The sequence below is a fragment of the Pristis pectinata genome, chromosome 3, assembly GCF_009764475.1.
Source record: "Pristis pectinata isolate sPriPec2 chromosome 3, sPriPec2.1.pri, whole genome shotgun sequence".
In the NCBI taxonomy this organism is placed as follows: Eukaryota; Metazoa; Chordata; class Chondrichthyes; order Rhinopristiformes; family Pristidae; genus Pristis; species Pristis pectinata.
The window spans coordinates 71,034,834-71,106,922 of NC_067407.1; positions in this window are offsets into that span (position 1 = coordinate 71,034,834).

Consider the following 72,089-nt stretch of genomic DNA (forward strand, 5'->3'; position numbering starts at 1 on the left):
GTGAGTCCCAGCACAGGTCCCTGTGAGACCCCACTTATTACAGCTTACCAACCTCAAGCAGGTCCACTTATCCCAACTCTAGCTTCTCTATTCCTTTATCCGTGCCAAGATATTACTCCCAATTCCACTTATCTTGCGCAGTAAATATTTATGTGGCATCTACTCGCCACACTATAGGAAGGACGTGATTCAGCCAGAGAGGGCGCAGAAAAGATCAGCAAAGATGTCGTTGGGGCTGGAGGGCTCGAGCTAAAAGGAGAGGCTGGATAGGTTAGATCCTTGTTCCCCGAAATGAAGGAAGCTGAGGGGTGACATGATAGGAGGTTTATAAAATTGTGAGAGGCATTGATAGGATAGATAGCTGGAGTCTGTTCCCCATGGTAGGAGTGTCTAAAACTTGAGGGTATGGGTTTAAGGATGAGAGGGAGGAGGTTTGAAGGGAATCCAAGGGGTAAATTTTCCCACAAAGTGTAGTTGGTATCTGGAATGAGCTGCCAGAGGGGGTGGTGGAGGCCAGAACAGTGACAACTGTTGCAGGTATTCACCCTCAACAACAGTAATTGATCAGGGACAAAGAGAATCTGTATTAACTGACAATCACCTTCATTGGTTCAGTTAACAACAAACATGGAAGTCATACGAGACTAAATATCTGTGCGCACACCCACCAGGTTTCTCTGACCCTCCCTGAACAGTCAAAGAATAGAGAAGGTAATACATGGAAATAAGAGTTCATGCTGGCCAGGCGTTCCTCTCGATCCCAATATAATCTCCACGTTTCCGACGTGGGGTCATCCACTTCTGCGATGGTTGGTCTCCGGAATTTTTGCTGCTTCTACCCCCAAAACCCTCCATTCTTATCAGATCGAACTGTTGTGTTTTGATTCTGTTGGCTCAGGCTCATCTGACTAGTCTGTGTCAGCTTCTCATTGGATCTGGCCCAAGGCTGCAAGCAGTACTACTTTACTGCTCTTCCCTACGACCTGTGCCTCATGCCACTTTGTCCTCCCTGAGACAGACCAGTTCAAACCACTTTAGCCGGGTCAGCCAAACACTGGGCTCAGGTTACTTTAGGTCACAGGCTGTTCCTTCCATAACCTGCTATTCCTACCTAATCAGATAAACAGCTTCTTATTTGGAAATGATCTCTGGTTTAGCAGATTGTTGGCAGGGACCTCAATGTGTCCACTTTCAATTGCTCTGATCCAGCCATCCCTTAGCAAGAACCAGTTCACAAAGCAGTTCACAAAATGGTGGCTGCAAGAACAGTCTCACAAAATGGCAGCCTCCATCCCTTCGACCACATGGCAAGAATAAAGACATCTGGTTTGTCTGCTTCCACAGTCCTTGATTCATTCCAGTTGGATTTTTGCAGATTTTAATTCCTTTGTTGCCTGGATTACAGAGCATGCCTTATGAAAGCAGGTTGAGGGAACTCAGCCTTTACTGTTAATTTACATTACTTAATTTTAATCACTTTGCTGGTATTTGCAGGTATTTTTAAATGTACTCATGTTTTGAACCGTTTTAAGCAATTCATTACTTCCTTGGTGATGTAAATCTCTTTGAATTGTTTTGAATTACCTATTAGAGACATTGAAAGCCTTGAAGAGCAGTGAGTGATCAAAGCCAATCCACAGGGCTCAGGGCCACAGGATGTGCTGCCTGAGGCGTGGTCATCAACCACAGCCTGCTCTGCCCCACCGGTCAGGTTGGGTCATCAGACCCTCTGAGTCTGGGACAGGGGTCTGTCAGGATCCAGCTCAGGAAGTGAGCCGGGTTCAGCCCAGGTCTGCACATTTAGACATGGGTTTATAACTGGCAAGTAAAAGTAACACACTAAAGTACCACAAAAGTGCCAGACAATGTCCAGCTCCAACAAGACAGCCTATCCGGCTACCTACCCTTGACATCCAATGGCATCACTATCACTGAGTCCTCGGGGACCTCCCAGGAGGTCACCATTGACCAGAAACTCAGCCAGACCAGCCACTTAAATACCATGGCTACAGGAGAAGGTCAAAGGCTGGGTAACCTGTAGCAAGTGATTCACATCCTGACACCTTTTCGCCATCTACAAGGCACAAACTAGGAATGTGACGACTATCAAGAGACTGCACTGAGACAAAGCAGCCCGTTTGATCAGCACCCCACGCACCACCAGCCCACAGTGACTACAGTGTGTACCATCTACAAAGTGCACTGCAGTTACTCACCCAGGCTGCTCTAACAGTACCTCACAATCCCGCGACCTCTATCCCAGCAAGGATGTGGGCAGGAGGCACATGGGAACACCACCACCTGCAGGTTTCCCTCCAAGTTGCAAACCAGCCCTCACCTGGAAATGTATCGCCACTCCTTCATCATCACTGTGTCTCAATCCTGGAACTCCCCAGTAGCACCATGGGAGCACCTTCACCGGAAAGACTGCAGCAGTTCATGAAAGCGGCTCACCAGCACCTACTCAAGGGCAATGAAGGATGGGTGTTAAATCCACTGACATTAATTAATGATAAAGATGGATGTATCAAAATGCTCAACACTTTTGAAATGTAATCACTGCAGTAATGTAGGAAAGTCAGTAAGATAACTTTAATTACTGTTTTGTGCAGATTTCAACTGACAAGTCCTGCCGTGAAGTTACTTGTGATAGAGCTCGGAACAGCTTGGTTGATCTTGCTGATTTGTGTAATTTTTTGAACAATGCATGTTTCTCTTTAAAATAATGTACACCTTGCATAAACACACATGAGACAAACAAAATCATAAAATGATGGATTACTTTTCATTAAAAGACACAGCAGGGTAACAATGTATGCTACACCGGAATTTAAACTCTGCTGCAGCATTTGAACAAGGGAACTGACAACACAATGTGATTGTTGAAGGAAATAAAATAATTATCGGACATCAGAATTTTTCAAATATAACTTACAATGCCCCAGTTAATAATTCAACAGTAGAAATATTAAACTAACTGCATTGACTATGCCTACACTTGCAAGTTCTAATTTTTATTCTGACTAGTGGGATTCACTTCACATTTACAAAGTATGATTCAGTACAGGATGAACAGCAGCCAAGAGTCTGGCAGCCTGGGAGAAACAGTCCAGTTCCTCCCAGTCCCTCTTCTTTGCCACTAGTATTGCAAAACCTAATGCAGCTCCTCGCCAGGTTACGAACGCCCAACTTATGTACAACCTGTGCATATGAACGGGTGTTTGGGAGGCCGGCAGGATGGATTTGCCGGCTGCTGCGGGGCTGCAGACATTTCTGCTGGGTGGGAGCTCGGTTCGCGGTTGCATTCCCGACTGTCCGGGTTATGAACCACTCAGAGGAACAGAACCCTGGCGTAACCTGGGGAGGACATGTGTTCTGTTAACTACTTTATCCTTTTTGACAGAATTGAAAAATGACCCACAAAACTGTCGGCAGTGATCCTGACAGCTGTTTCAGGCTCTTCATCCTCCTGCACTGGTTGGTGTCCAGGACTGGTTTGGAAGTAGGGTGTGGTATGTGGGCAGGGAACTTGACTTTGGCAAGCTGTCCGGCTTCCACTGGCTACCACCACTCCTCCACCCTGAAGGACTTCTGGAGAGAAGAGAGGAGGCTGGGATGGTGGTGGAGGTGGAGAAGAGAGTGCAGTCATTTTCCAAAACCCCATTGGGTGTGAGTTGTAAGAACCATCACAAACCTCTTTCCCTCTTCCTTCCTTTACAGGGAGTTGGGTTTTGTGCTTCATCTGTCACCTCATCAATGTTGATGTTACCTGGGAGTGAGTTACAAAAGTGTTTGCTGAAATTCTGAGTACTACCCTTACATTAGTCACCCATGCATACTTCAAGGCCAAGGCTCGGTCAGATTTTGTTTCTCCCCCCCACCATCCCTCCAGTAGGAGGGGAATAAAATTTTATCACATTTCTTTATGAGACAGAAGGAGGCCATTTGGCCCATTTGGCCTCAGGCAGCTCACAGGGCAATGCCATCCCCTGTAACCCATGACAATAATCCGACGTTAATCGCATTTTATTCACCCCACATTTCTAGAAACTCTAGCTGATTCTACCATGATTAAATGATTTGGATGAGAATGTACAAGGTATGGTCAATAAGTTTGCAGATGACGTTGAAATAGGTGGTGTCATAGAGAGTGAAGATGGCTATCGGGATTTACAGGGGGATCTTGATCAGCTGGCTAAGTGGGCTGAGGAACGGCAAATGCAGTTTAATTGGATAAGTGTAAAGTGTTGCATTTTGGAAAGTCAAATGAAGGTATGGCTTTCACAGTGAACGGCAGGGCCCTGGGGAGTGTTGTAGAACAGAGGGAGTTCAGGTACATGGTTCTCTGAAAGTCGAGCCACAGGTCGACAGGGTGGTGAAGAAGATTTTTGCAAAGCAGGAGGCAATGTTTCAAAGGAAGTGACTTTGTAAAGGTGAGTGACCATATCAGCAGTCTTGGGTCACTTTGGCCTTTTCTCCTGATTCTCCTGAATTCTCCTGAAAAGTGCCGCGGAAGTAGTGCAGGAGCTAGTCAGCAAATCAGCAGCCTCTGTGGAGAGGGAAATGAGCCAAATGCAGCAGAGATAATGACCAGATCAAATTTCTTAGCCAAGGTTTAAATATTGGCCAGGACTCCAGCCGGATCTCCTTGGTGCTCCTTTGAAATTATCCCATAGAATCTATAGGAGAAAGTGGAAGAATTAAAGGAGATGATCTGATCATCTCTGCTGCTTTTGACCAAGTATCTTATCCAGAGCTTTGCACTTCTAGTAGGAGAGCAAGCCCACTGTACAGCATTCGTGAGCTGGCCAGGGTGGTGCTCAGGTCACTGGCCTGCACCTTCATCCAACAACCTGCTGACCATTTGACTCGAGAGTTGAAGGTGCAAGCCACAGAGCCACAGACAGCCAAAGGTTCCACAGGGGAAGGAACTGCTGGCAAGCAAACAACGGGCACAGCATGGTCCCCATGATGGGAGACGAAACCCCCCAGTTTATGACTAGAGAAACAAAGGACTGCAGCTGCTGGAATCTGGATGAAAAACACAATGATGCTGGAGGAACTCAGCAGGCCAGGCAGCATCTGTGGAGAAAAGCAGGCGGTCAACATTTCAGGTCAGGACCCTTCCTCAGGACTGAAGATAGGAAAAGGGGAAGCCTAATATATAGGAGGGAAAAGCAGAGCAGCGATAGGTGAACAAATGAGGGGAGGCAGGGTGGGCACAAGGTGGTGATCGGTAGATGCAGGTAAGAGATAGTGATAGGCAGGTGCAGGTGACCCATTGCTTTGACGGAAACATTGACCATCTGTTTTTCTCCACGGATGCTGCCTGGCCTGCTGAGTTTCTCCAGCATCATCGTGTTTTTTACCCAGTTTACGACTGTTGGAGGGGCTGCTTCATGTGTAGGGTGTATCTAGGGATGCCCTTCCTAGGACACCCTTCCTAGATATCAACAGAAGATGCAGGAAAATGCAGAAAAATAGAAAGTGCAGGTCACCTTCGAAACACACAACCTCTCTCAAATAGAACAGAGGCAGAAAAAACATGGGAACACCACCACTTGGAAGTTGCTCTCCAAGCCACACACCACCCTGATGGAAAAATATCTGTTCTTTCATTGTTGCTGAGTCAAAATCCTGGAACCTCAAGGACTGCAGCGGTTTAAGGAGGCAGCTCACCACCACCTTCTCAAGGGCAACTAGGGATGGGCAATTAAATGCTGGCTCAGCCTGCGAGGTCCACATCCCTTCAATGAATATAAGGAGAAAGGCAGCATCTGTGGAAAGAGAAGCAGAGCGAATGATGAAGGTGCTTTGACCTTAAACACTGTTCATCTCTCCACAGATTCTGCCTGACCTGCTCAGTATTTCCTGCATTTTCTGGTTTTATTTCAGATTTCCAGCATTTGCAGTTTGTTGCATTTCACCCTTCCCAGATGTCGATGAAACAGGCAGATTGACAGGAGACGTTATCCATTTAGAGTCAGAGGGTCATCGGGTGGAACAGTACAGGATCAGGTCCTTCCTGAGTGAAAAGGTGGCCATAATAATTGTAGAAAAAGGTAGAAAGGTGGGAAAGTACTTCACTGAAGCCAATATCCTACGATGATAAATGACAAGCTAAATGAAAAGATATTAGCAAGTGAAAATGCTGGAATCTGGAGCAAAATACAAGCTGTTGGAGGGAAATGGACAGTCAGTGTTTCAGATTGAGACCCTTCATCTGCACTGAATTTAATAACCGATATTAGGAAGTGAATGGAAATAAGACTAAAGAAATGGAGTTTAACGAAAGCCTTAAGGAAAGAGAGGGAGGCATAACTGTTTAGCAAGGGATCTCTGGAGAGTGCTGGGAAGCACGGCTGCTTTGTGTGGAGGAAGGGAGAGGGATGGGATGCACAACAGAAGAGTGATCCTTTGGAGTGGGATACCAAGGGCAGCTAAGAGGGTGAAGGAGACTGTAAAGATAAGGCAGGAAAGACAGTTCCCTTTCATGCATTTCCATCCTCTGTTTCTCAGAACAAAGCTAGAGAATGAAGCAGTTCTGGGAGTCCAGCCTAATCCCAAGATTCACCAGAAATCAGGAATATTGAACATTGTGAGTAAATGAGGACTGGGTGAGCAGGAAGTGTGGTCTTATCAACTGTTTACATCGTGGAGAGGGGACTGCTGCACTGTTTAGAGCATAGAACAGAGAACATTATAGCATTGTCCAGGAGCTTCAGCCTACAATATTGTGCCAACATTTTGTCCTGCTCTAAGATCAAGCTAACCCTTCCTTCCCACATAACCCCCCCCCCCATTTCTCTATCATTCATGTGTCTATCTAAGAGTTTCTTAAATGTCTCTAATGTATCTGCCCCCACAACCTCTGCTGGCAGTGCGTTCCACACACCCACCACTCTCTGTGTTCACCAATAACCATTAGTTATTACTTAACCATTACTTACAATAACGGGCGGCACGGTAGCGTAGCGGTTAGTGCGACACTATTACAGCGCCAGTGATCGGGGTTCGATTTCTGTTGCCGTCGGTAAGGAGCTTGTACGTTCTCCCGTGTCTGCGTGGGTTTCTGCCGGGTGCTCCGGTTTCCTCCTACATGCTAAAGACATACGGGTAGGTTAATTTGGGGTTTAAAATGGGCGGCGCGGACTCATTGGGCCGGAAGGGCCTGTTACCACGCTGTAAGTAAAATTAAAAAAAACTTACCATTTCTTATTAAAAGGGATTTGTGATAATAACCATTATCCATTACCAATAATAACCATGTGATGATAAACAATAACCATTACTTATTACTTAACCATTACTTACAATAACCAATTACTTACCATTACATATTAAAAAGGGATATGTGATAACCAGAAATGGATAAATGTATTTTGAGAGCATGCCTTTCAAAAATCATGTAATGCATTCCAAAACAAAGTAGTTAACGAAGAACTACCACTGATAACAAAACATCACTAAATCAGTCAAGGGGGTGAACCCACACAAAGCATCCAGCCCAGATGCCGTAGCTGGCTGAGTGCTGAAGATCTGTGACTACCTCAGTGACTACAGTCTGGTAGCACTTACATCTGCTGTAATGAAGTGCTTTGAGAGGTTGGTTATGGCGTACATCATTTCCTGCCTCAGAAATGACCTAGATCCCCTTCAATTTGCCTATTGCCACAACAGGTCGACAACAGAAACTATTCCACTGGCTCTCCGCTCTGTTCTGCACCATCTGGATGATAATAATGCCTACATCAGCTGTTCATCGACTATAGCTCGGCGTTCAACACTATCATCCCCTCCAAACTTACCACCAAGCTCCAAGACTTGGGCTTTTGTACCTCACTTTGCAACTGGATACTTGACTTCCTCAATGGCAGACCTCAACCAGTACAGATCGATAACAACATCTCCTCCTCACTGATCATCAACACAGGTGCACCTCAAGACTATGTGCTTAGCTACTTGCTCTACTCTCTGTATGCCCATGACCGTGTGGCTAAACACAGCTCCAATACCATCAATAGATTCGCCGACGACACCACTGTTGTTGGCCAAATCATGGGTGTTGATGAGTCAGGAATGAGATAGAACATCTGGTTGAATAGTGCCTCAATAACAACCTCTTGCTTAACGTCAACAAAACCAAGGATCAAATCATTGGCATAGAAAGGGGAAGTTGGGAGACCACGTGCCAGTTCTCATTGGTGGGTCGGAGGTGGAGAGAGTAAACAGTTTCAAATTCCTGGGTGTTAACATCTGGGATGCAATCATGAAGAAGGTGCGCCAGCATCTCTACTTTCTTAGAAGCTTAAGGAGATTTGGTATGTCACCAAATTCTCTAACAAACTTCTACAGATGCACTGTTGAAAGTATCCTGACTGGTTGCATCATGGCCTGGTACAGCAATTCCAACGCACAGGAACACGAGAGGCTGCAGAGAATAAGATATCTTTATTAGTCACATGTACATCGAAACATACAGTGAAATACATCTTTTTGTGTAGAGTGTTCTGAGGGCAGCTCGCAAGTGTCGCCACGCTTCCGGAGCCAACATAGTATACTCACAACTTCCTAACCCATATGTGTTTGGAATGTGGGAGGAAACTGGAGCACCTGGAGGAAACCCACAGAGACATGAGGAGAACGTACAAACTCCTTACAGACAGCGGCCGGAATTGACCCGGGTTGATGGCGCTGTAATAGCGTTACACTAACCACTACACTACTGTGCTTGGCCACTACACTACTGTTCACAGCTCGGTCCATCAAGGGCACAGCCCTCTCCACCATTGACAACATCTGCAGGAGATCCTACCTGAAGAAGGTGGCATCTATCATCAAGGATCCTCACCATCTGGGTCATGCCCTCTTCTTGCTGCTACCATCAGGCAGGAGGTACAGAAGCCTGAAGTCCCACACCACCAGGTTCTTGAACCGACCTGCACAACACTAATCTCATCTCAGCAATGGAACACCACGAACCACCTCTTGCACTGCTGGGATTGTATCGTTTTTTTGCACTAAGGTCTTGCTTTTGCACAGTCTGTTTCTCTTTCTCTCTCTTCACTCTCTTGCATAATTTATGTATAATTTACACTGCGTGTTGTCTGTACCCATGTGCCTGTGATGCTGCTGCAAGCAAGTTTTTCCATTGTACCTGTACTTCACTGTACTTGTGCACATGCCAATAAACCTGACTTGAATTTTCCAATTAGTTTGTGTAATCAATAGAAATAGAGGATGACCTACTAATTCAGTGTTTCAAAATCCCAAAGCATTTTACACCCAATGAAGTGTGGTTAATGTTGGCAGCCAATAGATGCACAGCAAGGTCACACAAATTAGAACTTGATAAAGATACTTTACATCATTTTAGCTGCTGCTTGAGGAGAAATCATGGAATCTTCTACCTGAGAAGGTGATGGGACTGGACTTAATTCCTGATCAAAACAACAGGACCTCAGACAGCGCAGGGCAACCTCATTACAGGGGCTCCAAGATGAGAGTGCACTGTGAACACATGATTGTCACCTAAGTGAGCATGGTAAACTCTGTTGAGCTGGGAGAGTGCAGGTATGTCCCAACACGCTTTATCCAGGGCGTATTTATGGCTGCATCTGCTAGAAGAAGCTCTAGAGTCATAGTGTGGCAGTGTTGCACAGTACAGAAACAGGTCCTTTGGCCCATCAGGTCTATACTGACCTTTTAGCCCATCTACACTTATCCTTTTATGTTTTGCCTACTTAAGTGTCTGTCTAAATGTCTCTTAAACGTAATGATTGTATCCGATTCCACCACCACCTCTGGCAGCGAGTTCCAGATATCAACCACTCTCTGTGTAAACAAAACTTTCCCTGCAGATCCCCTTTAAATCTCCTACCTCTCAATTTAAACCTATCCACCCTAACTATGCCTCTCATAATTTTGTAAACCTCTTTCAGGTTTCCCTTCAGCCTCCCTCACTCCAGGGGAAACAAGCCCAGCCTATCCAATCTCTCCCCATAACTAAAGTTCTCCAATCCAGGCAACATCCCAGGAATCTCCTCTGCACTCCCTCCAAGTGCAATCACATCCTTCCTATCGTGTGATGACCAGAAATGCACACAGTACTCCAAGTGTGGTCTAACCAGTGTTCTATAAATCTGCAACATTATGTCCCAACTCTTATATTCCATGCCCCAACCTATGAAGGCAAGCATGCAATATGCCCTCCTCACCATCCTATCCACTTGTGCTGTCACTTCCAGAGAGCTATGGGCTTGAACCTTCAGCTCCCTCTATTCAACATTTCTTACCACCTTACCATTTACTGTGTATGTCCCACCCCTTTGACTTCCCAAAATACATCACCTTGCACATGTTGGGATTAAACTCCATCTGCCAATGCTCTGCCCAACCTTCCATCTGATCTCTATCCCGCTGTAGCCTTAGACAACCTTCCTTGCTATCCACAAACACTGCTAACTTTCATGTCACCCACAGACTTGCTAATCATACATCCTACATGTATACACAAGTCATTAACAACTTGGATATTAACACACATCACAAACTGCAAAGTTCCTAACACTGATTGCTGCAGTACACTACTGATCACAGACATCCAATCAGATCAGCATCCATTCACCTCTACCCTCTGCCTCTTATCACCAAGCCAACTTTGGATCCAGTTAGCCAGCTGACCTTTGATCCCACGTGCCTTAGCCTTCTGGATCAGCCTACAACGTGGACCTTGTCAAGTGCTTTATGTCCTTATTGACAACATCTACCGCCCTGCCCTCAACCTTCTTAGTTACCTCCTTAAAAAACTGTAATGAGTCCAGAACAATGAAAATATGGAACTTCTTTCCCTGGAATACTTCCCCCCAAAAAAGTTCACCTGATTCTGCAGCATTTATTTCGGTACAAGTGTTACAGATTACACAAGCACAGATGGAGATCACAGAGCAGCCACAAATGTTGGGACGAGCTGTAGGGCCTGAAAAGCCTATCCCTGATGATATTTGAACAGGTTGATGGGGAAGTTGGTCCAGTAAGTATCTCCTCCATGGCAAGAAAATCCTTCTTCTGATACACAACTGCAGATGAAGCCTCACCCAAGGCCCTGTACCTTGGGCATCCTTTCTCCTGTACTCAAACCCCTTACATTGAAGGCCAACACACCATTTTACCTTCTGAATGCACCTGACCACTTGCTTTCAGCGAGTGATGTATGAGGCTACCTGGGTCAAATTGCACCTTTTCCTTTCCAAATCTATCACTATTCAGATAATAATCTGTTTTTATTTCTGTTTTTAAAACCAAAGTGGAAAATCTCACATTTATCCTCATTAAATTTCATCTGCCGTGCACTTGCCTAAATTACCTAAATCACATCAGAGCCTCGCACAGAAACAGGCCTTTCAACCCACCATGTCCATGCTGCTCATTGTACCTATCTACACCAATCCCATTTACCCACATTAGGTCCATAGCCTTCCAAGACTTGGCAAATCAAGTGCTTGTCAAGGTTCTTCTTAAATGCTGTGAGAGTCTCTGCCTCCACCACCTCTTCAGTCAGTGTGTTCCAGACTCCAGCCTCTGTATGAAAATATTCCCCCTCACATGCCCTCTAAACCTCCTACCTCTCACCTTACATTCATACCCTCTTATGTTAGACATCTGCAAACTTACTTACCATAACTCCTACATTCACATCCAAGTCCTTAATTTATATCACAAACATCAAAGATCCCAGTACTGTATATTGTTTGATATACTGTATATATTATTAATTTGGATTAGAACATAGATGGCATGATTAGTTTGCAGATAACATGAAAACTGGTGGTGTAGTGTACAGTGAAGAAGGTTGTCTTAGGTTACAACAGGATGTAGATCAACTGGGAAAGTGGGCAAGGGAATGGCTGACAGAATTTAACTCAGACAAGTGCAAGATGATGCATTTTTGGAAGTTAAACCAGGCCAGGACACACACAGTGAATAACGGAGTATTGTAGAACAGAGAGAACATGGGTACAAGTACATAGTTCCCCGAGAGTGGTAGTACAGGTAGACAGAGTAGTGAAGAAGGCGTATGGTATGCTTGCTTTCATTGGTCAAGGGACTGAACACAGGAGTTAGAAGATCATGTTACAAATCTTTGGTTAGGCTGCAGATGGAATATTGCAGGTGGTTCTGGTTGCCTAGTTATAAGAAGGATATGATTAAGCCAGAGAGGGTGCAGGTAAGATTGACAAGGAGGTTGCTGGACTGGAGGGTTTGAGCTGAAGGAGAGATTGGATAGCTTGGGACTGTTTTCCCTGGAGGCAAGGAGGCTGCGGGCTGATCTTATTGAGCTTTATAAAGTCATGAGGGGCATACATAGGGTCAATGATATCAGTCTTTTTCCCAGGGTAAGGGAGTCTAACATTTGAGGGCATATATTTAAGGTGAAAGGGGAAAGATTTAAAGGGGATCAAAGGGGCAAGTTTTTTTATACAATGGGTATGTGCAACAAGCTGCCAGAGGAAGTGGTAAGGGTGGGTACAATTACAATGTTTAAAAGATATTTGGACAGGTTCATGGATAGGAAAGGTTTAGAGGGACATGGGCGAAACACAGGTAGCAGGGGATCCAGTTTTAGGTAAGGATACCAAAATTGTACACAGTATTCCATGTTCAGTCTCAAAGTTATCTAAAATTCTAGTAAGTCATCTTTACTTCTGTACTAAAATCCTTTTACAACAAAGGACAACATACCATTTGCCCTCCTAATTATCTGCTACACCTGCATGTTGGCCTCAGTGACTTGTGTACAAGGACACCCAGGTGTTGTGAAACAAGTTTTGTCTCTCGAAGGACAAGGACTCTGAACACAGTCTTAGAGTTAAACGATTTATTTATAAAGACAAACGTGGGGAAAAGGTAACGGGGGCCACACACACACACACACACACACACACACACACACACACAGACACAGACAAAACGAACTGGGTACAAACAATCAAGGAAAAGCAATATGATACTCGCCACTCCTTTGACTCGGTGCAGGCATGGCTCTATGCTGCCAGGAATACTAATTAATTTCTCTTAAACAATACACAGCTTACCAACAAGGCATCCCTCAGAGACAAAAGAGAGAGAACCTAGCACATGTGGCACTCTTTATAGTGCTGGAGGGCTGGGGTGTCCAGCCCAGGTAGTTCAAACAGCCCAATGGCCCGAGGCCAGGTACAAAGGTGCTTAAAGGGACCAATGGTCAGGTGTGCACTGATGGGTGGGGTGGAGCCAAACCCTGATTGACGGTGGTGTGTCTTTCGACCAGGTAATGGGCAGTGCTGTCATCTGACCAGCCACTACCCTCCACAATACAATCCACCCCTCAAAAGTCACACCACACGCCAGTGTCAGTGTACAGTACTAATGAAGGGCAGATGTGCCCTTAATAACTTGGCAAGCACAGTATAATATACAGATAGCGATGAGAATGAGAACAGTGGTCCAGTGGATGACAGTTGCCCACCATCCCCCAGAGACCCAAATGGCCACCAGTGTCCCCATGAGGTGTTGTGCTGGAGGAGCTGGTCCCCTGCTTTTTGAATTTTGGCCACCAAGTCCCGAATGTGAGCAGCCAAGTGAGTGATGTTGCTGGACTCATCAGGGATAAAGGTGCAGCACTCCTTACCAATCACTGTACAGGTACCACCATCCGCAGCGAGTAGGTAATCCAGGGCCATTCGATTCTGCAGGGCGACCATCCTGACGGCTGTCAGCTCAGCTGCTATCCGAGTAAGGGCGTCTTTGGTATGTTGCTGTGCCACTGCCATTTTGTTGGCCAGCGTCTCGAGCACGCTGGCCATATGGATGACCTCATGGGACAATTGGGCCGCACCATATGTGGGAAAGGCTATCATCCAGAACCTCTCCGCCTCCGTGATGGCCCTCTTGTCCCGGTGGCTGCCGTATGCCGGGTGCTCCCTAGGGTCATCTAGCTCGTGGATATAGGGCACCACAAACGCTGGAAAGTAGCAGCTGTACCAGCTCGTGGGGAGCCACGGGTAGGCACAGTGGCCGCAAATCCAGTAGGTCCTGTTCAAAGTCCAGGGAGTCCCCAGCTTAGCGGCACCATCGGCAGTGGTCACTGAGGCACCCGGATACCAGTTTCGTTCACAGTCGCTGTGGCCAACTGAAAGGTTGGAACTATGCTCATTCGGGAGCCTGCACCAGCCTTCCTTAGGCTTGCTCAGTGGCTGTGGAATAACCCTGAGAGTCAGGACTCGGGTGGAGGTCAAATTGTAGGGAGGGAAATACCAGTTCCTGAAACACCCACCCCATTGGGGATCGTTGGATGAGATGTTATGTAATGGTGAGGGAAGTGGTGGGGGACTGCCATTCAGCACCCCCCCAAACAGATATGTCAAACCCCACAGGGGCGAAAAGTCTGTGCAAACAGTTCATTTGAAGCTCATCCAGCGGGATCGGTGTAAGTGGTAGAGCTTCATCGGCGTGGGATGGGGTTCGGACGCAGATCCAGCAGTATGATCTATTAGTGCTGCTGGCGAATTCGTAAACGCCTCTGTGCCCTTGGAGCTTCTGCCAAAAGCTCCATTCGGCGACTGTCTCACTGGCTGAGACCTGCAATTCAAAAGGGACACCTGCTTGGCAGGGAACAGTGCTTGTTCAACAGCCTGTTTTGCTGTTTCAAAAGCAGCCCATTGTTCGGGTCCCCATAAGTAGTGGCTGTCCCAGCCACGACTGTAGCCCACACGACCCCGAACGTAAACTTGCCCCAGTTAGTATGAAGGGACTGTCCCTTTAAGACATTGATTCCTAGGATGCACTCAGGCGGGTCTGCAATCAACACTCTTATGTGTCAAGGAGGTTGGTTTCCGATGGCCATGCGGATCGTGACTTCCCTCGCAGGTAAAAGGGAACCCTCCAACCCCTCTATTTGCATCTGTGTCCCTTTCCACCCGGTGGGGTCGCCCAGGACGATGGTGTGTTGGGCACCCGTGTCAATGAGTGTCATCCACCTCTGTATGTTCCCCCTTCCCCAATGTACAGCGACAGGTATACGTGGCCTCAGGTCTCCCGGGCAGGAGAGGGTGATGGAACAAATGCATCAGGACCCCTGGACTTCATCCAATGGGTGAAGGTTCCTGCTGGCGGAGATGGGCCATTTCCTGTCTCAGCAGGTCCCGGAGCTCAGCCTTGAGGGCAGGACAGACTGTTTCAAGTGGGGGAGGGGCAGAGGCAGTGTCGGTGGGGGCAGCCTGCGTGGCCTGGAAGTTGGGGGCATCCCCTATGTCGGGCTTGATCCCAGGATGGTTGTGGGTTTTTCCCTGGCCAGATGACCCCACGCAACGCTCTTTCCAGAGTGCATAAATGGCAGAGGTCGGGATCCCATCTATGCTGGCGCAGTCCACCCCTGCATGCAGCAGGTTCAAGAATAGCCGTTTACGCGTAAAACGAGGGGTTGTGTCTCGACCCCTTGTCTTGGCTCTATGGACCTGGGTGGGCGCCCCCTGCAGTAAGTACTCTAGCCCTTCCAGGAGGGTGATGGCATGCCGCACGGTCTTCCCATTAGCTGGTCCCATGAGGGGCAGGACCACTGGCCTCAAATCGGGGCGCGTGGTGGTGACCGTTAGTGTGCTGGTCACCCTGGTAGTTTCTAAAGAGTTGCATATGCGGGCTCCCTCAAATGCCGGTCACCAGCACCCACTCCCTACTGATCCTGGTGACCTCACTGACCATACTCCATTGTGGTCGCCCGTATAAATCCCACTCGAGTAGGGTAGGGTACTGGACCCTCACAGCCGTCACTACGCGATCCCACAGGGTAGTGCCGTCCCTGATCCCTTCCTGTGGCGCCCAAAGGGCATTGTTAACACTCTGCTGGTCGGACAGGCTCCCCAAGGTGCTTGCTTCCTGGTGAGAGAGGCTCACGTTGGGCGCCCCCTCATCCCATAGTCGGAGCAGCCATGCAGCCAGGTTCTTGCTCGGCCACTGGCAGTACCGATCTGCCAGATGGGTCAGCTCCTTGGCTGAGAAATCCCAGGTCTCCATAGTCTTGGAGGGACCACAGACACTTCCCCCTGCGGGGGCCTCATCCTGACTCCCCCCCTCTCCGTGGTGGACCTGGGACCGCATGGTGACGGGTCGAGCATGCAGGGGTTCAGGTGGGTAGGGGGGAGGGTGGGTCTGATGGGACCCAGGCTCCTCGGGCACCCCTTCCTCGTCAGTATCCATCCATATGTTCCCATCCCCCAGCCACGCGTCCAGCTTGTCACTGCGCCGGACCAGGGCTCAAATTTTGAACGGGTCCAGCTGCCAGCCAGACCAGCGGGCTGCCTGTGCCTGCTACATTTGGATCAGCCTACTGGCCAAACTCCCAAATCCCTCACTCTCGTTGGTTCACCCGGGAATCCTATCATCTGTGTCTGCACTGGCCTTCTTGCCCCTATTCCAGAACATCCCTCCCCATGTCTGTGTTCAGCCAAGACCTTTGAGACCCTGCTCGCAGCGCCAAATGTTGTAAGACAAGTTCGTAAGGTCTCGAAGGACAAGGACTCTGAACACAGTCTTAGAGTTAAATGATTTATTTATAAAGACAAACGCGGGGATAAGGTAACGGGGCAACACACACATGCGCGCACACGCGCACACACACACACACACACACACACACACACACACACACACACACAATGAACTGGGTACAGATAATCAAAGAAAAGCAATACGATACCTGCCACCCTTTGACCCAGTGGAGGCATGGCTCTACGCTGCCAGGGATACTAACTAATTTCTCTTAGACAGTGCACAGCTTACCAACAAGGCATCCCTCGGAGACAAAAGAGAGAGAACCTAGCACATGTGGCACTCTTTATAGAGCTGGAGGGCTGGGGGGTCCAGCCCAGGTAGTTCCAATGGCCCGAGGCCAGGTACAAAGGTGCTTAAAGGGACCAATGGTCAGGTGTGCCTGGATGGGTGGGGTGAAGCCAAGCCCTGATTGACGGTGGTGTGTCTTTCGACCAGGTAATGGGCTGTGCTGTCATCCGACCAGGTAGAGGCAGTGCTGTTATGTGACGGCCTCTACCCTCCACAATACACCAGGTCCCTTTGAACTTCAACATTTCCCAATCTGTCACCATTTCAAAAAACACCCAGCCCTTCTGTTCTCCCACATTGTGCTCCACCTGCCGTGCTCCCCACCTCACTCAGTTTATCCACATCCCCTCAAAGCCTCGTTGCCCCCTCATCACTGCGCCCACTAGTCATAGCCTGTCATCCTGAGAATCCGTGTTTTACAACTTTGCTTTGTATCTGAAAACCAGCTTTCAGTCCACACGTATGTTACTGCCATTTAATTCCATTTATCCCAAATTTATCCCATTTAATCCCAAATGTTAATCCCATTTGCTCTTCCCTTGTTCACTAACCCCCTACAAGGTCCTCATTGAAAGCACTCTGAAAATCCAGTTACATTACATCCACTGGTTCCTGCTCATCTCCTCCACCACATACATCCTCAGACTCCAATCGGTTCATCAAATATAATTTCTGTCATAAATCCATGCTGACTCTCCTGAATCCTTCTATTATCTTGATATCATGTCCTGGATTGAAGCTTCCAGCATTTTCCCCACTGATGTGGGCTGATAGGCAGTGGGTCCGTTTGCTCTCTCCCTCATTTCTCAGTCTGGTTTCGAGACAATGAACCATTGAGGAGGAGAGTGAAGACCTGGTTCTGAGAACAGCCTCTCCACAAGCTGCGAGCACCTGTTGAGCTCCTGAGGCAGCTCGCTGTGCTCCAGATCTCCAATACAGATGGTTGTTCTGTCATACCAGGGTCTGCCGGGGTGAGTGAGGGTGGTCTGGAACAACAGAAGGGTGGGTGGAGACACAGGAGTGACAGGCTGTAGAGATGCCCTTTGGCGCACAGAGTCTGTGCTGACCATCAACCACCCAGTTACACCAATCCTACATTAACCCCATTATTCTCCCACATTCTCATCAACTCCCCTCAGATTCTGCCGCTCACCTACACACTGGGGGCAATAGACAGCGGCTAATTAACCTACCCATCCGTATGTCTTTGGGATGTGGAAGGAAACCCTCACAGTCACAGGGAGAAGATGCAAACCACACAGACCGCACCCGAGGTCAGGATTGAACACGGGTCTCTGTAGCTGTGAGGCAGCAGCTCTACCATTTGCACCACTGTGCTGCCCATAATCTCTCCTGAAGCTTTTTGATTCCGTTACAATAAAGCTAAACAAATTTCCAGAAGTTTCCTTGGACAGCTCACAAGATGGCACAGTGGTGTAGGACTTGGTGCTGCTGCCTCACAGCTCCGGTGACCTGCCTTCGATCCCATCTCCTGTGCTCTGTGACTACGTGGGTTTCCCCCGGACCATCCGGCTTCCTCCACATCCCAAGGACATGCTTGTTGGTGAACTGGTTCCTGCAAGTTACCTCTTGTGTACGTGCTTGGTAGGAAATCTCAGGACTTGATGGGCATGTGAGGGAGAATAGGTTACAGGAAAATAATTGGAGCACGTGGAATGATGGAATTACCCTGACAGTGGGCCTACACTCACTGGGCTGAATGGCCCTTTTCTATGTCGTGAGAAATATGAATTAGGTTCCTCATTAATGTAGGGAAGGGTCCCAGTCCTGTTCAGGAGAGTACCGGAGATGCTTCGATGAAGCCCGACATGGCTCCACAGAATGAGAACTCCATGGGTGTATTGAGACCCCCAGTTTGTCTCCTGAGGGTGAAGTGAAACAGGACTACAACTCCATTTAGAAGCCCATACTTAGGAGCCTTGCTGTGCAAAGGAACACATTTACATGTCAGGCTGATTAAAAAAAATGTTGTTCTGTCACTGAGACCAAAGTAATGCAGTAATAAAGACAGAGAACTGAAGATTGGTTGAAAGCTGAGACAAATGTAAGAAGACCCACACATCCACAGACTTCCATTTCTATGGGGCTTTATTGCATCCACCAGGAGCATGCTTGAAAGTGCTTGACACACCAGGACTTATGTTGAAGAATGCTGACAGCTGCAAAGTCCTGTTATCTGAAGTGTAAATTGCAGTCCTACAGTGGACAAGCAGAGAAAGATGGAATGATGAATGTGAAGCCCACGTACAAAGTAAGAGAGAGATTGGAATATCTGGACCAGAATAACTATTCCAAACAGCACACGCAATGAGCAATTGATGTCCTGAATGGCAAAGACAGAAACCAATTGGAAAGCAAGACAGCAGGATTCCAGAAAATCTCAAAACTGATAAATTCTACAAAAGCAGAAAATGCTGGAAACACTCAGCAGCTCAGGCAGTGTCTGTGGAAAGAGGAACAGAATTAACATTTTGGGTCAGAGACCTTTTGTCATATCTGGCTGAACTCACTGACATCGCAACAGCAATTGATGAACATCAGCTGAAGTTGTTGAGGTAAGTACAGTGTTGGAAATATAACCACTAACCACTAACCAAATAGAGATGTGAACAAACAAACAAGAGAAAGGAAAAGTCCTTTGCTCCTCCCAGCCAGTTCCATGCAATTATGCTGCCTATGTATCACAGTTTAGAACAACCACACCCATCCCAAAATATCTGACCTCCTGGGAGGGGTGGAAAAATCCAGAAATTTCTTTCCAACCCCTTAAATGATCAAAGTTAGTCCAGCTGTCCATTATGGTCTTGATTAATGTTACAAAGAACCTCCCTTTCGTAGGAATTCTGCAAGGGAACTCTATCCAGAACAAAAAGCCTGTGTATTCACTCCAGGCTAGAAGATATTCATTTATGAATATATCTTAAAATAGCAAGAACTGGAAGAAAATACTTTGGCAACAGAGCCTAATGCTGTTTGTGGACATAATGGTGTGTGTCCCTACACAGCTGCTGCTTGATCCGCTGAGTTCCTCCAGCGCTCTTTGTGTTGCCAGTGCTATTTGTACTGAATGAGCACTGCCCATGTAGGTCAAACAGCCTGAAGCTTAAAGACTCACCCTTGGTCTTTCAGACAGGTACTTCACAACTTCTAGATGCAAAGTTGAGTTCAACACTTTCAGATCATAACTCAGTTTTAATGGCAGCTTCTGCTTTCCTTTTTGGAAATCAAGAAAGTGCAAATGCTGGAAACACTCAGCAGGTCGGGCAGCAGCTGTGTAGTGAGAAGCAGGGTTAACGTTTTGGGTTGCCAGAACTAAAAGAGAGAAAGTGACCTAGTTTTCAGTTGCAGACAGGGTGGTGAATGAATGGGTAGAACAAAGGGTAGATCTCAGATAGGTGGAGGCCAGGGCTGCCTTGGTGATATACTTTAATGAAGGCACCTGGTTAATGGACTAACATGGGCCAAGAAAGAGAGAGATAAGGGACAAGTAAAAGCATGAAATGTGGGCCAGAGCTGCTACAGAGAATCAAAACCAACGGGAGAATGTTGAAATCTCTCCCGTCTTCTCCTATTTCTTACACCTGCCCTTTAGTTCTCTCTTCCCCTTCCTCCTTCCCCTGCCCTGGGTCTTGCTAGTTGCCAGTTCTGATAAAAGTTCCTTGATATGAAATATTAACTCTCTTTGTCTCCACAGTTGCTGTTTGATCTGTTGAGTACTTTCTGTTTTTGTTGGCCTAATCAAGTAGAAACCATGGCCAGCTGAGGCTGAAATAGCTCCAGAGTTGAACTGAATCACCTTTTCCTCTTCCCCAGGGTGACACTAAGGATGCTATTAGTCAGGACTTGCACTGACAAATACTCATTGCCCACCGGGTATACTATATTTTCCATCTGAAATTACCAAAAGTTTTACATTTGAAGTATAGGAGTGGAAGTTATGTGGCAGTTATATAACATGTTGGTGAGGCCACACTTGGAGTATTGGTCAGTTTTGGTCACCCTGTTATAGGAATGATGTTAGGGAGAGACCAAAAAGATTTACCAGGATGTTCCTTGGACTTGGGGGCCTGAGTTACAAGGAGAGGTTGCGTTGACTAGGACTTAGTTCCTGGAACATAGGAGATTGAGGGATGATTTGACAGAGGTATATAAGATCATGAGGGGCTTAGAGAGGGTGAAAGCACATAGACTTTTTCCCAGGGAGGGCATAGGTTTAAGATCAACAGCGAGAGATTTAAAAGGGATATCGGGGGCAGCTTCATCACACAAAGGGTGGTGCATATTTGGAATGAGCTGCTAGAAATAGTGGTTGAAGCGGGCACATTAGCAACATTTAAAAGCCATCTAGATAAGTACATGAGAGGTTTAGAGGGCTATGGGCCAAACACGGGCAGATGGGACTAGCTCACTGGGCAACTCAGTCGGCATGGATGAGTTGGGCTAAAGGGCCTGTTTCCATGCTGTATGACTCTATGAGAACATTCTGCTTGCCTAATACAAACTCCTGTTCCTAGGCAAGTGGTACAAGCACTGAGCCGAGGTCTAACATCCTATTCATTTCACACATTCTACAGTGACAATGCTGACGTTTCCCCAAACACTTCCTGAAATCCTGACTGGATAAATTGGTAACTACTCCTAGTTCTGGATCTCCCTGTCACATGGAAACATCTACTGTATTGACAAGAGAAATACTCAGCATTAGGGCAGAGACACCTTCTGGTGTCAATTTGATGACCTTCCGCCACAGCTGAATATTGGGAAGTCTTTGCCTTCAGCCCCCACCTCAGTCTCTGTCCCTAACCTCTATCTACCTGACAACTGATTGTGGCTGAACAAGAAAATGTTTGCAACATTGGTGTCATACTGGACCCGGTGTTGAACTCCCCACCACACCATCAGGAAGACTGCCCATTTCCACCACCAACATTTCCCAACTTCTCTGCTGCTTCAGCTGATTTGCTGCAGAAATCCACCCATTTCATCCCTCTACATATAATGGTTCCACCAGTAACAGGCCTCCTTTGTTTCACGCTCACGATCATTGATCAATCCTGCACCTGGTAACCTCCCCACCCTCCCAGTAACAGTTCTTATCCTTGTTTACAAACACCTCCACAGTTTCATCCCTCCCTCTCCCTCTAATCTTATCAATGCAATAAATCTCCCAAAATATCCAAAGTCCTTCAGTTCTGCCCTCTTGACCTTCCTGAATCACACCGGTGTTGGCAGCTGTGCCTTCTGCTGCCAAGACTCTGTGTTTTCAATTCTCTCCCTAAAACCTTCTGCCCCTATATCCCTCTTTCCTACCTTAAGCTGTACTTTAAAACCTAGCTCCTCTGCCCTGATTTCTTTGAAATGTCTTGGGATATCGAGCCACATAAAAAGGCACTATACAAATGCAAGCTATTCTTATTGCTGTTGTCACACAAGCTTAGCTCAGTTAAGATTAGCAGCTGCCACGTAATTCATTAGTTCTCAATGGTCTTCTGAGACAGTCCATACTTGATCTCTTCTCAACCCATCCACAAAACTGCCTCAGTTCCCACCATACTACATCCCACAGTCTCTGCAAATTCCACTCACCCACAGAGCTTCTTGTGAATGGTTAACGAAGTAGTGTTTCCACTGCTCCAGGCTTGGCCTTACATTGCCAGGACATCGACTGAAGAAACAATCTTCAACATATATAAATCTATACTTGCAATAACATGGCCATTACACCAGACCCAGCCATATTTATCTAAGTGAGCCACTACTCGGACTTGTCCCTTGTGTCATTCTCTCTCCTCTCCTCTTCCATCGGGTAGAAGATACAGGAGCCTGAGGGCATATACCACCAGACTTAAGGACAGCTTCTACCCCACTGTGATAAGACTATTGAACAGTTCCCTTATACAATGAGATGGACTCTGACCTCATGATCTACCTTGTTGTGACCTTGCACCTTATTGCGCTGCACTTTCTCTGTAGCTGTGACACCTTACTCTGCACTGTTATTGTTTTTACCTGTACTACCTCAATGCACTCTGTACTAACACAATGTAACTGCACTGTGTAATGAATTGACCTGTACGATCAGTATGCAAGACAAGTTTTTCACTGTACCTCAGTACAAGTGACAATAATAAACCAATACCAATACCAGTGTTAGCCTTGTAGTAACTACATCCCTGTAGCACCCACCTCTAGCTCTCTATCGTCCTGATAAAAGGTCATCAACTTAAAACAATGCCTATTTTTTCTCTTCAGCAATGCTGACTGACCTGCTGGGTATTTCCAGTATTTCCTGTTTTTATCTCTAACCCATTACATTTGGATAAGCTTCAAGTACCTGAGCAGGTGAATCCGCAGCCCCGGGCTACACTGTAACACTTAAAGCTATCATGGGCCAGGCCTCCTCCTCTTCAACAACATGTCCCAGGCCTACTCCCCACCATGTGCAAAACATTTAATGATTTGCATCTTTCCTATTTATTAACCATTAAAGATCGAGCCTGCATTTGGAATAACATTTTGAGACACAAGAGACATACTGGAATCTGCAAAACAAAAAAATTCATGTCACATAAGTCAGTGATAATAAATCTGATTCTGATCTGGAGCAACACACAAACTGCTAGAGGAACTCAGTGGGCCAGGCAGCATCTCTGGAGGCAAAAGGATCTTCAATGTCTCAACCTGAACTGTTGATCATCCCTTAGCCTCCACAGATGCTGCCTGACCCACAGAATTCTTCCAGAAGTTTCTTTTTTTTTGCTTTGCTTTCACTTGTTAAATAGTTGATGCAGGAGGGGGAAAGTTTGCAGTATGGGCCACCTTTCGGACAGATTCAGTGACATAGATGCCAGTCACGTAAACTTAGCGCGAGCCCCTGTCTGCACAAGTACGCAGCGTTGGCACTGAGCCTGGTGCTGTGTGTGGATTGTGACTGCGGTGGATTCTGTACAGAGAGCAAAGCAAAAGCTCCAACACCCACTTGCCAAGACCATCACCCTTAGGGACAACAGAAAGGAAACAAACACAAAGTTATCCTTTCAGGGTCTGGTTGGCAAGCTGTACAAGCTGATGTCAAAGTGGTGGGTTGCTGCTTTATTCAGAAGAAACAAGGACTTTGATCTCAGTATCAACCAACAAGATTGAATCATGATTGAGTACAAACTGAATGTGAGCAAGTTAGGGTTCTATAGCATGGGGTGTTTATTGTTGGAATGCGTTGTTGATGCGTTTCAAACTGAGAACCACAGAAGCAAGGCTGGAAGTTGTGTTGTGTGTCTGTCTGAGCAGCCAACCCAGATACAGCAATCCAAAGAGGCTCATTTTCAACTCACCGCCACACTGTTGGTGCTGGGAAAACAGGCGTCACCACTAAGCTCTGCCTGCAGACCTCTCACACTCTCCCCCCTCCCCTTCCGATCCTCCATTTCTCTTCACCTGCCACTGTCTCCCCCCACAGATGCTGCTTGACCCACTGAGTTCTTCCAACAGGTTGTTTGTTGCTCCAGGTTCCAGCATCTGCAGTCTCTTGTGTCTCATGCTCTGCATGCACCAGTAGGGAGACTGACACCATACTGAGTCAGGTTCCTTTCGGTCATCTAAGGAGTCCACCCTAAACTGATGGGTTTACTTCTGTTCAGTGCCGGGACCTGGATGTTGCAAGCAAGGCTGGCATTTATTGCCCATCTCTAACTGCCCTTGAGTAAGTGGGGGTGAGCTGCCTTCCTGAACTGCTGCAGTCCTTCTGTTGTGCAGGGAATTCCAGGATTTAGACCCAGTGGCGAAGAAGCAACAGTGATACATTTCCGAGGAGGGATGGCAGCAGCTTGCATCCAACACACTGGCGCAATCACTAAACAATCCCAACATTCTGTAAGCTCTTATCCCAGTTTAGTAACCATTGCCTAGGACAGAACTTGGATGCCTCGTGATAACACCTTGAGGAGCAGCCATCAGTCAGGTAATATCAGGGTCCCGACGAAAGGTCTTTGACCTGAAACATTAACTCTGTTTCTCTCCCCACAGCTGCTCCTGAGCATTTCCAGCATTTTCTAATTTTACTTCCGATTCCAGCATTTGCAGTTTTTTGCTCTTCAAAAGTTGCATCGTTGGCTGATTCAGATAAACCACACAAGGAGGTGTGGAACAACTTAGTTTAATGTACTCTGTGAATGTTAATCATTGTGCTGAGTCACAGACCCATCACTACATCCAGTCCCAAGCTCATAATTAACTGGTGATAACTGAGAGCTCAGCGTGGAGTCAACATTTTCATATCATTCAATGCAACGATCAGATGTTTTGATTAAAGTTTGCTGGGAGATACCTTGGCTTCACAACATGAACATGTACTCCCAAATATGATGGCCATTTGGAATGAATTAATGGTCTGGTCAGTTCACATGGAATATTTTAAAAATACAATCCTTGTTGATAGCTACAGAAAGGCTTATATTTTTAATTCAATGTTATTGGTCAACATATTGTCAAGTCTGTTATTCCTGCCTCTGGAAATGAAGGCGAGTAGATGCTCCCTGATTTGCATTGAAGACTATTTTTCTCCATTTCACTGCGTGAATCATCTGATGAGTGAGGCAGTATTCATAAACCAACAACGTCCGGAAAATGATCGACTGTACAATAAATTGTGTAACGGTGCGACAGGAAATAATTCACCATTATGCTTGGAAGAGCTTTCTTGAAACAAAAGTAAAGACCAAAAGAAAATGGAGAAATTAACACTTTTCAAAACACCCCTCAGTACTTTACAACTAATTAAGCACTTTGCAAATGTAATTGCAACTGGGACACAGGGAAGCAGCACCCAGTTCACACACAAGGTCCAGTACTGATGCTGGCCATGCAAACTGCTTTAGCGATGTTGCACTAGGAATAAATATGGGCCAAGCCACGGGGGAGAACTCCACTCCTCTTTGAATGATGACAGAATGACAGTATCTCCAGGCTTGCCGCACTGCACTGACAGGTCTGCCTTGACTTTCTTGTTGAAGTATTTAGAATGGGACTTGATTTCAAATCTTAATGAAAGAAAGGTGGGAAGAGTGGTACCACTGATTCTAGATTAGACCATAAATAATCCTCACAGACACTGTAAGCAGAAGAGGCAATGATGTAACACATGGGGCTAATGTCACTGCCATGTCGTTCTCGGATAAACACATAACCTACAAAAGCTGAAGTCTGTTGCTGGACTCCCGGGTGTAATTTGGACAACTGTACAACTTGGTCCAAAGTCTGGACACACTGGCCCTGGCACTCAATGCCACTGCCTGTGGGCTTGGTGATTATCCTGTCTCCAAGGGTATGGAGGCTGAAAGTCTTATTGCATCTGAACTGCATCTGGATGGGTACGTGATGGGCCAGGGGCTGGGAGCCAGGAAGGGGGCTTCATCTGAGGTTGTTGTTCAGCAGGCTGGTTGGGCTTATCTGTGGCTGTTCACGTTCATGATTATCCTGGCACCCTGCTCAACATTTGTTCACCCACGGCACCTGATCAGGTTTCTTCATACTTCACTTCTGTCTGTGAGATCCTACTGTGCACAGATCGTTAGCCACATCTTCCTTCCCTCTCAGTAACTGGAGTTTAAATGTGAAGAAGCAGACAAGAGTTGTCACTGTGGGATCCCACACAACTAAACATTTAGCTGGCATTGTTGCCTGACCAGATGTTCCAACCGATGGGGCAGGCACAGTAGTGTAGCGGTTAGCTATTACAGCACCAGCGACCTGGGTTCACTGTCTGTAAGGAGTTTGTATGTTCTCCCCATGTCTGCGTGGGTTTCCTCCGGATGCTCTGGTTTCCTCCCACAATCCAAAGACGTACAGGTTAGGAAGTTGTGGGCATGCTATGTTGGCGCCGGAAGCATGGTGACACTTGCGGGCTGCCCCCAGCACACTCTACACAAAGGTGCATTTCACTGTGTGTTTCGATGTACATGTGACTAATAAAGATACCTTATCTTATCTTGTCTTCTCTACCGTGCTGTGGAGGTTGTGCAGAGCTGGGCACCCCCTCTGATCAGCACTGCAGGGTTCCTCCAACATGTTAGGATCTGCTCTACTGCATCCTTTGCAGCATCTTGGCATTGGCTGCATGCATGCTGCCCAGCTGTGTGTGGGTCATACCCAACACTCATGGACCATGGTGTCAGTGGGTGCTCTGTACAAATGCCAGTTGGTGCCGATGGTCAATGGGAAATGGTCTGCCTGGAATGAGTGAATGCCCTCACCCTCTCTCCTCCCACCCAGAGTTCCCCTGGTCCTCAATGTCCATCACACCAGCCTCCACATTCAGCAGGTCACATTTGATAACTTCCACGACCTCTAACTGGATCCCATCGCCAGACACATCTCCTCCCCTCCTCTTTCAGCTATAGGAAGGAACCATTCTCGATGTCACTCCCTGGTCCGTCCTTCCATCTCCACCAACAGCAACCCATCTTGTTGCACTTCCCCAGGCAACAGCAAGAAATGCAATACCTGTCCTTTCACTTCTTCCCACCATCCAGGGACCCAAACAGTCCTTCCAGATGAAGCAGCGATTTACTTGACTTCCTCCAATCTGGGGTACTGCATTCAATGTTCAATGAGGCACCGTCCATACTAGAGAAACCAAATGCAGAGCACCTCCATTCAGTACACAAGGATGACCCTCAGCTTCCAGCCGCCTGTCACTCCATCCCATTCCCACTCTGACCTCTGATTTCGATCCCATCTACTGTTCTAACGAAGTTTATTTAAAGGGATCTGAGGGGCGACTTTTTCACACAGAAGGTGGTTAGTATATGGAACATATACGCCAGAGGAAGTGGTTGAGGCAGGTACATTAACAACATTTAAAAGACATTTGGACAAGTACGTTTGATAGGAAAGGTTTAGAAGGATATGGGCCAATTGTAGACAAGTGGGATTAGCACAGATAGGCATTTTGGCCATCATGGGTGAGCTGGACTGAAGGACCTGTTCCGGTGCTGTATAACTCTATGGGAGACAATCGATGTGGTACACCACTGGTCACAGACTTCCATCAGATAAGTAACCCTCCACCACACCCTCTGCCTCCTATCACCAGGACAATTTTGGATCCAATTTGCCAACCTACCCTGGATCCCAGAGGCTCCAACATTCTGGATCAGCCTATCATGTGGGACCTTATCAAAGGCCTTACAAAAGTTCACGTAGACAACAACCACAACATTCTCCTCATCATTAAGCTTAGTTGCCTCCTCAAAAATGGATGAGTTGGGCCGAAGGGCCTGTTTCCATGCTGTATACGTCTATGAATCTACGAACAGCCTCTTCCCACTCAGTATGACAGCCTTCAGTACTCAGCAATGAATTCATTCGACAAGGACACTTTGGAAAAAGAAATAAACGGGCAGATTATTATCTAGATGGGGAGAAAATTCAAAGTACAGAAGTGCAAAGGGACTTGGGGCTACTCGTGCAGGATACCCTAAAGGTTAACCACCAGGTTGGATCGGCAGTAAAGAAAGTGAATGCTATGTTGGCATTTATTTCAAGAGGCTTCGTGGGTTTCACTTCGGAAGACATCAGGACTTCGGAGCAGATAAGTTTTTTTTCTTTTTTTTCTTTTTTTTTAATAGGGTTTTTATTATAAGGGTTAGATTTTATAAGGTTCTTTTTCAAGTTGTTTTATAAGTATTTAATTGGGAATAGTGGGGGCCGGACTGCGCAGGTGCGTGACATCGGCAGGTAAGGCGCAGGCAGTTTAAAAAGCAAACCGCCATATCCAGCGGGCAGCATGGGAGCGGGCAGCAGAGTGAGAGGGAGCAGAGTGGTCGGGCTTTGGCTTAAGGGGTTTTGGCATAAAGGGGCAAGGCAGGTGAGTAGCTGGTAGGTAGGTAAAGGTAAGGTTTACCTGTTATCTGTTATAAATTTTTAAGTAGAAAAACTAGGGGGACAAAAGAATTAGTTCAGATGGAGGACATGGTGGTGTGCTGCAGCTGCTTGATGTGGGAGCTACTGGACCTTGCTGCGGTCCACGATGGCCACATCTGCAGTAAGTGCTTGAGGCTGGAGGAACTTCGGCACACAATCGATGAGCTGGATTCGCAGCTTCAAACACTGTGCAGCATCAGGGAGGGGGAGAGTTTTGTAGATACTGTACATAAGGAGACGGTCACCCCCCTTAGAGCAGGTACTACTGGAGTCCAGGAAGTAGATAGAAGGGTGACTGTCAGGGGAGAGAAAAGGAAAAAGAAAACAAACAGGCAGATAGAGCAGAGGACCCCAGAGGCTGTTCCCCTCAGTAACGTGTTTTCTGCCTTGGAGGCTGTTGAGGGAGATAACCTGCCGGGGCCTAGCAGCAGTAGCCAGGTCTGTGGCACTGGGACTGGTCCTGCTGCTCAGAAGGGAAGGGAGGAGAAGAGGAAGGCAGTAGTGATAGGGGACTGGATAGTCAGGGAAACAGATAGGAGGTTCTGTGGCAGTGAGCATGAATCCCGGATGGTATGTTGCCTCCCAGGTGCCAGGGTCTGGGATGTCACTGATCGGGTCCACAGAATTCTAGAGCGGGAGGGAGAACAGCCAGAAGTTGTGGTTCATGTTGGTACCAACGACATAGGTGGGAAGAGGATGAGGTCCTGAAAAGTGAGTTTAGGGAGCTAGGCAGAAGGCTGAAACAGGACCTCAAGGGTAGCAATCTCGGGATTGCTGCCAGTGCCACACGATAGTGAAGGTAGGAATAGGAGGAGATGGCAAATAAATGCATGGCTGAGAAGTTGGTGCAGGAGGGAGGGTTTTAGATTTTTGGATCATTGGGATCTCTTCTGGGGAAGGTGGGACCTGTACAGAGGTGACGGGTTACACCCGAACCTGAGAGCGGCCAATATCCTTGCGGCCAGGTTTGCTAGTGTGGTTCAGGAGGGTTTAAACTAGGTTGCAAGGGGGAAGGGAACCGTAGGAGTAGGTCAGAGGAAGAAGGGGATGGGGAAAATTCAGACTTGACAGGTAGAGAGGCTTTGAGGAAGGAGAAGCAGAATACAGGCTATAAAAGTAGTAAGGTGGATGGGCTAAAGTGCATTACTTAAATGCGAGAAGCATCAGGAAGAAGGGAGATGAACTGAGAGCTTGGATAAGTACATGGGACTATGATATTGTGGCTATAACAGATACATGGCTGACATCAGGGCAGGAATGGATATTGAATATTCCTGGTTTTCAGTGTTTTAAAAGGGATAGGGAGGAGGGGAGAAGAGGAGGAGGGGTGGCGATACTGGTCAAGGATACTATTACAGCTGCAGAAAGGGTAGATAATGTAGAAGGATCCTCTCTAGAGTCAATATGGGTGGAAGTTAGGAACAAGAAAGGGGCAGTTACCCTCCTGGGAGTATTCTATAGGCCCCAATTTTTTGTGATATTTATTAACGACTTAGATGAGGGGGTGGATGGCTGGGTTAGCAAGTTTGCGGATGACACAAAGATCAGTGGTGTTGTGGATAGTGTGGAAGGCTGTCAAAGCTTGCAGAGGGATATTGATAGGATGCAGAGCTGGGCTGACAAGTGGCAGATGCAGTTCAATCCGGAGAAGTGTGAGGTGGTACACTTTGGAAGGACAAACTCCAAGGTGAAGTACAAGGTAAATGGCAGGATTCTGGGGAGTGTGGAGGAGCAGAGGGATCTGGGGGTTCATATCCACAGATCACTGAAAGTCGCCTCGCAGGTGGATAGGGTAGTTAAGAAAGCTTATGGGATGTTAGCTTTCATAAGTCGGGGGATCGAGTTTAAGAGTCGCAAAGTGATGATGCAGCTTTACAAAACTCTGGTTAGACCACACTTAGAGTACTGTGTCCAGTTCTGGTTGCCTCATTATAGGAAGGATGTGGAGGCATTGGAAAGGGTGCAGAGGAGATTTACCAGGATGCTGCCTGGATTAGAGAGTATGGATTATGAGGAGAGACTAAAGGAGCTAGGGTTGTTCTCATTGGAGAGAAGGAGGATGAGGGGAGACGTGATAGAAGAATACAAAATATTAAGAGGAGTAGATAGAGTGGACAACCAGCCCCTCTTTTCCAGGGCACCAATGCAACAGGACATGGCTTTAAGGTAATGGGTGGGAAGTTCAAGGGAGATGTCAGAGGGAGGTTTTTCACCCGGAGAGTGGTTGGTGCATGGAATGCGCTGCCTGGGGTGGTGGTGGAGGCTGATACATTGGACAAGTTCAAGAGATTGTTAGATAAGCATATGGAGGAATTTAAGATAGAGGGATATGTGGGAGGAAGGGGTTAGATAGTCTTAGGTGTGGTTTGAAGGGCGGCACAACATGATGGGCCGAAGGCCCTGTATTGTGCTGTGTTGTTCTATGGTTCTATGGTTCTATGGTTCTATGGTATAGTGTATAAAAGTAGGGAAGTGTTGATGAGGCTCTACGGAGCACTGGTGAGGCCTCATTTGGAATACTGTCCAGTTTTGGGCCCCATATCTTAGGAAGGATGTACTGATGTTGGAAAGGGTTCAGAAGAGATTTACGAGGATGATTCCAGGAATGAAAGGACTTACTTATGATGAGCGTTTGTCGGCTCTTGGACTGTACTCACTGTAGTACAGTAGAATGAGAGGGGACCTCATAGAAAAATTTAGAACGTTGAAAGGACTGGACAGAGTAGATGTGGTTAAGCTGTTTTCCTTGGTGGGTGAGTCCAGGACTAGAGGGCACAATCCTAGAATTAGAGGGTACTGGTTTAAAACAGAAATGACGAGAAATTTCTTTAGCCAGAGGGTAGTGAAATTATGGAATTCTTTGCCATGTACAGCTGTGAAGGCCCAATCATTGGGGGTGTTTAAGGAGGAGATAGACAGGTATCTAATTAGTCATGGTATCAAGGGATATGGGAATTTGGGGCTAGATAGGAATAGTTTTCAGTTTAGCTCATAGAGCAGACTCGATGGGCCGAATGGCCTACTTCTGCTCCTTTGTCTTGTGATCTTGTGATCAACAATACACAGCCTTTCTGTCCAGTTTCAATCTCATAGTCCCTGCATTCAAATTATTCTCTCTCCTCTTCCTCACCAACCTTTATCATTCTCACAGTGGGCACCACCTCTGTCACTCAGTCTCCACCCAATCACAGACATCCTGTCACCACTCTTTCTGCATCTTTAACCTTGGATTATTTCTAACGTTTTCCAGTTCTGATGAAAGATTGCAGTACGAAACATAAAGATACAAGAATGTAAGATGTACCAAGTGGTTAGCAAGCCAAATGGTCATAATTGCTGGAGGTTTTTAATACAGGAATAAAGATGTCTGACTGCAATCATGTTCTCCCCAGGTTACGAACGCCCAATTTATGTACAGCCCGTACATATGAACGAGTATTTGGGAGACTGGCAAGATGGATTTGCCGGCTGCTGTGGGGCTGCAGACATCTCTGCCATGTGGGAACTCAGTTCGCGGTCGCATTCCCGAATTGTGAACTGCCCGGGTTACAGAACCTTGCTGTAACCTGGGGAGGACCTGTAGGGTGCCAGTGAGCACCCAGAGCATTGTGGACAGTTTTGGTCTCCTTACTTGAGAATGGATTTACTTGTCACTGAGGGGTGCAGTGAAGATTTACCAGACTGGTTCCAGGGATGGTGGATTTACTGTATGTAGAGGGAATGGGGTCAACCAAGCCTGTATCGTCTACAGTTTATAAGATTGAGAATGGATCTCATTAAAGCTTCCTGCAGGGCTCCACTGACTGGATGCAAGGAGGATGTTTCCCCTGGCTGGGCTGTCTAGGACCACAGTCCTGAAATAAGGGGTGGGCCGGTTAGGACAGAGATGAGGAGAGATGTGTTCACCTGTGGAATTCTCTACCCGTGGAGCTCAGGCACTGAGTTCATTCAACACAGAGGTGGACAGATTTCTGGAAGATATGAGAATCAGGGACGTGGGGATGGTGCGGGAAAAGACGTTGTGGAGGGTCAGCCAAGCCAATAGAAAAGTGGAGTATTTGTTGAATGGTGAGAGATTGGATAGTGATCATGTTCAGAGGCACCTGGTTGTGCTTCTACCCAAGTCACTGAAGGCCAATGTGCAGATCAGCAGGTGATTAGGAGGGCAAGTGGTATGTTAGCCTTTATTAAGAGCACAAGAGTACAATTACATGGGGCCTTGGTGGGACCAAACCTGGAGAACTGCATACGCTTTCGGTCTCCTTAGTGAATAAAGCATATACTTGCTATTAGAGGGAGTGCTGCAAAAATTCACCAGATGGTGGGTCTGTCAATCAAGTAGGTTAGGCCTCTGTACTCTTGCGTTTAGAAGAATGAAAGGTAACCTTCCTAAAAGGTATAAGTTATGAGAGGGCTTGACAAGATAGATACAGGGAAGTTGCCCCCAACCAGGGACTCAAGAACTATGGATCACAGTCTCAAAATAAAGGGTAGTCCACTTAGAACTGAAATGTGGAAGAACGTTTTCACTCAGAGGGCAGTGAATCTTTGGAATTCTCTGTCCCAGAGAGATGTGGGAGTTCAGTCACTGAGTTCATTCAGAACAGAGATCAGTAGGTTTCTGGCCATTAAAGGATTCAAGGGATATGGGAATAGGCAGGGAAAGGACACTGGGCTAGAGGGTTGGCCATGACTTTGATGAATGGTGGAGCAGGCTTGGCCAGATGATCTATGTCTGCCCCTGCTTCTTATGTTCCCATAAATAGAAATCTCTCCCTGCCTTGATTCATTAGTGTAAAATGTGTCTGTTATTGTGTCACAGGGTGGTTCTCTTACACAGACACAACCCTTGAGCAACTGATCAAGTCTCAAGCCTGGTCAACACCTGCCTATTGCAGAAGTTAGCCAGGGGTAAGAGCACATTCAAAAGCAGATTCTTTTAACACATCAGGGGACAAAAGCAAACTGATAAAGAAACCAGGATAGTGTTTCCGCAGAGGAAATAAGGCAAACTCCCAAGAGACATCACCATTCTTCATTGTCATCCGAAATGTGGAACATTTATAGACCCAGTGATGAATGACTGCTTCTAAATGTCAAAACTGAAACCAGTTCATTGGTCTCTCTGGAGGATTTGCCAGGAACATTTGCGAGATTCCTGCAAGAGCAATTGGAAACTGAAATTAGCTAATAGCACAAAATTGGTACTGACATTAAATAAATCGGTAAATTTATAAATTGATTTATTATTGTCACATGTACTGAGGTACAGTGACAAACTTTGTTTTGCTTGCCTTCCATACAGACCATTTCAGCAGGAGAAACAAGGGACTGCAGCTGCTAGAATCTAGATGAAAAACACGATGATGCTGGAGGAACTCAGCAGGCCAGGCAGCATCTGTGGAGAAAAGCAGGTGGCCAACGTTTTGGGTCAGGACCCTTCTTCAGGACTGAATATAGAAAAAGGGGAAGCCCAACATATAGGAGGGAAAATCAGAGCAGTGATAGGTGGACAAAAGAGGGGATGCAGGGTGGGCACAAGGTGGTGTGGGTAGATGCAGATAAGAGACAGTGATAGGCAGGTGTGGGGGAGGAGCGGAGAGCAGATCCACCGGGGGATGGGTCAAAGGTAAGGAGAGAAAGGAAAAAAAAGGTAGGAAAAAGAGAGATGGGTGAGGAGAGGGAAGAAGAAAAGAAGCATGGTGGGTGGGGGGTTCTGGGGAAGGGGGTTGGGGATTACTTAAAGTGGGAGGATTCAATGTTCATACCAATAGGCTGCAAGGTTCCAAGATGGAAAATGAGGTGCTATTCCTCCAGTTTGTGCTTGGAATTCCGCTGGCAGTGAAGGAGGCCAAGGACTGACATATTAGTGATAGAGTGAGAGGGGGAGTTGAAGAGACTGGCAACGGGGAGATGCAGATTATTTCATCACATCAGTACCTTGAGAGTGTACAAAGGGAAAGCAATAACAGAATGCAGAATAAAGTGTCACAGCTACAGAGCAACTGCATTGCAGGCAGACAATAAGGTGCAAGGCCATGATGAGGTAGATTGTGAGGTCATGAGTCCATTGTACCGTACAAAGGGACCGTTCAATAGACTTATAACAGTGGGAGCCTGGTGTTACGTGCTTTCAGGCTTTTGTATCTTTTGCCCAATTGGAGGGGGGAGAAGAGAGAATGTCCAGGATGTCTGGGGTCTTCGATTATGTTGGCTGCTTTACTGAGACGGTGAGAAGTGTAGAGTCCATGAAGCGGTCCTAGCTGCTTTTCATGATCTGCAGTTTCTTGCGGTCCCGGGCAGAGCAGTTGCCGTACCAAGCCATGATGCATCCAGATAGGATGCTTTCTATGGTGCATCGATAAAAATTGGTGAGGGTTAATGGGGACGTGCTGAATTTCTTTAGCCTTCTGAGGAAGCAGAGGCACTGGTGAGCTTTCTTGGCTGTGGTGTCTATGTGGTTGGACCAGGACAGGCTATTGGTGATGTTCACTTCTAGGAATTGAAGCTCTCAACCCTCTTGACCTCAGTACCATTGATGTAGACAGGTGCATGTACACCACCTGCCTTCCTGAAGTCAACAACCAGCTCTTTTGTTTTACTGACATTGAGAGAGAAATTGTTGTCATGACATCGTGCCACTAGGCTCTCTATCTCTTTCCTGTACTCTGACTCATCGCTGTTTGAGATTCGGCCCACTACAAATCGGCAAATCTGCGGGTAGAATTAGAGCAGAATCTGGCCACGCAGTCATGAGTGTATAGGGAGTAGGGTAGCGGGCTGAGGGCGCAGCCTTGTGGGACACCAGTGTTGAGGATAATTGTGGCGGTGGTGTTGCTGCCTATTCTCACTGATTGCAGTCTGTTGGTCTGGAAGTCAAGGATCCAGTTGCAAAGTGAATTGTTGAGTCCCAGGTGTAGGAGTTTGGAGGTGATTTTGCTTAGAATTATAGTACTGAAGGCAGAGCTGTATTCGATAAATAGTCTGTTGTAGGTGCCTTTATTATCCAGATGCTCCAGAGCTGAGTGTAGGGCTAGGGAGATGGCATCCACTGTCGACCTGTTTCGGTGGTTGGAGAATTGCAGTGGGTCGAGATTGTCTGGTAGGCTGGAGTTGATGCGTTCCATGACCAGCCTCTCAAAGCACTTCATGATGGTGGATGTCAGAGCCACCGGTGTTGGTAGTCATTAAGGCATGTTACCTTATTTTTTTTATGTACTGGAAAGATAGTGGTCTTCTTAAAGCAAGTGGGAACCTCAAATTGAAGCGGGGATTCAAGCAGGGATATCTTCAAATACCCCCACCAGCTGATCTGTGCAGGATCTTAGGACACGGCCGGGGACACCATCCAGGCCAGATTCTTTCTGTGGGTTCACTCTCCGGAAGACTGATCTTATGTCAGCAACAATGACCATGGGTTCAGGTGCATTGAAGGCTGTCGGGGCAGGTTGTGACATTTCATTCCCCTTCTGTTGAAAATGTGCATAGAATGTGTTAAGCTCATCGGAAAGGGATGCGCTGCTGTCGGCGATGCTGCTTGACTTTGTTTTGTAGTCCATTATAGCACGTAAGCCCTGTCACAACTGACGGCTGGTCTGGGACTTGATTCTGGACTGAGATTGTCTCTTGGCATCTCTGATAGCTTTTTGGAGGTCACATCTTGATTACTTGTGTAGTTCAGGGTCACCTGATTTGAACACCACAGTTCTGGACTTCAGTAGGGAGTGGATCTCCTGGTTCATCCATGGTTTCCGGTTTGGGAACACCTGGATTGTTCTCTTTGGTGCACAGTCCTCAACACACTTGCTGATAAAATCCATGATGGTGGTGACATACTCATCTAGGCTGGCAGCTGAGTCTTTGAACAAGGACCAGTCTACTGACTCAAAGCAGTTGCGTAGGAGCTCATCTGTTTCCTCAGACCAGCACTGCACGACTCTCTGTTCTGGATCGTCCTGTTTCAGTTTCTGTTTGTATGCAGGGAGAAGGAGCACAGCCTGGTTGTCTGACTACCAAAGTGTGGGCAGGGGGTAGATTGGTCAGCAACTTCTCTGTTATGATCTCTGTCTCCTGAATGTTCCCCAAATGAAACTTGGTGCACTTGTCTCACCTCATTCACCAGAATCAGATCCAGCAATGTCTATTCCTCTCTGGAGCAGAAACATTCTCCTCTAGAAAACTGTCTTGGACACGTTTCAGAACCACTTCATCCCTCTGCCCTTAACAATACCTCTATCCTAGTTTCCAATGGGATAATTAAATCCCCCATTATAACCACCTTATGACTTTTGCTAATTTGCAATCTTCCTGCATATCTGCTCCTCTATATCTCTGTGAGTGGTGAATGGTAATGCACCAGTAGTGTAATGTTCCCTCCACTCTTTTGTAGATCAAACCCAACAGATTCTATCTGTGACCACCACTCTCCCCTGCCCCCTGCACACATCCTCTTCCACCAGCACTGTAATATCCTCTTTCATCAACACTGCTGCCCCTCCTCCTTTCTATCCTTCCCTGTCCTTCCTCAACACTTCGTATCCAAGAATATTTAATTCCCAATCCTGATTATAAAGAAGAAATAATATGTGGAAGGCTTGTGCACTATCCAAGAGTCTACCACTGAACAAATAACACAGCTAGAACAGTCCGACCAGGATCTGACGATAATTGAACTTAAAATGTGTTTTATTGCTGTGTACTCCAGACTGCTTGTAGCTATTTGTTCTCTCTGTACCGAAGTTGTTGGCTGTGTTGATTTCAGTGCTTTGAAATTGGCACTACTACTTTTTTTTGAGTCATGCTTGTCTTTTGTTGATGGATGTGCAAGGAACTTTAAAATAAGAACGGTTCTAATATTCTGAAAGAGATGTAGTTTTCTAGTTATAAACAGTGCCTGAATTGAAGCTATTTCACAAGTGGGATTGAGTGGAACTTGGACGTTATAAGCAGGATAAATATTTAATTGATCAGATGTTAGATACCAGCTTGGGTTGGTGTGAAGTGTAAAATGCTAAGCAGGACAATCAAGGAGAGCTCTTATTTTATTAAAAAGACCAAGAGGAAATTCATGATCATGGCCCTGGAATGTTTGAAGGATTGGATTTGGAAAGTCCTTGAACTGTAAACCCGGAGATGTAGGGAAGAGGCAAAAGTAGAGAAGGAACATAGATGTCCTAAAATTCTGTCCTGACAATGCAAGCATTTAGATAATAGTCTGCCTTTACGTTCCTTTTACAAAAGTGCATGACGTCATACTTTCCCACCATATTAAGCTCAATTTGCCACATTTAGCCCGCTCACCCTCTCTATGCAGAGTCCCAATATCCCCATGGCAACATGCCCTCCCAACTACTTTGGTGTCATTGGCAAACTTGGATACCCTACACTCTGCCCCCCTCTTCCAGGTCATTATAGAATCACAGATTCAACCAGCAGAGAAACGGGCCCTTCAGCCCACTGAGTCCGTGCCAACCATCAACCACCCATTTACACTAATCCTACATTAATCCCATTTTTATTCTCTCCACATTCCCATCAACTCGCCTCCCTCCCCCACCAGATACCTGCACACTGTGGTCAACTTACAGTGGCCAATTAACCTACCAACCCGCACATCATTGGGATGGGGGAATAATCCACACGGTCACAGGGAGAATGTTCAAACTCCACACAGACAGCACCTGAGGGCAGGATTGAACCCAGGTCTCTGGCGCTGTAAGATAGTGACTCTACAGTTGCGCCACTGTGCTACCTTGAACATAAATAGTAAATAATTGAGGGGAAAGAAATGATCACTCCACTAATTACATCCTTCCAGCCTGAAAAAGACCTGTTTATTCCAACTCTGTGTCTTCTATACAATAACCAATCTTTAATCCTTGCTAACACACTTCTCCCAATACCAAGAGGCCTTGTGCACCTACCTTTTCTATGGCACCTTATCAAATACCTTCTGATCATCCCATGAGCCAAGACAGTGAGTCAGGCAGTGATACATGGCTGTGTAATTGGAGAAAATGGAACAGACACAGCTGAGGGGTTTGACAACCATGGCAGAGGGTTGAGGAATAAAGAAGACAAATTGGAAGTGTTGGTATGCAAGGCAGTGAATGGATGTGAACAAATACAGCAATACTGGGAGAACAGAATGCTTACAGAAATGACATACAACCAGACTTGCGATCACTTTAACTGTTATTTTAACTCTCCTTCCCACTCCCACATTGACTTGCCTGCCCTTGGGCTTTTCCACTGCCACAGAGAGGCCAAACACAGATTGGAAGAATAACACCTCATAATTTGCTTGGGTAGCCTACAACCCAACGGTATGAACTCTGCATTTCCAATTTCAGGTGGCCCACACACAGAGTGTTCTCCTCTACCTATCACCTACCACCCTCTGACCCACCACTCCTTCCCCAAGCTGGTTCCATCCGTCAATCATCCCTTCCCCATCTGGTTCCACCTACCACCTGCTGCTGTATGCTTCCCTCTTTATCAACTTACACCTTTTGCCTCCACAGATGCTGCTCGACCTGCTGATGGGCATAGACAATCATTTGACCAATTTATTGGAGCTCTTTGAAGATAAGAGGGAACTGCTGGGTATGCTAAGATTTCCAGAAGGACACATCAAAGGTTATAACAGAAGATAAAAGCTGATGGTGTTGGAGGTGGCCAATGAAAAACAGACTAGACATAAATGGGTCTTTTTCAGGTTGGCAAGATGTAATGAGTGACATACCACCGGGATTGGTGCTGGGGTCTCACTTGTTTAACAATTTACATAAATGACTTAAATGAAGATAGCAAAGGAACGGTTGTTAAATTTGCTGATAACACAAAGAAGGGTAAGAAAGTGTGAGTTGTAAGGAGAACATAAGGACACTAGAAGGGGATACAGACAGGTTAAGTGATTGGGAAAAGACCTGACAAGCAGAGTATAATGTGGGAAAATGTGGAACCGTCCATCTTGTAAGGAAAAATAAAATAAAGCATCTCATCCAAGTGGTGAGTGATTGCAGCGCTCTGGGGTACCCAGAGATCTGGGTATCCTAGTGTATGATTTGTAAGAGAATGGTATGCAGGTAGAGAAAGTAATTCGTGGAGCTAACAGAATGTTACTGTCCAGTGTGAGGGAATACTTGATAAGCAAAGGGGCCAAAGGTTACCGTGGGTCGATGGGAATGAGGAGTCAGGGTTACAGTCAGATCAGCTATGATCTAGTGAATGGCAGAGCAAGCTCAAGAGGCCGAGTGGACTCCCCTGTTCCTAATTAGTATGATGACATCTTGTCCAATGAGAACCAATTCCACATTATCTCTCTTATCCGAGAAAAACTCTCATGGCCCAAGTTTAACCTGTCTCAGCCCACGGGGCACACCATACCTGAACTCTGGGTTGGAGCAATGTGTTTCTTGACCTTGTACTCTGCACCATTTTCACATGTTGAAGGGTCTGACACTGGGCAGTAGTAGGCTTCCTGAAGATCCAAACATTCGAGTCAGAAATAGATTTGTGTCCTGACATCATGGTGTGTTTTCACGGGCTGTTTTGTTCTTGCAGAATTGAGAAGGGCCAATAAAAAGGAGGTCGTGTCCAGCAAAGTGGCCATTTTGGAGTGGCCATTGTTGGAGTGGACAGAGTCAGAGTGAGTGGCTTTGGCACAACAGGCTTTGGCATCAAGAGGTGGAAGCCATCTGCAACAACACTAGTTAGTAGCTGGTAAGTAAAGGTAAGGTTTACTGTTATTGTTATAACTTTTAAGTAGAATACAGCTAGGTAGGGAAAAAATAGTTCAGATGGCGGGCAAGGCGATGTGTTACAGATGCATGATGTAGGAGCTAGTGGACCCTGCTGTCGTGCATGGTGACTACATCTGCAGTAAGTGCTCGAGGCTGGAGGAACTTCGGCTCAGAATTGATGAGCTGGAGTCACAGCTTCAAACACTGCGAAACATCAGGGAGGGAGAGAGTTATGTAGATACTGTGCATTGGGAGACAGTCACCGGGAGGCAGGTACTTCTAGGGTCCAGGAGGCAGATAAATGGGTGACTGTCAGGGGAGAGAAAGGGAACAGGTAGACAGTGCAGAGGACCCTGGAGGCTGCTCCCCTCAAAAACAGGTATTCCGCTTTGGATGCTGTTGAGGGGGATGACCTACAGGGATCATGCAGCAGTAGCCAGGTCTCTAACATTGGGACTGGTCCTGCTGTTTAGAAGGGAAGGGAGGAGAAGAGGAGGGCAATAGTGATAGGGGACTCGATAGTCAGGGGAACAGACAGGAGGTTCTGTGGACATGAGTGAGAATCCCAGATGGTATGTTGCCTCCCAGGTGCCAGGGTCTGGAATGTCTCTGATCGGGTCCACAGCATTCTTGAGTGGGAGGGGAAGCAGCCAGAAGTTATGGTACATGATGGTACCAACGACATAGGTAGGAAGGGGGATGAGGTCCTGAAAAGTGAGTTTAGGGAGCTAGGCAGAAGGCTGAAGAACAGGACCTCAAGGGTAGCAATCTCAAGATTGCTGCCAGTGCCACATGATAGTGAAGGTAAGAACAGGAGGAGATGGCAGATGAATGCGTGGCTGAGGAGTTGGTGCAGGGGGCAAGGTTTTAGAGTTTTGGATCATTGGGATCTCTTCTGGGGAAAGTGGGATCTGTACAGATTGGATAGGTTACACCTGAACTCGAGGGGGACCAATATCCTTGCAGGCAGGTTTGCTAGCATGGTTCGGGAGGGTTTAAACTAGTTTGCTAGGAGGATGGGAACCAGAGGGGTAGGTCAGTGGAAGAAGTGCATGGAGTAAAGCCAGATCTAACATATAGATAGGCCTTGAGGAAGGAGAAGCAGAGTATAGGGTATAAATAGGGTAGAAATGGGCTAAAGTGCAATTACTTAAATGCAAGAAGCTTCAGGAATAAGGGTGATGAACTGAGAGCTTGAATAAATACATGGAACTATGATATTGTGACTCTTGCAGAGATTTGGCTGTCGCCAAGGCAGGAATGAATACTGAATATTCCTGTCTTTCAGTGTTTTAAAAGGGATGGGGGGGGGGGGGAGAAGAGGAGGAGGGGTGGTGTTACTGGGCAGGGATACTATTACAGCTGCAGAAAGGGTGGATAATGTGTCAGGATCCTTGCTAGAGTCAGTATGGGTGGAAGTCAGGAACAACAAAGAAGTACTTACTCTACTGGGAGTATTCTATAGGCCCCCCGGTAGCAGCAAGGATACTGAGGAGCAGATCGGGAGGCAGATTTTGGAAAGGTGCAAAAATAACAGGGTTGTTATCATAGGAGACTTCAACTTCCCAAATATTGATTGGCACTTGCTTGATACCAAAGGTTTCGATGGGGTAGAGTTTGTTAAGTGTGTCCAGGACAGATTCCTGTCACAGTATGTTGACAGATCGACTAGAGGGAATGCCATATTAGATCTAGTTTTAGGTAATGAACCGGGTCAGGTGACAGATCTCTCAGTGGGTGAGCATTTGGGGGACAGTGACCACCACTCTCTAATCTTTAGCACTGTCATGGACAAGGATAGGAGCAAAGAGGACGGGAAAATATTTAATTGGGGAAGGGCAAATTATGAGACTATAAGGCTAGAACTTGCGAGTGTGAATTGTGATGACATTTTTTGAAGGGAAATGTACTGTGGAGATGTGGTCGATGTTCAGGGATCACTTGCAGGATGTTAGGGATAAATTTGTCCTGGTGAGGCAGAAAAAGAATGGCAGGTTGAAGGAACCATGGGTGACAAGAGAGGTGGAACATCTAGCTAGGAGGAAGAAGGCAGCATACGTAAGGTGTAGGCAGCAAGGATCAGACAGGTCTCTTGAGGAATGTAGGGTAGCAAGGAAGGAACTTAAGAAGGGGCTGAGGAGATCAAGAAGGGGACATGAAAAGGCCTTGGTGAGTAGGGTTAAGGAAAACCCCAAGGCATTTTTTCAATTATGTGAAGAGCAGTAGGATGACGGGAATAAAGGTTGGGCCAATTAAGGATAAAGGTGGGAAGATGTGCCTGGAAGCTGTGGAAATGGGTGACATCCTCAATGAATATTTATCTTCAGTATTCAACAAGGAGAGGGGCCTTGATGACGCTGAGGACAGTGTTGGTAAGGTCAATGTTCTAGAGCATGTTGATGTCAAGAGAGAGGATGTGTTGGAGCTGTTAGAAAATATTAGGACAGATAAGTTCCCGGGGCCTGACAGAATATTCCCCAGGCTGCTCCACGAGGCAATGGAGGAGATTGCTGAGCCTTTGGCTAGGATCTTTGAGTCCTCGTTGTCCATGGGAATGGTACTGGAGGATTGGAGGGTGGCAAATGTTGTCCCCTTATTCAAAAAAGGTAGTAGGGATAGTCCAGGAAATTATAGACCAGTGAGCCTTACATCTGTGGTGGGCAAGCTGTTGGAAAGGATTCTAAGAGATAGGATCTATGAGCATTTGGAGAATCATGGTCTGATCAGGGACAGCCAGCATGGCTTTGTGAAGGGAAGATCATGTCTCACAAGACTGATAGTGTTCTTTGAAGAGATGACCAGGCAGATTGATGAGGGTAGTGCATTAGATGTGGTCTACATGGATTTTAGTAAGGCATTTGACAAGGTTCCACATGGTAGGCTTCTTCAGAAGGTCAGAGGGCATGGGATACAGGGAAGCTTGGCCATGTGGATTCAGAATTGGCTTGCCTGTAGAAAGCAGAGGGTTGTGGTGGAGGGAGTGCATTCATATTGGAGGGCTGTGACTAGCGGTGTCCCACAAGGATTGGTTCTGGGACCTCTACTTTTTGTGATATTTATTAATGACTTGGATGAGGGGGTAGAAGGGTGGGCTAGCAAGTTTGCAGACGACACAAAGGTTGGTGGTGTTGTGGATTGTGTGGAGGACTGTTGAAGATTGCAGAGAGACATTGACAGGATGCAGAGCTGGTCTGAGAAGTGGTAGATGGAGTTCAATCCGGAGAAGTGCGAGGTGGTACACTTTGGAAGGACAAACTCCAAGGCGGAGTACAAGGTAAATGGCAGGATTCTGGGTAGTGTGGAGGAGCAGAGGGATCTAGGGGTCCATATCCACAGATCCCTGAAAGTTGCCTCACAGGTGGATAGGGTAATTAAGAAAGCTTATTGGATGTTAGCTTTCATAAGTCGAAGGATCGAGTTTAAGAGCTGTGAGGTAATGATGCAGCTCTATAAAACTCTGGTTAGACCACATTTAGAGTACGGTGTCCAGTTCTGGTCACCTCATTATAGGAAGGATGCGGAAGCGTTACCCAGAGAGTGGTTGGGGCATGGAATGTGCTGCCTGGGACGGTGGTGGAGGCAGGTACATTGGTCAAATTCAAGAGATTACTAGATAAGCATATGGAGGAATTTACAATGGAGGGATATGTGGGAGGAAGGGGTTAGGTGGTCTTTGGCGAGGTTTAAAGGTCGGCACAATATTGTGGGCCGAAGGACCTGGTTGTGCTGTACTGTTCTATGTTCTATGTTTGTTCAAACATAGGTTCCATGGGTCAACTCCATCAAGAATCCAAGGTCAGGAGAAGTCCAGCTAAAAAATATTTAATGTTGGAAGAGTTCCCATAGACCAAGATGGCCCAAAGAGGTAGGTCTCTCCGACCACTAACCCATCATCCCTTCGTGGCCAGGATCACCCTGGATGCTCCTTGTACCATTACTGTTCCCTCACCGCCAACCACCTCATCAACCTGCTCAAAAAATGGGGAAGGGGATCAACCTCATAATTCCAGGTCAGGCAGCCTAACCTCAGTGGCAGCGAAACCTTCAGACAAATGAGCTGCTTTGGGAAAATACGGCTTAATAAATGGAAAACAAAAACTGCAGCTGCTGAAATCTGGAACAAAAACAGAACTGCTGGAAGAACTCAGCTAGTCAACCAGCATCTGTGGAAAGAGAAGCTGGCCAACACTTTGGGTCATTAACCCTCTCTCTGAAGCAGGGGAGGGGAGTGGAGGGGTGTCACTTTTCAAAGCAGAGCTGGGAGTGGCAAGGGGAGAGGAGTGAGGTGTAAGACAAACTATATCGAGATAGGTTAAGACAGATCAGGTGATAAGGAGTGTGAGTATTTGCCCCTTGTCACTTCTACCCACCATCTCAGACTGCCCATTGCCAAGCCCTTGGCCCCACATTTCTAATATCAATGAAGCTGCTAATTCAACCACTCCCCAGTGAAATTCTCATTGCTTCTTACCTCTCTCGGATAAAACAAACCTGGGAAATTCCTTTCAGTGATCAAGGTCCATCTGGGACTTTTCCAACTGAGATAATGCACTGCGGTTACTCACCCACAAGCATCCTCCAAACCGGTGACTTCTACTACCAAGGAGAAGCTGTGTGGTAGGCAAATGGTAATTGTATTGATTTATTATTGTCACTTGTACCGAAGTACATTGAAAAACTTGTCTTGCATACCGTTCATACAGATCAATTCATTACGCAGTACATTGAGGTAGTACAGAGTACATTGAGGTAGTAGAGGGTAAAAACAATAACAGTATACAGAGTAAAGTGTCACAGCTACAGGGAAGTGCATTGCAGGTAGACAATAAGGTTCAAGGTCAAACAAGGTAGATTGTGAGGTCAAGAGTCCATCTCATTGTGTAAGGGAACCATTCAATAGTCTTATCACTGTGGGATAGAAGCTGTCCTTGAGCCTGGTGGTATATGCCCTCAGGCTCCTGTATCTTCTGACTGAGAGAATGACCGGAGTAGGTGGGGTCTTTGACAATGCTGGCTGCTTCACCAAGGCAGTGAGAAGTATAGACAAGAGTCCATGGAGGGGAGGCTAGTTCCCGCGATGTGCTGGATTCCGAGATCCGAGATCCACAACTCTCTGCATTTTCTTGTGGTCCTGGGCAGAGCAGTTGGATGCTTTCTATGGTGCATCGATAAAAGTTGGATAGAAAGTCAAGGATCCAGTTGCAGAGGGAGGTGTGGAGTCCCAAGTCTCAGAGTTTGGAGATGAGTTTGCTTGGAATTGTAGTATTGAAGGCGGAGCTGTCATCAAAAACAATAGTCTAATGTAGGTGTCTTTACTGTCCAGATGCTCCAGAGCTGAGTGTAGGGCCAGGGAGATGGCATCTGCTGTAGACCTGTTTCGGTGGTAGGCGAATTGCAGTGGGTCGAGATTGTCTGGGAGGCTGGAGTTGATGCGTTCCATGACCAGCCTCTCAAAGCACTTCATTGATGGATGTCAGAGCCACTGGTTGGCAGTCATTAAAGCATATTACCTTGTTTTTCTTAGGTACCGGGATGATAATGGTCTTCTTACAACAGGTGAGAACTTGAAATTGAAGCAGGGAGAGGAACATCACTGCCTGCAGATTCCCCTCCAAGCTACATAATATCCGATCGGGTCCTTCATCATCCGCGGGTCTAAATCCTGGAACTCCCTCCCCAGCAGCACTGTGGGAGCATCTGCACCTGAAGGACTGCAGCAGTTCCAGAAGGTGGCTCCAGCAGTTAGAGATAGAGTAATAAGTGTCAGTTTTAACAACATTGCACAGATCTCAAAAACAAATTCAAAAATATCCTTTAACCAAGCTTTTGGTCTTCCCTCCCAGCCTCTCCTTCACAGTTCTCTGCCCACTGCCCGATTCCACTTCCCAACATATACAAAAAAACTTGTTTTCATTACATTTGACACACTGTAAAATACAGGTCTTTGTTAATTCACTTACAAGTGCTTGCTTGAATTTGGTGAGGAGTGGCCATTCAGCCCATCAGACCTTCTCCATCATCGTTAAACTTCTACAGTAATCTTTTATTTCTACCTTATCCCCATTGCTCCTCATTCCCTAGTGTCCAATCTACTTATCTCCTCAGGAGTAGGTCGGGATAATTCTCTGCTCTGCAGGGTGCCAAGTCCAGAGGTTTGTTCCCCTCTTTAGGAATTTAGCTGGAGTTCAGTCCCATATATATCCTACTATGGATCAATGGCTTATGTGTGCAGTTCTGGTCACCACACGGTTGGAAGGATGTGATAGTGCTGGAGAAGGTGCAGAGGAGATTCATTAGGATGTTGGAGTGCTTCATTTATGAGGAGATACTCTGTTTCTCCTCATAAATGCTCCTCATATGTTAACCCTTTTATCCCTGGGATCATTCCTGTAATCCTCCTCTGGACCCTCTCCAATGCCAGCACATCCTTCCTTAGATATGGAGCCCACCACTGCTCACAATACTCCAAAATTTGGTCTGACCAATGCCTTACAAAGCCTCAACATTACATCCTTGCTCTTATATTCTAGTCCTCTCAAAATGAATGCTAACATTGCATTTGCCTTCCTTACTACTGACTCAACCTGCAAGTTAACCTTCAGGAAATCCAGCACTAGGACTCCCCTTTGCACCTCTGATTTTTGAATTCACTCCCTGTTCAGAAAATAGTCTATGCCTTTATTCCTTCTAGCAAGGTGCATGACCATACATGCTGTATTGCACTTCTTTACCCATTCTCCCAACCTGTCCAAGTCCTTCTGCAGACTCACTGCTTCCTCAACACTACTTGCCCCTCCACCTTTCTTTGTATCATCCACAAACTTGGTCACAAAGCCATCAATTCCATCATCCAGATCATTAACATATAACGTGAAAAGTAGCAGACCCAACACCGACCCGCTAGTCACCGGCAGCCAACCAGAAAAGGCCCCCTTTATTCCCACTCTTTGCCTTCTGCCAGTCAGCCGATCTTCAATCCATGCCAGTACCTTTCCTGTAATACCACGGGCTCCTATGATTGAATAGCAGAGCAGACTCGATGGGCCAAATGGCCTAACTCTCTCCTACATCTTATGGTAGAGTGCTGGAATATTTTGTCACAAACCAGCAACAAAAGAAACACACTGAGCATGATTCAGTGTTAAAAACTATTTTATTAATCACTACTTATGATAATACGTAAAATAAAAGTTAAAAAAAATGTTAGTATGTTAGAATTCAAGAATGTTAAACCTCGAACGTTAACCCCAAAATTAAACTCTTCGTGTGTGTGTGTGTGTGTGACAAAGTCCAAAACTCCCAGTTCTTGAATGGTTCTTAAAGTTCAGTTCCGCAAGCCATAAGGTGAAACATGAGCAAGGCTTCTTCAACAACCACCGTTGTCTGAAGATAAGATGTAGATGTAGAAAAACATAGAGAGAGTACATACGAAATCCAAATGTTCCACGATGGAACCCAAACGACACTTCAGTGTTTACTCGGTAGTGACTTCCTCACCCCGAAAAGCATCCGAACCGTGGTCGTCCACACACAAATACCTGTTTCCTTCTACAGGTCAGCAACAAAGTGAACTCCACCGGATTACTTCCAACTTCCATACATGGATTTCAGTGGCAAACACAGTTATTATTTCTCATCCATCGATAGAGAAAACAAGCAGGCTGGTGTCTCTCTCCCTTCTCTCTCTCTCCTTCTTCTTCTTCTGACTTCTTCAACAACGTCATTACGTCCTTTATCTTCTATTGACGTAAGCACGCCCCACACACACATACACACACACTCTCTATCTTAAAGGGACTTTCACTGAGTCCATAACACCTCCCACCTAAAAAAAAATTTTCCCAAGAAAATTTTAACCGCGCATAGAGTTAGTAATGTTAATAATTATCACGCTACACAACTACAGACTATCAGATTAGTACAGATACATGTTTCCCATTTAACATCGGGAAAGACAATCAGCAATCACATTATCTTTGCCTTTAATGTGAGTTATCATGAGATCAAACTCTTGCAAAATTAAACTCCAGTTTAACAGCCTTCTGTTCTTGTTTTTGACTCGGCTCAGAAACACCAATGGGTTATGATCTGTATACACAGTCAATGGTTTCTGAGCGGTGCAAACATATACACTGAAATGTTGCAAGGCTAAAACAAGCGACAGTAATTCTTTCTCTATGGTGGAATAATTCTTTTGATGCTCATTAAATTTCTTTGAAAAGTAAGCTACAGGATGGTCAATATCATCAAGGTCACCCTTCTGCAACAACACAGCTCCTGCAGCTTCATCACTGGCATCTACTGCTAATGAAAATGGCTTTTCAAAGTCAGGTGTTCTGAGCACAGGATGGTAGCATAAAATGGCTTTCAGCTTCTTAAATGCTTCTTGACAAGAATCTGTCCAAACAAACTTTACTCCCTTCTTCAGAAGATTAGTTAGGGGAAGAGCAATATCAGCAAAATTTTTACAAAATTTTCGATAATATCCAACCATTCCCAAAAATCTTCTAACAGTCCTCATACCTGTGGGAATAGGGAACTCAGATATTGCTTGAACTTTTGCCTGAACAGGAGCTTGCTTGCCTTGACCTACAACATAACCAAGATACGTCACAGTGGCATGGCCAAATTCACTTTTAGCCAAGTTAACTGTAAGGTTAGCCTTGGAAAGTCTTTCAAACAACCTTTCTAACGCAGAGATGTGATCCTCCCATGTATCATTCCCAGTCACTAAGTCGTCAATGTAGGCATCTGTATGGTTTAACCCATGAATCACTGAATTAATCATTCTTTGAAATGTTGCCGGAGCATTTTTCATTCCAAATGGCAAAACATTGTATTCATACAATCCAGAAGGGGTTACAAAGGCTGAAATCTCCCGTCCTCTATCTGTTAATGGAACACACCAGTACCCTTTTAATAGGTCAATCTTTGTAAGAAATTTTGCCTTTCCCACTCTGTCTATGCAATCATCCACCCTAGGAATAGGGTAAGCATCTGACTTTGTTACAGCATTCACTTTCCTGTAATCTGTGCAAAATCTAACAGTTCCATCAGGTTTAGGTACAATAACACAGGGCGAACTCCAATTTGAAGTAGAATGTCTAATAATATCATTTTCCAACATGTATTTTATTTCCTGATCAACAAGTTTACTTTTTTCCACATTCATTCGATATGGGTGTTGTTTGATTGGTTTTGCATCCCCAACATCAACATCATGGGTAATTATCGATGTTCTGTTTGGAACATCTGGGAACAGATTTTTAAATTTTAAAATTAATTCTCTCATCTGTTGTTTTTGTGAAACTTGTAAATGGTCCAACTTCGTTTCAAGGTTCTCCATGATATTTTGGTTTTTTAGTTTTGATGGAACAATATTTGGTCTAAATTGGCCTTCCTCAACATCAACATCAGGCATTCTAGAAACAACCTTTACACCATCCACCAAGGCCACCACTGAATCCCTCTCATAATAAGGTTTTAGCATGTTTACATGACAGAGTTGTGTTTTCTTGCGTCTATCTGGTGTTTTGATTATATATGTTAGATCAGTCACTCGAGATTCAATAACATAGGGTCCAGAAAAATGAGCTTGCAAGGGATTATTTTGGCTAGGGAAAAATACCAACACCTTTTGCCCCACTGCGAATGTCCTAGGCCGAGCACGTCTATCAAAATATGTCTTCATTCTTATCTGGCTTGTTTTCAGATTCTCTCTCGCTAGCTGGCAGACTCTCTCCAACCGAGTTTTAAATTTTTGGACATAGTCCAACAGACTCAAGTGAACTTCCTCATTAACCCACTGCTCTCTTAACAACTCCAAAGGTCCTCTCACCCTATGTCCAAACACAAGCTCAAACGGACTAAATCCTATTGACTCCTGGATCGATTCTCTAACGGCAAACAAAAGTAAATGGATACCTTCGTCCCAATCCTTGGTGTTTTCAAAGCAATAAGTCTTCAGCATATTTTTGAGAGTAGAATGAAATCTCTCCAGAGCTCCTTGAGATTCTGGGTGATATGCAGATGATACAATCTGCTTTGCTCCCAGCTCATAGACTATTTGTTGAAAAATTTTTCACATAAAATTACTACCTTGATCAGATTGGATTTCTTTTGGCAAACCAAACAAGGTAAAAAATTTTACAAGAGCCTTTGACACCGTCTTGGCCTTAATATTTCTAAGGGGTATTGCCTCTGGAAATCTAGAAGTGGCACACATGATGGTTAACAAATACTGATTTCCAGTCTTAGACTTTGGTAATGGACCAACACAGTCCACAATCACCTTCGAAAAGGGTTCACCAAAAGCAGGAATTGGTTTCAAAGGAGCCACAGGGGGTTTTTGATTTGGTTTACCTACCATCTGACATGTGTGGCAGGTTCGACAAAACATCACCAGATCTTTTCTTAAACCAGGCCAATAGAATTGTTTCAAGATCTTCCCTACAGTTTTATTCACACCAAAATGACCACCCAAAGGCATAATATGGGCCAGGTTTAAAATCTCATCCCTATAAACTTTTGGAACAACAACCTGATGAATAACTTCCCATTCCTCAGTAACAGGAACATGAGGAGGTCTCCATTTCCTCATTAACACTCCATTTTTGACATAGTATCCAGTTGGCACCTTTTCAATCTCCTCACATGAGAGTGCTTTTTCTTTCAATTCTGTCAATTCAGGGTCCTTTGTCTATTCCACCATAAAATCCTTCCTTGACAAAGACAAATCTTTAAATTCAGGCTCACTATAAGGATGTTGATCCTCCAGTGAAGACAGAAAAGTCTCAGATAAGGCATCATAATTTTCTTCCTGTTTAGGACTGTCACAAGGAACCACATCAGACTGCACCGGACTGTCTGTCTTGGCTAATTCTCTAGCTCTAGCTCGAGTCACCGCACATGATGGGTAAACATCTGGATCATTCTCAGACTCATCAATCCTTGGTTTGGTTGTTAACCGTACCACAGGATCACTTTCTCCATCTGCAAGGTCATTTCCCAATAACAAAGAAACTCCTTCCACTGGCAAACTAGGTCTTATCCCTATCTCGACTGGTCCTTCTACGAACTTTGACTTTAAAATCACCCTGTGAAAAGGGACAGACATGGTCTCACCTGTAACGCCTCGTACTAGATTTACTTCACCAGTGTCACTTTCTTCACCAAAATTTAAAACACTGTCCAGCAAGAGAGATTGACTAGCCCCAGTATCTCTAAGAATTTTCACTGGCACCTGGGGTGACTCATCATTCAGTGAAACAAAACCCTCTGATACATACGAACGGAATTCCTTTCTCACCTCCTCCAACTTTTCCGCTTTTCCCTCTTGCAAGGACTGATCTTTAACAGCATCTCCTAAACCTTTTTGATTTTTAATTGCCTGAAAGCAAGCATTGGGCCCAGCTTCCTTCTTTTTCTTCAAAAGGGCACAATTAGATATCACGTGGCCAGGTTTCCTACAGTAATAACAAGTACGCTCAACAGGTTTCTCCAGCCCTGGCTTCTTTTCATCTTTTCCTTTTTGATTACCTCCCAATTTAATCTCTGGTTTACCTGGATTGTCTTTGTAACTCTTTTGAAAGGTTTTAGGTTGTCCCCATTTGGATTTATGGGTTAAAGCATAATCATCTGCCAACCTAGCAGTTTCTTGTAAAGTTTCCACTGCCTTTTCATTTAAATATGTTGTTAATTCAGCTGGAACACATCTTTTAAAGTCTTCCACCAGTATCAATTCTGTCAATTTATCATAATCCCCATCTACATTTTTAGCCAGGCACCATCGTTCAAAACATATTCTCTTTCCATTGGCAAATTCCATATAAGTCTGATCTGTAGATTTCCTCAAGTCTCTGAATTTTTGTCTATAAGCCTCAGGGACCAATTCATAGGCCTTCAATATAGCTTGTTTTACCTTGGTATAATCAGCTGCATCCTCAGCAGACAAAGCAGAATAAGCTTTTTGAGCTTTACCTTTAATCACACTCTGTACCATAAGAGCCCATCCTTTCCTTGGCCAGTTTGAACTCACAGCAACCTTTTCAAAATGTTGGAAATACTGATCAACCTGATCTTCTTCAAACGGAGGGACTAATCGAACCTCCCTGCTGGCTGAAAAACCATCATCAGAATCAGATTCCGAACTCCTACGCTTCATTTGTAACTCATGCTGCCTCTTTTTCTCCTCGTTATCCAGCTCCATCCTCTTCAATTCCATCTGCTTCATTGCTAGATCAGCCTCTATCTTCATCTGAGTTATCTTTTGTTCAGTCTCTAATTTCTTTTGTTCGGCCTCTAATTTCTCTCGTTCGGCCTCTATCTTTAACTGGGTTTGTTCTCGTTCGGCCTCTATCTTTAACTGAGTTTGCTCTCGTTCAGCCTCTATCTTTAACTGAGTTTGCTCTCGTTCAGCCTCTAATCTCTTTTGCTCTCGTTCAGCTTCTAATCTCTTTTGCTCTCGTTCAGCCTCTATCTTTGCCAGCTGCACCTGTGCCTCAGAAATTGCTATTTCACTGCCAGGAAACTGTTTTAACACTTCCTTCTCAAACACCTTCTTTTCCACATAATGGCCAGCTATCAGTCTCTGAATATCTGCCTTTCTCATAGACTGCTTTACTTCTGTAAGGTTTAGCCTTGTAGCAATCTTTATCAAATCATCCTTTTTCGCCACCTCCAATCCCTGTGGGGTTGGTGACTCCAAAAATGCCTTAATATCCATTGCTGCTGGTTTCCACACACACAAGCCAATTAAAAAGAATTTGGATTGAATCCCGAACAAATCTTGTCAATCTGGGGAACGATCCCAGACGACACTCGTTAATCTTTGGATTGGATCCCGGACGAATCTCGTTAACCTTGGGAACTATCCCGGACGAACCCCCAATTTTGTCACAAACCAGCAACAAAAGAAACACACTGAGCATGATTCAGTGTTAAAAACTATTTTATTAATCACTACTTATGATAATACGTAAAATAAAAGTTAAAAAAAAATGTTAGTATGTTAGAATTCAAGAATGTTAAACCTCGAACGTTAACCCCAAAACTAAACTCTTCGTGTGTGTGTGTGACAAAGTCCAAAACTCCCAGTTCCTGAATGGTTCTTAAAGTTCAGTTCCGCAAGCCATAAGGTGAAACATGAGCAAGGGCTTCTTCAACAACCACCGTTGTCTGAAGATAAGATGTAGATGTAGAAAAACATAGAGAGAGTACATACGAAATCCAAATGTTCCACGATGGAACCCAAACGACACTTCAGTGTTTACTCGGTAGTGACCTCCTCACCCCGAAAAGCATCCGAATCGTGGTCGTCCACACACAAATACCTGTTTCCTTCTACAGGTCAGCAACAAAGTGAACTCCACCGGATTACTTCCAACTTCCATACATGGATTTCAGTGGCAAACACAGTTATTATTTCTCATCCATCGATAGAGAAAACAAGCAGGCTGGTGTCTCTCTCCCTTCTCTCTCTCTCCTTCTTCTTCTTCTGACTTCTTCAACAACGTCATTACGTCCTTTATCTTCTATTGACGTAAGCACGCCCCACACACACATACACACACACTCTCTATCTTAAAGGGACTTTCACTGAGTCCATAACACTTTTCCCCTTTTCAGAGGTAGATAAAGCTAGAGGACACAGATTTAGGGTAAGGGGTGAGAGGTTTAGTGGGGAATCTGAGGTGGACCTTTCTCACTCAGAGAGTGGTGAGTACCTGGAATGCACTGACAGAGATAGTGGTGGAAGCAGGGTTCTGACAGCATTTAAAAGGTTCACACTTGAATCACCCAGGCATAGAAGGCTATGGGTCAAGTGCTGGAAGAAGGGATGAATCTGATGGGTGCCCACTGGTTGGCATGGACATGGTGGGCCAAATGGCCTGTTTCCATGCTGTGTGACTCAATGGCACACACCTGAACAGGAATGTTATGGCAGCTTTACACAGGAGGACAAGAGGTGATGGAGCTTTATCAGGGGCTCCCTGGCAGTGACCTTCTGCAGGACGTGAGGCATCATGTGCAGTGGAAGGGTCGTGTGTGAGGAAACTGGCACCCCTGAAGAGCGTGGAGATTGTACAGGAGATGAGCTGAGGAGCAGAATAGGTATGGGGGAGGAGGACTGGAGTGGGGAGAGGATCGTGGCAGGAGATGGTCATGGGGTAGGGTGGGGAGGCTGGAGAACGGTTGTGGGAGAGATAGCTGATGTGGTCAATCAGGCACCGGATGGGGGGCTTGGCTGGAAATTGATGGGTCAGTTGGAGAGGGGGTGCTTGGGTGAGGAGGGTTTGGTTGGGGATTGATTAGAAGGAGTCACAGGTTAATCAATAGATAGAGTCACAGAGTTGTACAGCACAGAAACAGATCCTTTGGCACATCCCATTCCTACCAACCTTTTTGCCCACCTACACTAAACCAATTTGCCTACATTAGGACTGTATCCTTCTATGCCTTGTCTACTTAAATGTCTGTCTAAACACCTCCTAAACATAGTGATTGTATCTGATTCCACCACCTCCTCTCGCAGAGAGTTCCAAATATCAACAACTCTCTGTATAAAAAACTTTTCCCTCAGATCCCCTTTAAAACTGAATTAGTCACGCACGATCTCCCACCAACAAATTTGTGCTGACCCTCTCTGATTAATCCCTTTCTTTCCAAGTAATCATTAATTCTGTCTCTCAGAATTTTTTCCAATAATTTCCTACCACCAATGTGAGATAAACGAGCCTGTAATTACCTGCCTTATCCACACTGCCCTTCTTGAATAAAGGTACCACATTTGCTGCCTTCCAATCATCGAGCACCTAACTCTGTCAGGGTCCCAGCAATCTCCTCCCATGCCTCCCATAGCAGCCTGGGATACATCCCTTCAGACTCTGGGAGTTATCTGCAGGTATTCCTGCTAAGATCTCTCATACCAGTTTATTTTTAATCTTACTCCAGAATTACACTGTCCCAACTGAAATCTCTAACTACAATGTGTTTCTCCTTAGTGAATAGAGACAAATTCATTTAAGACCTTGTCCATGTTCTCTGGTTCCATCTACAGATTGTCCTTTGGTCCCTAATGGGCCCCATTCTTTCCCTGATAACCCTTTTGCTCTAACATACCTTGGGTTTCTCCTTAATCCCACCTGCTAGTGATATTTTGTGACCCTTCTTTGTCTCCTAAATTACTTTTTAAGCACCCCCTACATTCTCTGTACTCCTGAAGGGCCTCCCCCATTTTGACGTTCAAGGTTCCTTGGACTTGCCATCCTTATCCTGCACCCTGAACGTTCACTATTTCTTTCTTAAAAGGCTACCACTTGTTGGATGTAGATTTACCTGCAACAGCTGCTCCTGGCCTATGTTTGTCAGGTCTTCATAGAAACCTAGAGTACAGGAACAGGCCCTTATGGCCCACCACATCCATGCCAACCATGATGCCCATCTATGCTAATCCCATGCGCCTGCATTAGGCCCATATCCCTCTATGCCTTTCCTATCCAAGTACCTGTCCAAATGCCTTTTAAATTGTATCTTTTATTAACTAACTTGTAAGTTAATAAATTATATCTGCCTCTACTACCTCATCTGGCAAATCGTTCCAGACATTCGCCACCCTCTGTGTGGAAAATCTACCTGTCAGATCTCCTTTAAATTTCTCCCCCTCTCACCCTAAACATGTGGCCCCTAGTTCTAGACTCCCTTACCCTGGGAAAACAATTCTGATTATCCATCCTATCTCTGCCCCTCATAATTTTATAAACCTCTGTAAGGTCACCCCTCAACTTCCTGTGTTCCAGTGAGAATAAACCCACCCTATCCAATCTCTCCCTTTAACTCCAGTGGGGCAGTGGTCATCATCTGAAACTCACCCATCTCTCCCCCACCTTCTCTGCTACCTAAGTTGTTTCTTCTCTCTTTCCCAGTTCTGAGAAAGGGTTCCATACCTGATTCTCTCTCCACAGATGCTGCCTGACCTGATGAGTGTTTCCAGCATTTTCTGGTTTTATTTCAGATTTCCAGCATCTGCAGTTGTTTTGATTTGCGGTATGTTGATGATGGGGGACTCGGTGACTGTTATGCCTTTGAATGTCAAAGGCAGGTGGTTAGGTGACTAGTACTATCAATGACAACTTTGCTGATGACTAAGAAGGGACTAGTTGGGTATTATGTATGTCCTGCTTCTTGTGGGCAGGACATACTTGGGGAGTGTTGTAACTGTAGTGGAGCAGCTTTGTTAGAGGGACAACTAGTTCTAGAGTGCAGGTCTTCAGTTCTATGCCAGCTTGTGTCGGGTTCTGTTTGCTGAAGCCAGTGCTCTCAGCTGCTTCTTGATATCACCTGGAGTGAATGGAATTGGCTGACACCTGACTTCTGTGATCGCGGGAGGAAGCTGGTGGATCATCCACTTGGCACCTCTGGCTGAAGTTACTGATCTCCCTGGGGACTGTCAGGTTGAATTTCTCAAGCTGTGAGATTCACAGATAATGTTGACACAATTCATGCTTGAAAACATCGATATTCAACCACGTGGCGCTGAAAACCACAGTGATCTAATTTCTCAACCCAAATCCTTGCATTAAAAGCTGAACTGTTAGGATTAGCTGCAGATCCTTGAATAATTAATTTTGAGGCCCCCATGACAGTATTGATTTTAATAGAAGAAAGGGTTCTGGAAAGTGAAACTTGCACTTCAATTATCTTCTTTGACATTCACAGCTTTTAAGCCCTTGTAGCCTCCGGGAAGGCTACATCTGTGCCCGGTCTGTCGAGCTGCAGCTCCTGAGGGACCGTGTTAGGGAACTGGAAGGGGAAGGGGAAGAGTCAGGTACTAGAGAGTACCCCTGTGGCTGTACCCCTTGACAATAAGTACTCCTGTTTGAGTACTGTTGGGGGAGACAGCCTACCTGGGGGAAGCAACAGTGGCAGTGTCTCTGGCACAGAGCCCGGCCCTGTGGCTCAGATGGGTAGGGAAGGAGAGAGGACGGTGATAGGGGACTCTATAGTTAGGTGGGCAGACAAGCAATTCTGTGGACGCAGGAAAGGAACTCGGAAGGTAGTTTGCCTCCCAGGTGCCAGGGTCCGGGATGTTTCAGATTGCGTCCAATATGTCCTGAAAGGGGAGGGAGAACAGCCAGAGGTCATGGTACATATTGGTACCAACGATGTAGGTAGGGAAAGGAATGAGGTCCTGAAAAGAGACTATAAAGAATTAGGAAGGAAGTTGAGAAGCAGGACCTCAAAGGTAGTAATTTCCGGATTACTGCCTGTGCTAAGCGACAGTGGGTATAGGAACAGAATGAAGAGGAGGTTAAATGTGTGGTTGAGGGATTGGAGTAAGGAGCAGGGATTCAGTTTTCTGGATCATTGGGGCCTCTTTTGGGGCAGGTATGACCTGTTCAAAGAGGACGGGTTGCACTTGAATACCAGGGGGACCAACATACTGGCGGGGAGGTTTGCTAAGGCTACTGGGGAGAGTTTAAACTAGAATTGTTGGGGGGTGGGATCCGTACTGGAGAGACTGGGAAGAGGTGTTTGGCTCTCAAATAGAGGAAGCTAGGAGTAAGTACCAGAGGCAGGTGATAGAGAAGGGAAGTGTTCAGACAGGCTTGAGATGTGTCTATTTTAATGCAAAGAGTATTGTGAACAAGGCGGATGAGCTTAGAGCTTGGATTGATACTTGGAGCTATGATGTGGTGGCCGTTACAGAGACTTGGATGGCTCCGGGGCTGGAATGGTTGATTCAAGTGCCGGGTTTTAGATGTTTCAGGAAGGACAGGGAGGGAGGCAAAAGAGGTAGGGGAGTGGCACTGTTGATCAGAGATAGTGTCATGGCTGCGGATAAGGTGGACATTGTAGAGGGATTGTCTACGGAGTCTCTGTGGGTGGAGGTTAGGAACAGGAAGGGGTTGATAACTTTACTGGGTGTTTTTTATAGGCCGCCCAATAGTGACAGGGATATTGAGGAGCAGATAGGGAAGCAGATCCTAGAAAGGTGTGAGAATAACAGAGTTGTCGTGATGGGGGATTTTAATTTCCCAAACATCGACTGGCATCTCCAGACAGTGAGGGGATTAGATGGGGTGGAGTTTGTTAGGTGTGTTCAGGAAGGATTCTTGTCACAGTACGTAGATAGACCTACAAGAGGAGAGGCTGTGCTTGATTTGATATTGGGAAATGAACCTGGTCAGGTGTCAGATCTCTCAGTGGGTGAACATTTTGGTGATAGTGATCATAATTCTATCTCCTTTACATTAGCACTAGAGAGAGATAGGAACAGACAGACTAGAAAGGTATTTACTTGGAGTAAAGGGAATTATGAGGCTCTCAGGCAGGAAATTGGAAGATTAAATTGGGAACAGATGTTCTCTGGGAAAAGTACAGAAGATATGTGGCAAATATTCAGGGGGTATTTGTGTGGAGCTCTGCATAGACATGTTCCAATGAGACAGGGGAGTCACGAGAGGATACAGGAGCCGTGGTGTACGAAGGCTATAATAAATCTAGTCAAAAGGAAAAGAAAAGCATACAAAAGGTACAGAGAGCTAGATAATGTTAGAGACCTGGAAGAGTACAAGGCTAAAAGGAAGGAACTTAAGAAAGTGATTAGGAGAGCCAGAAGGGGACATGAGAAGGCCTTGGCGGGCAGGATTAAGGAAAATCCCAAGGCGTTCTACAAGTATGTGAAGAGTGAAAAGATGAGATGCGAAAGGAGCAAGTGCAGCAGTGGGAAGGTGTGTATGGATCCGGAAGAAATAGCAGAGGTACTTAATGAATACGTCAGTATTCACTACGGAGAAAGATCTGGGGGATTGTAGTGGGTACTTGCAGCAGTGGGAAGGTGTGTATGGATCCGGAAGAAATAGCAGAGGTACTTAATGAATACGTCAGTATTCACTACGGAGAAAGATCTGGGGGATTGTAGTGGGTACTTGCAGTGGCCTGAAAAGCTTGAGCATGTAGATATTGGAAAAGAGATGGTGCTGAAACTTTTGGAAAGCATCAAGTTAGATAAGTCGCCTGGACCGGATGAGATGTACCCCAGGTTGCTGTGGGAGGTGAGGGAGGAGATTGTGGAGCCTCTGACGATGACCTTTGCATCGTCGATGGAGATGGGAGAGGTTCCAGAAGATTGGAGGGTTGCAGATGTTGTTCCCTTATTCGAGAAGGGGAGTAGGGATAGCCCAGGGAATTATAGACCGGTGAGTCTTACCTCAGTGGTTGGGAAGCTGATGGAGAAGATCCTGAGAGGCAGGATTTATGAACATTTGGAGAGGTATAATATGAATAGGAATAGTCAGCATGGCTTTGTCAAGGGCAGGTCCTGTCTTACGAGCCTGATTGAATTTTTTGAGGATGTGACTAAGAACATCAATGAAGGGAGAGCAGTAGATGTAGTGTATATGGATTTCAGCAAAGTGTCTGATAAGGTACCCCATGCGAGGCTTATGGAGAAGGTGAGGAGACATGGGATCCAAGGGGACATTGCAGTGTGGATCCAGAACTGGCTGGCCCACAGAAGGCAAAGAGTGGTTGTTGAAGGGTCGTATTCTGAGTGGAGGTCAGTGACCAGTGGTGTACCTCAGGGATTTGTACTGGGACCCTTACTCTTTGTGATTTTTATAAATGACCTGGATGAGGAAGTGGAGGGGTGGGTTAGTAAGTTTGCAGATGACACAAAGGTTGGGGGTGTTGTGGATAGTTTGGAGGGCTGTCAGAGGTTACAGAGGGACATAGATAGGATGCAGAGTTGGGCTGAGAAGTGGCAGATGCAGTTCAACCCAGGTAAATGTGAAATGGTTCATTTTGGTAGGTCAAATATGTTGGCGGAATACAGTATTAATGGTAGGACTCTTGGCAGTGTGGAGGATCAGAGGGATCTTGGGGTCCGAGTCCATAGGATGCTCAAAGCGGCTGTGCAGGTTGACTCTGTGGTTAAGAAGGCATATGGTGTATTGTCCTTCATCAATCGGGGAATTGAATTTAGGAGCCAAGAGGTATTGTTGCAGCTATATAGGTCCCTGGTCAGACCCCACTTGGAGTATTGTGCTCAGTTCTGGTCGCCTCACTACAGGAAAGATGTGGAAGCCATAGAGAGGGTACAGAGGAGATTTACAAGGATGCTGCCCGGAATGCGGAACATGCCTTATGAAAGCAGGTTGAGGGAACTCGGCCTTTTCTCCTTGGAGAGACGGAGAATGAGGGGGGACCTGATAGAGGTATATAAGATGATGAGAGGTATTGATTGGGTAGATAGTCAGAGGCTTTTTCCCAGGGCTGAAATGGTGGCCACAAGAGGACATAGGTTTAAGGTGCTGAGGAGTAGATATAGAGGAGATGTCAGGGGTAAGTTTTTTACTCAGAGAGTGGTGAGTGTGTGGAATGGGCTGCCGGAAATGGTGGTGGAGGTGGATACGATAGGGTCTTTCAAGAGGCTGTTAGATAGGTACATAGAGCTGAGCAATATAGAGGGCTATGGGTAAGCCTAGTAATTTCTAGGGTAGGGACATGTTCGGCACAGCTTTGTGGGCCGTAGGGCCTGAATTGTGCTGTAGTTTTTCTATGTTTCTATGTTTCTATATAAAGTTTACAAACTCTAACTCACACAACGTTCCTACCTTGTGTCTTTAAGTTGATCATTGCAACTGAATGATTTCAACCTATTTTTGCTCAAACACACATTCGAGCCCTTTGAAAATTAAATGCTAGCAGATTAATTCCAGACATTTGGAACAGTAAGCTTCCCTACATAGGTATACATTTCCTGCTTCATCAGCTGAAGAAATGACATCCTTGAATCAGCTGGAGGTTTAGATACAGACAATCTTTACATCAGCAGGCAGTGCACCTTGTCGAGAACTACACTGGGAAGTTACACTTCACACTGTTTGCTGGTGGGAAGATGTGCCCGTGTGATTTGCTAAGAGACATGAAACTTACTGAGAAGACAACATTTGCAGACCAGTGTGGAAAAAGCAAAGAAGTGGGTCAAACTCTTTCAAAGTACTAGCACAAGCATGAGAGATTGAACAGTCTCTTCCACACTGCACTTCAGTCGTGATTTGGGTTATATTAGAGTTTAGCATACCTTCAACTTACACAGAGCTTTGCAGAATACAGCTACAAGATAAGCAGGTGGAGAACTTTGTTATATATTCCCCCAGGGTCAACTTGAAAGATCACTCTGATCGATTCTGTAAAAATGTCACTTAATTGTTCATTGTATGGTTGGGATATTTTGAAATTTCATGTCAATCCATTTTTTAAGAAGAGTGAAAAAGCTAAAGTAGCAAAGTGTGCACCTGTAATGTTGTGACTAGTTATAAAGTTACTAGAATATGTATCAGGTCAGAGTCACCCAGGTACGTATATTCTTCTTGTCAGGCAGTCCCTTAAGACCTGCTCCCACTGGGGGTTCTGAGGTGGCTGATGATGTCAATGTGGGAACTGCAGACTCTGTTACAATGGGACAGGAGGTGACTGATTGGAGGGTGGGTGAGTAGTTTGTGAGGTAGTACACTCCTTCTGTCACCTCTGCAGGGCCTCCGTGTGTTCCCAATGTACAGACTCCAAGTTCTAACACCATCCCGAATGCTCCACTACTTTGAACAGTCACAGGCCAGGGATTCCTAGGAGTCAGTAGGGATGTTGCATTTCCTCAAGGAGGCTTTGATCCCATCCTTGAACCTGGTAACGTCTCCCTGTGACAGAGCTGGGAATAGAGCGTCTGTTTCAGGAGCCATTGTTCACTGTCATCCCACCACTGGGCCTGGGCTGCTGCCTCAGGCTGGGCACCATCTTACTCTGAACATAGGCAGGCGCAGTGAGCCGTGATGATCCAGTGTGACCTCGCACCTGCTCCAAGCTGCCAACACTTGGTAATGGATGGCTCTGGGGGCACACAGCAGACTATTGCCTGTCTGGGGGCAGCTGAGGGGCAGGGGCGAATGGGGATTTGCTCAACGCATCATCTGTCCTTTATACATGAAGAGTGGCTGGAAATGTCATCTCTTCTGCTACCAGCATTCAGTGTTCAACTGCTTGTCTGAAACCTGATCCTTTTTTGAAATGCTGTCTGGGGAACTTTTAAGAGCATTGGTGATAGCTGATAACACTTTCATTCCAACAAGACATGTCGAATTTTGTCACCTCCCTGCTGACTGACAGTAATGAGGCTGAGTATAGTCTGGCTCAATCCAGCCCTTTTGAAGGAGAATGCAGTGACGCACGACTCTGCGAGACCAGCCAGGAGAAACCAGACATTGGTATCAGAACCAAAACCCATCCAACGTACTGACAGGGATCCGAGCTGAACAGGCTGGACCAAAGAGCTCTCCAGGATGCACTTTAAAAATTCCATCCTGTCTAATCCTTTCATATTAAGGTGATCCCAGTTAATATTGAGGATGTTGAAATCCCCTACTCCTATCATCCTACTCCTCCTACATATCTCCATAATATGTCCATATATCAGCTCTTCGATTTCCTGCTGGCACTATTGGAAGACCCGCTGTATACCCTCAGTAAATTGATTCCCTCTTTTAAGGTCTACGCAGTATGGCCTTATATGAAGACCCTTCAGAGACATCTTCCCGCATTGCTGCAGTGCTGGTCTCCTTGATCAATAATGTAATGTCCCCTCCTCTCTTCCATCCTCCCTGTCATGCCTGAAACTTCAGTACACTGGAATGCTGAGTTGCCAGTCCTGTCCATCTTTTAATTGTTTCTGTGACTGCAACAATTTCCCACATGCTGACCAAAGCTTTAAGTTCATCTTCTTTACCAGTCAGGCTCCTTGCATTACAATGGGTGTAATTTAGCCTTCCAATCCTTCCATGTGCCTTATCGTGCCTGTGTCTACTCTGCCCACTGGACTGACCTGGTAGGAGGCAGTCATGTTAACAGCAAGAATATGGGGTCAGCTCAGGCCAGGAAGGACAACCAATCTCATTCAAGCTCAGGCATTACCTTTGGAGAGAGATGGTTCAGGATTGGGATAGTGCCAGGGGCAATAATTCCTGTCTTCTCAACACTTAACTAAAGGCAATGTCTGTTTAGCCAATACTGGCTACGGGACAAACAAGGAGAGAGTTTGAGAGGTGTGGTGAGGAAGTAGAGTCGGGTATTGTTTGTGTACATGTGGAACCTGACACATTAACAGATGAGGTTGTTGAGGATGAGAATGGGGATGAGAAAAAGGAGCCCAAGGCTAAGTTGTGGAGGCCTCCTAAGGTAAGGGTTTGGAGTGGGGAGAACAGAAGAGAAGCCATTGTAGAGTGTTTGCTTGTGATAACTGGGCTTGTCATTTTGTACATCTCTCTCCAATCTCTGTTTAATCTTCTTCATTATGAGGAACATGCCAGCTTCTCCAATCGGTCCACAGAGTAACAATCAAAGAACAGTTACAGCGGGGAAGGAGAGCATTTGGCCCATCTTTTACCGTACCATACCAGCTCCGTGCAAGGGCAACCCAGCTGGTCCCCCTCCCCTGTCCCCAGAGCCTTGTTCATTCTTTTCTTTCAGATACTTACCCAGTTCCCTTTTGAACCTTACAACCGGGGCAGTCACAAAACAGACCCCGGACACTTGCAGTGTAAAAAAGTTTTTGCTTCAGCTCACTTTTGCTCCTCTTGCCATCCTCCTTCATTGCACGCCCCTTGGTTCTTCACCCCTCAACGTGCACAGTTTCTATCTTCCCCATCCATACCCTTCACGGTTTTAAACACCACCCGCTGGATGTTGCTGTTCTGTGGGGTTTGTCCTGGTTGGACTGGAATGTTGACGTCGGGCTGCCATTGTGTTCTGGGGCTCAGTCAGATGGTCAGAGGTAAGGTGGAATGAGAAGCTGGAACAGTGGTCACCGAACCTGCAATCAGATCAGAATGTGGAAGGTAACCAAGTCAGAAATGGCTCCTGATATTGACTTCTCCCTTCTTGCCTGCTGCTCCTCCAATACTTTCTCCACAGTTACTGCCTGCCTGAGCGAGTAGACCCACACTGCTGTGCACTGTAGGGAGGCTCCAGAGATGCTCTGTTTGTGGTTGTCAGTTCTCTCAGCAATGAGCTTACATGCTCCTGCACCAGAGTGGAATGCCAGGTGATGAGATGACAGCCCTCAACTCCCCAGAGCCACAACCTGGCTTGGTTCAGAACTGGAGGGCACCACAGACCAGTGTAAAATGAAAACACTGTGATTGTTGCCTGGGTAGGGGACAGGGAGCACCATGATTGTGCCTGGTCTTAGACCATTCAGGAAAGGGCACTTTCTTTCAGTTGCAGTACATCCCTGTATTCAAAGTGGCAGCTTGGTGCAAAGTGAGTGTAGTCAATGGCACCCTGCACAGCTGGGATTCTCACAGCACAGGTAAGTATTCATTCAGCCAAGGGAGAAGCTGATGAGCTCTGCTCTCCTGGAGTATAGAGTGCCTGTAAACTCCATATGCACTGGGCTCTACAAACTAGAGAGCAGTAAGTGTGGCAGATCTCTCCTGATGTACAGAGTGTCTGTAAATGCCATAATGTTGCTGGATTTGCAAACCGTGAAGTGTGGCAGATATTTTCTCCAGAGATGTAGAAACCCATTGCTGTCGTTCAGATAACTCAAATTGAGCCAGGTGGACATTGAAGAACCCATGGACAAATCTGATCCACTATGGCAGCACAACCCTGGCTCTGCCCTGGGGCTGCAATGTGAAGTTATGTTTGGCCAGGCTCGGGTTGGATGAGTGTTGGACATTGATTGACCAGGCATTCTGGCTCCTTTGCCTATTTCCTCCATGTGTGAGGGTTTAAGTACAATAACCTTTCCTAATATGATGGAAGGTTCATGCACACTTCACAAACCAAGCTGCAAGCAAATCAGCAGTCCAGCTCCCAGACTGAGTGCCACAAAGCCAAATTTAGCTGCCAGTGAATGTTACAGTCTTGTTCAAGATTGATCAGGTGGGATTTTGTCTGAACAGTTCTCTTCAGCTGGCCCATTTACTCACTGAGTCTGCAGGGAGTCAATCAGAAGTGCACTCAGAACAATATTTGTAACACTCACCAAAGACTGGTGGAGAAAAAAAACACATGACACCAGTCTCAGTGGGATGTTATAATATGCTTTATATGTGAATGTACATCTCTTTCTGTGGCCTCCTTCAATGTCACAGTAAGTCGTTCCAGTGACGCTGTGCTGTTCCTTCATTTGTAACATCTGAACTAGTGATGGGAACTGAAGCTCTCTGCAGTTAATTGTTTTTACTAACAATGCCCTCTGGATTTTTATGTAGTGATAGCATTACTTGCCTCTTCTAAATAATGCATTGCATTCATTTTAGGTCACATTTAATTTCCCCAGATGCAACAAAGATCACGAGATGGACTCAGGCACATCATTGCTGCTACTTCAAGTATCAAGCAGAACTCCACAACAATCAATCAAAGCCAATTCAGGCTTGGTTGTTCTTTGTTTCTTGTTGGGTTACTACCCAACAAGAAACAAGGAACAAGAAAGGAGCAGTTACTCTACTGGGAGTATTCTATAGGCCCCCTGGTAGCAGTATGGATACTGAGGAGCACATTGGGAGGCAGATTTTGGAAAGGTGCGAAAATAACAGGGTTATTATAGTGGGAGACTTCAACTCCCAAGACTGGCACCTGCTTAGTGCCAAAGGTTTAGATGGGGCGGAGTTTGTTAAGTGTGTACAGGACGGATTCCTGTCACAGTATGTTGACAGGCCGACTAGAGGGAATGCCATATTAGATCTAGTTTTAGGTAATGAACCAGGTCAGGTGACAGATCTCTCGGTGGGTGAGCACTTGGGGGACAGCGAGCACTGCTCCATAACCCTTAGAATTGTCATGGACAGGGATAGGAGCAAAGAGGACGGGAAGATATTTAATTGGGGAAGGGCGAATTATGTGGCTATAAGGCTAGAACTTGAGAGTGTAAATTGGGGTGACATTTTTGAGGGGAAATGTACTATAGAGATGTGGTCGATGTTCAGGGATCTCTTGCAGGATGTTAGGGATAAATTTATCCTGGTGAGACAGAGAAGGCATGGCAGGGTGAATGAACCATGGGTGACAAGGGAGGTGGAACAACTAGTTAGGAAGAAGAAGGCAGCATACAGAAGGTGTAAGCAGCAAGGATTGGACAGGGCTCATGAGGAATATAGAGTAGCAAGGAGGGAACTTAAGAAGGGACTGAGGAGAGCAAGAAGGGGACATGAAAAGGCTTTGGCGAGTAGGGTTAAGGAGAATCCCAACACTCTTTTCTCATACGTAAAGAGCAGAAGGATGGCTAGAGTAAAGGTAGGTCCAATTAAAGACACAGGTGGGAAGCTGTGCCTGGAAGCTGTGGAAGTGGGTGAGGTTCTCAATGAATACTTCTCTTCAGTATTCACGAAAGAGAGGGGTCTTGATGATGCTGAGGACAATGTCGATAAGGGTAATGTTCTAGAGTATGTAGGTATCAAGAGAGAGGATGTGTTGGAGCTGTTAGAAAATATTAGGACAGATAAGTCCCCAGAGCCTGACGGAATATTCCCCAGGCTGCTTCGTGAGGCGAGGGAGGATATTGCTGAACCGTTGGCTAGGATCTTTGAGTTCTCATTGTCAACGGGGATGGTACCGGAGGATTGGAGGGTGGTGAATGTTGTCCCCTTATTCAAAAAAGGTAGTAGGGATAGTCCAGGGAATTACAGACCAGTGAGCCTTATGTCTGTGGTGGGCAAGCTGTTGGGAAGGATTCTTAGAGATAGGATCTATGAGCATTTAGAGAATCATAGACTGATTAGGGACAGCCAGCATGGCTTTGTGAAGGGAAGATCTTGCCTCACTAGCCTGATAGGGCCCTTTGAGGAGGTGACCAGGAATATTGATGAGGGTAGTGCAGTAGATGTGGTCTACATGGATTTTAGCAAGGTGTTTGACAAGGTTCCACATGGTAGGCTTCTTCAGAAGGTCAGAGGCCGAGGGATCCAGGGAGGCCTGGCCGTGTGGATTCAGAATTGGCTTGCCTGTAGAAAGCAGAGGGTTGTGGTGGAGGGAGTGCATTCAGATTGGAGGGCTGTGACCAGTGGTATCCCACAGGGATCGGTTCTGGGACCTCTACTTTTCGTGATATTTATTAATGACTTAGATGAGGGGGTGGAAGGGTGGGTTAGCAAATTTGCAGATGACACAAAGATCAGTGGTGCTGTGGATAGTGTGGAGGGCTGTCGAAACTTACAGAGGGATATTGATAGGATGCATAGCTGGGCTGAGAAGTGGCAGATGGAGTTCAATCCAGAGAAGTGTGAGATGGTACACTTTGGAAGGACAAACTCCAAGGCGGAGTACAAGGTAAGTGGCAGGATTCTGGGCAGCGTAGAGGAGCAGCAGGATCTGGGGGTTCATATCCACAGATCACTGAAAGTTGCCACACAGATGGATAGGGTAGTTAAGAAAGCTTATGGGATGTTAGCTTTCATAAATCATAGGATTGAGTTTAAGAGCCACGAAGTAATGATGCGGCTTTACAAAACTCTGGTTCGACCACATTTAGAGTACTGTGTCCAGTTCTGGTCGCCTCATTATAGGAAGGATGTGGAGGCGTTGGAAAGGGTGCAGAGGAGATTTACCAGGATGCTGCCTGGATTAGACAGTATGGATTATGAGGAGCTAGGGTTTTACTCATTGGAGAGAAGGAGAATGAGGGGAGACGTGATAGAGGTATACAAGATATTAAGAGGAATAGATAGACGCCAGCGCCTCTTTCCCAGGGCACTAATGCTCAATACAAGAGGGCATGGCTTTAAGGTGATGGGTGGGAAGTTCAAGGGAGAGGTCAGAGGGAGGTTTTTCACCCAGAGAGTGGTTGGTGCATGGAATGCGCTGCCTGTGGTGGTGGTGGAGGCTGATACATTGGGCAAGTTGAAGAGATTGTTAGATAAGCATATGGAGGAATTTAAGATAGATAGATATATGGGAGGAAGGGGTTAGATAGTTTTAGGATTAGTTTGAAGGTCGGCACAACATAATGTGCTGAAGGGCCTGTATTGTGCAGTATTGTTTTATGGTTCTGTGGTACCCTCTGAAATGACTGTGTTATAGGTAAACAATTAAGAATGCTTGTTACAAAAAAAACCAAACTGCTGGAGGAACTCAGCGGGTCAGCAGCGTCTGTGGAAGGAAATGGACAGTTGACGTCTCATCTGGACTGAAGGAGCAGATAGAAGACAGCCAGTATGAAAAAGTGAGGGGAAGGGGTGGAGTGAGAGCTGGCAGATGATAGGTGGCTCCAGGTGAGAGGGGAATGGAGGACGGAAGTGTGGAAATAGTGACAGAGGCTGGGAGGTGATAGGTGGGGTCTACACTCTGTGATATTATGGGTGTGAAGGTGTGCTGGAGCACATGCATGCAGCACTGAGCTTCTGCAGATAGTGCCACCGCTTCACAGCTCCAGCAACCCAGGTTCAATCCGGATGCAGGGCACTGTCTGTGTGGTGTTGGCATGTTCTCCCTGTGACCAGGTGGGTTTCCCCTGGATGCTCCGGTTTTCTCCCACACCCCGAAGATGTGCATATTGGCAGGATAATTGGTCACTTTAAATTGCCCCTGATGTGTTGGTGCGTGGAAGCAGAGTTGGGGCAGGGGAGAGTTGATAGGCATGCGAGAGAGAATGGGTTGTAGAATTGGAGAATGCGACTGATGGGTTTGCCCTGAAAGCCAGCGTAGGCACAATGGGCCAAAGGGCTTCCTGCCATGAACTAAGGAAATATGAAAATGTTGTGTACAGATGTTGATTGATGGAGGCTAATGGGAGATTAAGTGCAGTGAGTGGTGTTCGAACCTTCTGGTGCAGATGTACCTGGAGATGCATCCACTGGCCTTGCCCATGCACGTGAGCTCGCTGAACATCTTGGGACACTGGATGCAGGGCGTCGGGGTCTGAGACCCAGCACTGAGATCCACAGCGTGTCTTCCCATAGCTTTTAGATCTTTACCCGGAGGGCCTCCCTGTGTCTTACTGGTCCAGAACATCTCTCCTTCTCTGCACAAAACCCCCAGATCACAATTAGACAACCATGATGCCCCTATTTCAACAGCCTAAACTCAGACCTCGCTCAGTGCATCCCTCCTGGGCTACACATTCCTTGTTGCCAAAGCAATCCTCTCCACACTGCCATCTAACACCTGCTGCAACCACTATGCAATCCCTTTTAAAAGCTGCAGGATGACCTCACTCAGTTCCAGTTACTTTAACTGGTTTTAATCACTTACAAGACTGAGCCACCTACTGATACTATGCAATGCTGGCTGGCTGCTGGAATCACACTGACTGGCAGGCAGTGTGAAGAATGCATTGCCCACACTGGGTTGAATGGGTGCAGGTAATCACACTGGAGGAGAGCAGTGTGGCTTGCAGCAAGGGGCAGACACACTTTCAGAGAGTAATGTTCAATCATTTAGAAGTAACTCACCCTCGATACTTTGAATACTCACTCCCTGAGGGTCCCGATCTGCTGCTGGAGTAATATCCATATGGCTGTGGCTGGTGTAGCTCTAGAAATAAAACAGTGTGGCCCCTTCCCTCCTCACAGCACCTTCCCATGCAACAACAGGAGATGCAATGGCTGCTCTTTTACCCTGTCTCACCATCTAGGAACCTAACCAATCCTTTGAGGTTGAGCAGCAATTCACTTGCACTTCTTCCAATCCAGTGTACTGCATTCGGTATTCACAGTGTGGTCTCCTCTACATTGGATTACATTGGTTAAATCGATTTATTATTGTCACGTGTACTGAGGGACAGTGAAATACTTTGTTTTGCATGCCATCCATACAGATCATATCTTCACATCAGTACATTGAGGTAGTACAAGGGAAAAGCAATAACTGAATGTAGAATACAATGTTACAATTACAGAGAAAGTGCAGTGCAGGCAGGTGATAAGGTGTAAGGCCATGATGCGGTAGATTGTGAGGTCAAGTGTCCATCTTATCATACAAGAGGTCCATTCAATAGTCTTATAACAGCAGGGGTAAAAACAAAAGCAGATAACCACCATTTTGCAGGACACTTGTCTTCAGTCTGCAGTGATGAACCTGAGCATCTAGTCACTGTAATTCTGCATCCCACTCTCTGTCCTCTGCCTCCTAAACTGTTCTAATGAAGGTTGAGAAGGTTGAGGTGCCTTGAGGCACCTCGTAGTTCCAGAGTTCACCAAGTCCAAACAGTGAGGTTCAAGAACTTACTGTTATTAATTTCAGATTTCCAGCATCCACAGTATTTTACTCCTGTTTTCAGATAATTCTGTTTGTCCTGCTTACTCGTCCTGCAGACTGATCCTTTCCTGCCCACATCTCTTGCAACATATTCACTGCTGTCCTTTAATCTCTACTTCATTTGAGCCTCCTTTAGCTCCTTTCTCCCCTTCCCTTTGCACAGCACCTTAAAACTCCTTTGTTTGTATTCCATTCCGATCTGAAGAAAAATCCAGCACCAGCATTTGTTATGAGTTCACAGATGCTGCATGTTCTGCTTTTATTCCAGACTTCCAGCATTTGCATTTTTGAAACAAAAATACTTCAGTTGCTCATAGTGAAAGAAAAGCTCGTCAGAAGTTTGAAATTAATGTCTCCTTTCTTTACGCAGTATGTAAAAGAGTCCACACGAGCCTGTAAAAAAATTTATGCCAAGGACTGCAGCACAGGACTGAACAGTTCAAACTACTCAAAGCAAATATGCTTTCCTTATTCTGAATGTATGAAATATCAATTCCTTTGGGAACATTAGCTTGACAAGGCTGACAAGTGGCATTTGGGATGTTGTAGCAAGTTCCCAAGCATCTTTTGAGCTTTGCAAAGTGTTTCTGAGCTGAATTCTTAAAGCTTTAACCTTGATAGAGCATCCTGACAAGGTCAAAGACATTGAGTGGTGCTTCATAAATAGGAGCCACTTCAGGCGAGCTGCTGTCCTGACCCATGAGGTAACATAAATATTCTAGAAATTGAAGTCTCACTTTCTAGTATCCAAGATAGCATCCTGGACAAAGGTTAGAGTAATTGTGTCGTGGCATCTTTTTACCTTATGAGTACATCAAGAACAGGGCAGCCAACACGACTCATGTTCTACAGCTGTGTTGGCTGTCCCATTGAAATAGTGGCAGTTGAGCCATTGACTATGTTCAGTGAGGACATGGGAAACCCTATAGTGGTTCAGGAAGGGAGGCAAAGGGTTGAAAGCAGACGGGTGAGAGATTGGTCAAGGGGCCTATCAACCAGACTGGAGAGGCACCGAATATGACTTAGCTGCACTTCATTCAATTCAGTATGTTGCATTCACTGCTCACACTGCTGAATCTTGTATATGGGCAGGCCAAACCACAGCTAAATGCTTTGTTGTACACCTGTGTTTGGTCCACAACATAAATAGCCAGCTGTCACTTTAATCCACCCCACTCTTTCTCAAGGACAGCTTCTATCCCGCTGTTATAGGACTATTGAACAGTTCCCTAGTATGAAAAGATGAACTCTTGACCTCACAATCTATGGCCTTGCACC